Consider the following 60,948-nt stretch of genomic DNA (forward strand, 5'->3'; position numbering starts at 1 on the left):
ACGCCTCCTTCCGGTGCCCACTGCCCACTCATGAACATAATATGTCGGGAGTTCAAAACCATCGTCGTTAAGGGTTTGAATTGCAGTCGCTCTGAGATAGTGTGCGGTGTAATTTTGAGAGCATCCAGAATTTCTAGATATGTCAGACATGAATTTCGAAAACTGGTACACTTTGACAGGCTTTGCTGTGAACCACACTTTCTCTGATTGTGAAAACGCCATTGCAGCTTTGGAACAGTGATTGAATAATGATGTAGCATTCGAGTCTGTGACATGAAGAAGTTGTCGTACGGTGCGAACTGGACAATTGTCATCCCCGGTTGTGTACATTCGCTTATCCTGTGGAGCATCAGATGTGTCGAGAGTATAAAGTAGTTCTGGCCATTTATTATTTTATTTTTCGGGGTATACGATATTCATATGATAGATCAACCAATGAAAAGGTTTGTAAACATGTAAAATTAAATGATAAGAAAAGTTGGAATCTTATCAATATGTAAGTCCCCATAACATGTGTGTTCTATCGCATTTTGCACTGGTCCCAAATCTCCTATATATATTGACTGGTCCCTTAAACAATATATTTTCACAATAATCTAATCACACAACACAATGCTTATACTGAATAGGGAAGTGTGTTTGGTTGGGAGCTCAATGTAAAAAAAAGTTTTTATATAATCATGAAAATAAACTTTAGCATGAAATATGTAATAACTTACCAGATCCGATTGGCAAAAATATTCCTCGGGAGACAAGCGCATGTATAATTTGCCCTGAAAGAAATGGGTCCATCAACTTTACAAGTCCCACCACTGTGACTAGGACAGACACATGTCGTTTTCCTCTTCCAGTTTAATCCAAGAGAATTACGATGGTATGGACATACGGTGTAAAATGGAATGAGTTCGAATATACCGGTGCGCAAACAGATCAGAAAGTCCCCAGTCAATGTGTTTTTATCGTATGAAATTTTTAGATAAGGTACATGTAAATGCCTCGAAACAGGCTTGTTGCAGTCTTTAACATACTCCAAATTAAATATAAATTCATGTACTGATGAAAATGTCGAACATGGCGATTTTGTAAACAACGAAATGCTGCATTTGTTTGTCGCCTGCAAGTTCAGCGTTTTACGCGCCATGTTGTATACATCTTGTCATACTACAATCCTACCTCCAATACATAAGAGTAACACAAGGGATATAATTAACAAAAAATAATCCCGATTAGTATCGAACTCTACTGCATTCATATACTGCTTTCCGAATAGTTTGTAAACATACTTAGTTTTTAGGTTCTGTTTATTACATAGTTTCCGATAGATATCTTTATCATCAACTGAAATTAGACGGTTTTCATAGGAATAAATAGGAAATGGCACACATATACAAAACCTGATATTTTTATAAAAAAAAAAAAACTGTCTCCGTGGACATTGAGAGCATTTTATGATCAAAAGACAACTTAATGTTTACTTTTAAGTCACTATTAAAGTAAATCATCAGATATTATTATGCCACTTTTTTTCGATTTTGCATGATTCGTAGAGACTAGTACTTTAAACCCTGACTGTCATGTGCATAAATGTGTGTAAAAAAAAAACAAAGAGAGAGATAACTATAAGTTGGGTTAAAATCACAATAGGATTCAATGGAAAACGGTAAATATTTTAAAACACCCCCCGTGAAACACAAATTTGCAGGTATTATAATCTGCCATTTAGCACATGTATACCAACACTTTTCTTGTTTCACGGGGTCCCCGAACATTTGTTTTCAGACCAAAACACTGTGAAAATGTTCACTCTATGATCAATTGCAAATATGGTTAAAGTGTGAGAAATGAAGATTAACCAATTTTTACTCAATAATATAAATAATATGACAAATTAAATGGTTATTCATTGATATCAATAAGGATTTTAAAATATATGACGTTTTAAAACCCGGTTTCAAGGTACCCATTTGTCTACCCCCTTAATCAAAAGTAGTTGAAATTAAGATCAATTAATTAACACTTGTATTAAAGTTAATAATCAATTAGTAATGGATTTTACTTTACATTAAAAAAATATCATTAGCAAAATAGCAAAGCGTAGTTCTTTAACATGATGGGACATATCACACCTGAATGTCAAGTTGATCTATCAACTTTAGGAACACAGATATGTACGATCAACTTTGTATTATAACAGCAAGGTTTTCGCTCTTAATAAAGACAACCGCTGTCATAACTTTGATGTTTTTTGGTGATTTGGACAAGAAACTACGCTTCGGTAAATTTAATTTCATATGAATCCATTGGTTTGAGGCTAAACATTCCTGGGTTTAAGATGACAAAAATAGAAAGTGAAAGTACCCTAGAACAATGCGGTGACTAATTATTTATTTTAAATATCAGTTTGAAAGACTGTAAATGGTGTACATGTGTAAGAAAGTTTCGTCAAACACTATCACACACACACACACACACACACACACACACACACATATATATATATATATATATTATATATATCATTGTACAAAATAGCATTGTATTTTGTTCAACTTTAGTGTAACTAAGGGACGGCTTAAAATATTTGAAACAGGAAAACTTCTCAATTTATTTATTTTCATTTTATTTTGAATTTAGTTAGATTCGATAAGCAAGAATCCCATGGGGATCCGTGTTAGAATACGTCCTCAGTACCCCCTTGCTTGTTGTAAGAGGCGACTAAATGGGGCGGTCCTTCGGATGAGACCGCAAAAACCGAGGTCCCGTGTTACAGCAGATGTAACACGATAAAGATCTCTCCCCGCTCAATGACCATAAGTGCCAAGCATAGGCATAGATTTTGCAGCCCTTCATCGGCAGTGGTGACGTCTCCATATGATAAAATATTCTCGAGAGGGACGTAAAACAATATTCAATCAATCGATAGACAAGGGGTTGTTCTGCGTATGATCAGATTTTTAAATCGAGGCAGGCTACTGACAAACAAGTCAGTGCAGGGTTTCAACAGTCTCGGACACAAGACAAAAGTTCATTTGCATGAACGTTTAACTCAGGCAAGCTAAAATGTTTTAAATACAAAACTAGCATTAATGCAGCAAGTCTTCAGATTTTAACTTCATTCGCGGTACAGCAGCAGGCAATTATACACAATGTACATTTGTCAGACCGATCGATGTGTTTGCATTCGTGTTTTCCATGACGTTGCGCAAGAAAGTTATTGTTCTCTTCAGTTTCCATAAAGCCTCACCCATTTCATAGGGAAGGTAATTAAGAAATTTAAATAGTGAACACATGGTGAGAGTTTTTGAATACAGGATAATAGTCCTTCTTTTGTACCTTAAAACAATTGAGTTATCTCCCCCAAATTTATCGCTGAAAGCTTTAAACATTTTAGCTGTGTAATGGGATATGTGTTCATTAAAACACTTCTTCCTCAAACACTCCTTTTTAAAGTAGTAACCAATTAATCTTTATGAATATGATAGTGTCCTGTAGATGTGTAAGGGGACTCCGCGACCGAGTGGTTAGAGCATCGCGCTGAAAATTACACGGCCTCTCACTTCTGTCGGCGCGGGTTCGAATCCCGCTCGCGTCGGTAAGTGAGAAAGTTTCCCAGTTTACTTGGTCTCTTCCCGGGTACATTGTATCTGGGTTCTCTCTTTCACCAATAAAAACTGGGCGCCACCAGATAACTGAAAAATTGTTGAGTCGGGCGGAAAAACAATCAATCAATTCTGTAGATGTGTTAAAAGGTTTGGATTTTCAATTTCACCTTTGGGGCCGAATGGGGGTTAAAAAACGACCATGACCTTTCTAAGCAAACCTACATTTTATGCAGTAACAAAACCATCTTTTGGATGATGATTTGTGGTGTCCTGTAGATGTGTAATAAGGTTTCGGAATTTTAATTTTCATCCCGGGGATCAAATAGGGGTAAGAAACGACGTTTTTCTTCGAACACCTGGTTCCCAGATCTCCCTTTGAAATTTATGTAATAACCAAATCACATATATATCTTTAGGAAGATGATTGGTGGTGTCCTCTAGATGTGCAGTACGTTTTCGGAATTTCCTTTTTCACATTGAGGGCGAATGGGGTGAAAAACGACGAACAAAAACCTTGTGTTCAGTTCATTATGTCAAGGGCACTTACCCATCAGAATCCTTATTGCATGTACATCAGGAATATATATTGTTTAAGGATCAGAACCTCAGTTGTTTTAGATATATTTCAACAATTATGAAATGGGGTTTTGTATGACCCCAGGACACTTGCCCAACAGAATACTCAATTCATCTTGACATATGCAACACGATTATATTATGATATAAGGCATGTTACGTGGTAACTATTGTGACTTCTTTGCTAGTCACACAAATACGATGTAGAGTACATGTATATTTAAAGGCAAACAACTGCATGCGGGTATTACTGTCTTATGACAGCATCTAGTTATTATGAATTTATTTTGTTTGCTTTGATTATTTTTTTCTGATTATTTCAATTTATGAGTATTTTACTTATTGTAAGGAAGATAGGTAATTTCCAATACACATCACGAGTTCCTTTTCATTATATACATAGTTATATTCAATTCGGTGATAGCTTGTATTATAACGACGATATGAAAAACTCCCCAAAACTTGGGCTTTCCTTGAACTCTAGGCAATGATACTTTATCAGAAGTATATGAGAACGTTTTATTTCCATTCCAGACTACACCTTCAATTTACATAGTTTTTCTTCTGGGAAGAGTCCAAAAAATATCTTTAGCCGAAGGAAATGTGTTCTCAGCACTGAATTTGATTTTCTTCCAGTGGAAAATGTATTTTCTAAACTTTCTAGAGCTCGCTTCAGAGTAGATTCTTTGCTTGCAAGCATTACCCTTATGAACTAGTCAATAATCTAATCGACGTCATTATCAGAATTTCGATAGGCTGCAGAGTCCAGAAAAAGATTAAACAAAGCAGTCACACGTTTATTTTACACACATCGGGATGATCCACACTGACAAAAATATGACGCCCAGTATATGCATTCTTCGATGATCAGTATGCAACAGACACACGCACACAGTTGCTAACCTACATTCTACTTCCATATTTGTCGGATTTCCCACAATAGTCGTACTATATTTATCAAGGTTCATACGCACATTGTTCACAGTTGCATTGATGAGGAAATGGCTATCATTATAATTGGTAATGATATCGAAGACGCAAACAGACATAGATATGTATATATAATAAAAGCACTGAAAAAGGCCACGACACTGTTGATTATGCCTTTGGCCTTGTATCTTTATAGGTCCAACACACACACACACACACACACACACACACATATATATATATATATATATATATATATATATATATAATATATATATCCAAATGTGAAAAATTGCCTCAGTGTCCGGTAATCGATAGGTAAAATATTAAATAAAATATGATAACACGTTGTAAACGTAAGCGCATTCATTTTTAAAAAATCTTCAGACGTTTTACATTATGAAAACAAATTATGTTGTTATTACTATAACAATATAATGACGTCACAACACAGAGGGAGTCATTTGGAGCGTATTATTGTGACGTAATACAACGAATTTACATTAGCCTATTAAGGTAGCTACTGATAGTTAGCCCCCAAAAACCACTCATTGAATTTTTTTCAATTTTATTTATTATAGTATTTGGACTTCATCCTAAAACATATCAAACAAGAGGTACTGTGAGCAATGCTCACTAAGAATACCCCCCGCTTACCCCAATCTCCCAAAGGCTGTTGTTAATAGGTATAAATTACCTCTTTCCTGAGTGTAAAAATATGGTATGCCTTTGTAGAAGAAAATGGAAGATATAGTCCGAACACAAATCCATGGTATAAACTTATAATTTTGACCTTGAGATCAAAGGTTAAGGTCATAAATAGGTCATGAATGTACATGAAAATAGTATCATGCTGATACACCCATGTCTTATGGTATGACTATGTCAAAACCCTATAATCAATTTTGACCTTGAGGTCAAAGTTCAAGTTCATATAGAGGTCATGAAGGTACCCAACACATCGTCTCATGGTGATACACTCGTGTCTCAAATATGGTATACCTATGTCAAAGAACAAAGAAGTCATGGCCCTGACACGAATCCATTGTAAAAACCTTTAATTTTGACCTTGAGGTCAAGGTCATATGGAGGTCATGAAGGTACATGACACATCGTCTCATGGTGATACACTCATGTGTCAAATATGGTATGTCTATGTCAAAGAAGAAGTCATGGCCCTGACACAAAACCTTTAATTTTGACATTGAGGTCAAGGATCAAGGTCATATAGAGGTCATGAAGAACTCCACACATCGTCTCATGGTGATCCACCTGTGTTCCAAATATGGTAAGCCTAAGTCAAAGAACAAGGAAATTATGGCCCGGACACGAATCTACACAGACAGACGGACAGACAGACAGAGTGATTCCTATATACCCCCAGAACTTCGTTCGGGGGGGTATAAAAATCGACAAAAGTAATCAGGTTAATTTTCGAGGAAAGCGAGATTGAATGCCAAAATTGAGCAAATTAACACAGAAGCCAATAAAAATTTCATTGACAACAGAAATATTGTTTGTCATATATAGTTATGTAAATTAAACACAAACAGTAAAAAATCAACATTAATTAGAAATTCAAAATGCATCTAAGGAAAACATTGGGATTATTCGACTTGGCAATTGGCCAAATTTACCCTAAATATGGCGTTTCCCAAACACTATCAGGCATACATTTTTTGACCAAAAAAAAAAAAATTCTGCTCATAAAATTTCTGATTTTATTTCATTTTTACAATAAGGCAAGTAGTATCTAAAATATTGAATAGAAAAAAATATACCAATTGAGGTTTAATCTGAAACTATGTCAGATTTTGCAACCCTACCCCCTCCTTTCCAGAAATGAATTTTAAGAGATAGTCAGCAGAGATAAACTATTAGCCTTAAATGATTAAGCATTCCCAAATTACCACTTTGCGCTCAACATCACAATACTAGAAGTTTCTATGAGCCATTTAAGAATAATCTATAGTGTGTGCTATTGCAGTTGACCTTTTTGCACTCACAATGATTGCATAAATATTTAGTTATTTTTCATACAATTTCTTGTAATAACTGCACCCAATATATTACCTATACACATATTTTGATAGAAATTGATATCACTATACAGTAAAATACACCAAATATGTTTAAATAACCATTTCATATTTCAATAAATAATTAATATCAATGGAAAGAGACCAATGGACTGCCCATGGATCACCAAGTCCATCTGAGCCATCTTGCCATCACAGATAGGTGTGCCTTTCATAAGTTTAAGATTCCTAATTGTAGTTTCACAATGAACCAAAAACTCACTATTGGATAACTGAGAATGCATGTATATTGCATTAACTAACTGTAATTTTCCCCTGGTGAAGGCCTATGTACACTGTATGTATAAGGGGGGGGGGGGGGGGGGGGTGAATTAGTTCCATTATGAAACTTTTCTAAAAATTTGATGTACATTAATGTATCAATGATGTGTGTTTCAACTAAATTTTGAATTACAAGGAAAATTCAAACACATTGATTGAAGTTATGAAACTGGTATTCTATCATATGCACATTTTTTACTAATATATCTAAGAAAGAATAATTAACAGTGAAATTTCCTTTACATCTATGCAATATTATTTTCTTTTAAAAGGCATGTACATGTAATACTCGAGTAAATGTACTTCTTTTCCCTTAAATTCACAATTTAGTTTAAAGTATGTTGTACAACATCCACTGCTCTGAGCTCATAAGTGAATTAATATTTTTCATCCAAGTCCCAAATTTTGCAGTAGTTCTTTAATCTTCGGAACTTGATCAAACATTTTTAAATTTGTGGAGTTGTGGGGGTCCAGGGGATATGTCATCATCACTGTAAATGGAGTACCTGTTCAAAATATAGATAAATATAGCAAAAAAGATGAATATCTGATATACTCAGAATTGTATGTACAAATCCTGTCTGATGTTTATCTAATTTAAAGAAAATATAGTACCCTCTTGCTGTTAAACTTGTTGACTTCAACCTGCACTGGTCCTATCTAACCTCCATTGGTCCTCAGGCTGATGCCTAGAAAAAAGAGCATCATATTTGCAGTTAGGTCTATGTTATACCATTAAGTAATACACAAGATCGTAAATATCGAGTTAGCGAAACTCTCTTGTAAAGAAGTCCGGAAAAGCGTGTCGATCTTGGGCATTTTTTGTTTATTCAAACATGGCATCGGAAGAAGATTTAACCCGTGCTTTCCACAATTAAAAGCATTTTTAAATGAAAGGTGTGTAAAAACGTCTGGATACAGGAAAAATGAACTCCTGAATTTAGCTCGTGAAGATATATGTTTTGACGTAAGCTCTTCTCAGCCTTGGGAATTTCCTGGCTGACAGCAGTGGGATAAAATCCACCACATTTCCATTAAAATCTATCATTTTTGGATATTTCTGCGTATTTTGTTTCTTTCTTGAATCATTACTACAGTATACTGCAATGCAATAATAGTGCACCATTGTTAAAATCAGTTGAATCAATCACGACAAAAGTTGCAGAAGTGGTATTATTTACCAGCATGCTCAAATTCTTGCATATTTTGGGTCTCGCGAGACTTGGAAAAGGGAAAGTAAAATTTAAAACCAAGACGGAAAAAGTAGTCGCGATCTTGCGTATTAGATTGCGTCAGACAATGTGAATTTCAAAATTGTGTCTCAACACATATTCAGTGAAAATTTAAATACTGATGTTTCAAAATTATAAATTGCAATATGAGATGACATATATGTTTTCATAAACTGCCATAGACTCATCATATCTGTTTTATTTACAAAATGTGGGTCAAGAGAAGGACATACGTGTAGTATACATATCTTACTTATACATACAATGCATACATTTGCCTATGAGAGGGCATATATGCAGACTTGTGATTAATTTATATTATTTTTGAAAAGGTTTTGCCAACCTACATGTTTGTGTGAAACACGAAACCCCGGGTTTGATATATTTCTTAGGTCACTGAATTTCAAAGTAATAGTATATGTATACTATAGTCTAGGTAATTATAATTCAACACATGCCCCCCCCCCTCCCTTCCTATCTGGTTCCCCCATACCCCTAGATAGTAGATTTATACAGATATTTGTTTTTCATCACTTTTATACATGTAGTTCAAGGTATGTTATTTTCGTAACGGTTATTTTCATAACGATATTTTCTTAATAAAAGAGTTGTGAGAGCCCATGTTTACAAGTGTGGTATACATTTTCATGACACCCGTTTACAATTACATGCACGGGTGGGAGTTATATTTTAAGCACACATGGAATACATATATAGATACAAAATAATACATCTACTGTTTGTCGTGTGTTTAGACTTACAGATGTTATTATAAATCGCGTTGTGAAATAGCAGAGGAAATGTGAGTTGAACTTTTGAATACAAATTTATGGCATTTTTTTCACTCACCAAAGGAATCTATGATTTCGTTGTTCAAGTTGAATGCATCCACCAAATTCCTCTTCTTGCAAGAAACTTTGTTTAGCCTCTCTGACTGTATTTAACAGTATTTAATCTTGCAGCATGTAGCACTCGGACATTACGATGCATCAATTAACAACTTTGTTTACGTAGCGCATCTATGTACATGGATTGGTGGTTGGTTTTCATTTCTTTAGGCGAGTCAGTTCAGCAACAACAAAAACCACTTTCGGAACCCCTTTTTGTTTTTCGACTATTCTATGACGGAGTAAGGAATTCCGGAAAATAAATTCACGTGAAAATACACAATTTTTACTGATCACGTGGTTGCTACCCATCTTTACCTTAAGGTATCACACCGGTAATTATTTTCACTATATATTACTATAGAGGAAAAAAAAATCAGTTTACAAAATTGATGCCGAATAACGCAGTCAGACACGTTCTATGTTACCTATCTCGTCTGCCGACACCAGAAAAACAACACCCTACGCGGCATTTTCGAAAATAAATTACCTGCTAACAAGAGCAGATAGTCCTTTACTAAAGTATGTAGGGAAGTCCTTTACTAAAGTATGTAGGGATTTTAGTACAAGATTTTTACATGGATATTTATTATAGTGATTATTGCCTTTATCATTGCCTTAATTTTGTTAATTCTGTATAAAACTAAATGCATGTCTAGGAAAAGCAGAAAGGGATGTACCAAAATTGTGAATTTCACAACCCCAAAATTCTGACTGTGCAATGGTTCGAAAATAGTGATATAGAGTGAATATAACAAACTGTCATGAAAGGCAAAGATAACGAACAGTGATCAATCTCATAACTCCTATAAGCAATACAAAATAGAGAGCCGGACAAACACCGACCCCTGGACACACCAGAGGTGGTATCAGGTGCCTAGGAGGAGTAAGCATCTATCATGTTAAGTCTTTCAACATCATGGGCACTTTCAGGGGCATTTGTGTTTTCAGAACACATCTTGTTTTATACTTTTGTTGAATATTACAATTTAGCTGAGATATGCAGAACAAGAAAATTATTCTAGATTTCAAAACATTGGAGCTAGTGATACCTTTTACAATAACTCAGGTGATCAACAAGGCCTGTTGGCCTTTTATTATATTTATGATATGAGGTTCCGTAGTCCAATTTCTAGGAGTATGTGTTGAAAAGTGTGGTATGACACTATTAATGGATTTATTTTCGCTGTAAGAAAATCCTCTTTGGATACTTTAAAGTGTCGGATCCACAAAACAGATACAAGATCAAATACAAAAATTATACAAAACACGAAAATGATAAACGACAGGAATAATTAGATCAGTGTTTGTTATGAACAGGTAAAGATAACGAACAATGATCAATCTCATAGCTCCTATGATGAATACAAAATTAAGAGTTGGGCAACCACGAACCCCTGGATATACCAGAGGTGGGATCAGGTGTCTAGGAGGAGTAAGCATCCCCTGTCGACCAATCACACCTTTATCTTTTTATTCTCAAAATTTCGGGACGACCTGTCACTTCCTCACCAATACCACAATACTCTCGCACATCTGCTGGGCCATCAGGAAAAACGAAAAAACTTTTAATACGCCTAAGGATATATAAAAGATACATGTAACAATGATCCTCTAAAAGTATTTACACCACAACTTACTTATTTATTGTTCTAGTTTGCTATTCTATATACTACCAAGGGAACGAGTTATATAATTAATCTCAAGGAAGACAAGTTACATGATTAGCATGGTAATCAATGCAACAACAAAAAACACCAACTCCTTCCTGATGAGAATCCTTATTATGCACTGTGAATAAAGAAAAGGAAAAATAAGCAATGTGGACAAAGTCCTGAAACAGAGGATTGGTAGTCTACAAAGTTAAATAATCATCATGTACAGTATACCCGTATTAATTAAGTCTTTGACAGACGGATTGGCTGTATACTATTATAGAATCACAAGCAACTGCTGAATGGGTTTTGATTTTACCTGATAATGGCCAAAATCAACTTGTGGATTACGCGCCATATAGGGCGCATGCAAAACTGGTACAGAACATGCAAATCAGTATGTAATCTAGTAAACTAGCATGTAAAACTAGTAAACTACATTGTATCATGTAAAACTAGTAAACTACATTGTATCATGTAAAACTAGTAAACTACATTGTATCATGTAAAACTAGTAAACTACATTGTATCATGTAAAACTAGTAAACTACATTGTATCACGTAAAATAGTAAACTACATTGTATCATGTAAAACTAGTAAACTACATTGTATCATGTAACACTTATAAACTACATTGTATCATGTAAAACTAGTAAACTACATTGTATCATGTAAAACTAGTAAACTACATTGTAGCATGTAAAACTTATAAACTACATTGTATCATGTAAAACTAGTACACTACATTGTATCATGTAAAACTTATAAACTACATTGTATCATGTAAAACTAGTACACTACATTGTATCATGTAAAACTAGTACACTACATTGTAGCACGTAAAACTAGTAAACTACATTGTATCATGTAAAACTAGTAAACTACATTGTAGCACGTAAAATAGTAATCTACATTGTATCATGTAAAACTAGTAAACTACATTGTAGCATGTAAAACTAGTAAACTACATTGTAGCAAGTAAAACTAGTACACTACATTGTATCATGTAAAACTAGTACACTACATTGTATCATGTAAAACTAGTAAACTACATTGTATCATGTAAAACTAGTAAACTACATTGTATCACGTAAAATAGTAAACTACATTGTATCATGTAAAACTAGTAAACTACATTGTATCATGTAAAACTAGTACACTACATTGTATCATGTAAAACTAGTAAACTACATTGTAGCACGTAAAACTAGTAAAGTATATTGTAGCATGTAAAACTAGTAAACTACATTGTATCACGTAAAATAGTAAACTACATTGTATCATGTAAAACTAGTAAACTACATTGTATCATGTAAAACTAGTACACTACATTGTATCATGTAAAACTAGTAAACTACATTGTAGCACGTAAAATAGTAAACTACGTTGTATCATGTAAAACTAGTCAACTACATTGTAGCATGTAAAACTAGTACACTAGCATATAAAATAGTAAGCTAGCTCGTAGCACCTATATATTAACAATTAAAACTATCAATATATCATGTGAAACCTATAAGCTAGTGTATAAAACTAGTAAACTAGCATATAAACCTAGTAAAATAGCGAGTAAACCTTGTAATCTAGGATGTAAAACAAATAAATTAGCGTGTAAAACTTATAAACTAGCATGTACAACCAGTAAATTAGCATGTAAAACACATAAACTAGTGTGTAAAACTACTAAAGTAGCCATTAAACTAGTAGCTAGCATGTATCGATGACGTTTTATCTATTAACAATAATCATTTTCATTCATATGGCGATTCGATATATCCCTGTGCATTCGAAATAAAAGACATCATAGGATCCTTCACATCTGCTTCGTACTTAGATATTTTATTGAAAATAAATATGAACGGGAAACTAACAACTCAACTTTATGACAAACGGGATGATTTCAGCTTCTCCGTCGTCAACTTCCTATAATCATGTAGCAATATTCAATTTTCACCTGCATATGGTGTTTATATCTCTCAATTGATTCGATACACAAGAGCTTGTTCTGCATGTGATCAATTTTAATTGAGGCAGGCTTCTGACAAACAAGTTGATGTTACAGGAGTTTCAACAGTCTCGTTTAAAGACAGCATTTCGCAAATTCTATGGTCATTATAACGTTTGCCAATACAACCTATCATTGGGTCAAATGCTGCCCAATTTAATAAAAATCACATCCTAAAATACACTCACAGTCGCTACAATAGGACGATAGTTCTCATGAATATTCCAAGCCAAAGGTCATGCGGACGTGACCTTCTATGGGCTTATGTCAGATTCTGTTGTAGCGATTGTGAATGTATTTTAGATTAGATTGAATGCTGTCTGACATGTTTCATACCAATCATTAGGCCGTTCTTGGCACACTGAATTTGACAACGGATTACTCCGTTTACCTGATCAAGATATGGAGTTCAGGACGAGTGTGACCGGCCGACAGGGAATGCTTACTCTTCCTTGGCACCTGATCATGCGGATCCCATCTGTGATGCGTCCAGGGATCTGTATTCCCCTGGCCCTTTATTTATTTTTATTTTTTTATTGTCCCCCGTCGCAACGCTTTGTCCGTCCGTCTCACTTGGCTTTGTGGACACAACTCCCCCAAAACCGCCAAATGGATTTTGTTAAACTTTTGTAGGATTCTTAGTCATCATATATAGTTGATCATATTGCACCGCCATTTTGATTGGACAAATACAGAAGTCATGGGACATTCTTGAATTTGAACATATTACACTATAGGAGTACGTTGTGGACGCAACTTTCCAGAAACCGCTCAACGGATTTTGTTCCAAATTTTGTAGGATCGTTAGCCACCATATATAACAGTTGATCATATTGTGTCGCCATTGTGATTCGACAAATTGTATAGGAGTTATGGGACGTAGTTGGGTTTGTACATTTTGATTACGGATAACTCCGTTTAGCTGATCAAGATCTAGGGTTTACGGCGGTTATGACCGGTCGACAGGGGATGCTTACTCCTCCTAGGCACCCGATCCCACCTCTAGTGTGTCCAGGGGTCCGTGTTTGCCCAACTACATGTATCTATTTTGTATTGCTTATAGGAGTTATGAGATTGATCACTGTTTGTTATTTTCACTTTTCATGCTACACAATAGGAACAGTTTGTGGACGCAGTTCCTCGGACATCGGTGCTCCGATTTAGTTCACATTTTGAAGGAATGTAAGTCACCGTATGTACTAAATCATATCATGTTGTCATTTAGATTTGACACACTGTGTTCCAGTTCTGGGACATTACTGTTTGGGTTTTTTTTTTTTAATGCATTCTGCACTGTGCGGAACACTTTGTCGACTCAACTCCTCAGAGACCGCTGTACGAATTTTGTTCAGATTTTGCAGGATTGTTAGTCACAATATGTAGCTGATCATATTCCACCGCAATTTTGATTCTACATTTTAAAAGAGTTATGGGACTTTTGAGCTTCAACTTTTATTGCGGTGGGGGGGGGGGGGGGGGGGGGGGAAGGTGGGTATAGCTACGTGTAGCAATCTTGTTAGACTTATCTTATCGGGCTCATGATGGGTGTGACTGGTCGGCAAAGAATGTTAACTCCTCCTAGGTACCTGATCCCACCTCTGGCATATCCAGGGATCCTTGTTTGCATAACTCTTTATTTTGTATTCCTTATAGGAGTTGTGAGATTGATCACTTCGTTATCTTCACCTTTCATGTAAAACCTATAAACTAGCATGTAAAACTAGTAAACTAACATAGAAAACTATTAAACTAGGATGTAAATCTATTGAAATACCACGTAAAACTAGTAAACTAACATGTAAAAACAGTAAGCTAGCGTGTTAACCTTGTATATTAGCATGCTGTAAAACCCATCAACTAGTATGTAAACGTAGTAAACTAGCGTGTAAAACTAGTAAACCAGCGTGTAAAACCGGTAAACTATCACGTATAAGTTGTAAACAAGGTATTAAGCTAGAGATAAAATGGAAAATATGACTGGTAGTGTTGACGAAATGATTAAACAAGTAACTGGAGTTGACAATTTGGCCAATGTTTACTTAATATTTGATGAAGACGGTGCGTGTGTGTACAGCTGTCTGATATACTGAGACTAGCCTTTGGTATTTTATCTAGATCAAAGAAGGTATCTAATAATTTTTTAAGGTTTTTCTTTTTTGAATAAGTTTTTATTTGAATTACTTAGAAATTTTAAATAATAAAAAATAGATACATACTTATATCCAAATACATGTATTGTAAACACAATCTATTTTCTGTTTAGCCCAAGACACATAACATTTGTTTTGGTTAGTATTATCAAAACTTTTATTCCAATGATTAAAAGAATTAATGATGAAGCATTTATTTGATTCTGTCTCTTTTCGAGTCTGTTATTGGTCATGCTACTGTTTAAGTGACTGCCAGAAGGATTCCATGCTAGGGGCACTTTGCAGACGGTGGGTCTGGGATTCCAGGGAGGTAGGGGAAATAATTAAGATTTTATGCATATATCAAATGGGACAGTTATGCTAACTTTCTTTTCATCAATTGAAACACAGCTTAGTAGCTGATCTCTGAAACCTTCAGAACATTTTGGATATTGTGAATAAAATATATAATGAGGTCAGAATATAATTTTTTTCAATAGTAAAAATAAGATGTTATAATTTCTAACATATTCAAGGACGTTATATTTATGTACAATAAGTACACTTACCCCACCCTCTCCAAATCAAATAGTCTTCCCGTAAAAACAAAGTAATTGAGCATGGACCTTGAAGTCATACACCATTCATTATCATTCTACAGTCAAAGACAAAAAAGATAAGACATCTTGATCTTTCAAAATTTTGAATTGAATTGTCAATCAAGATTTGTTTTGATAAACCGTAGATGATATAATGCCTTAGAAGACGTCATATTGCAGAAGCCTACAATCATAGAATTGCATTCTGATTAATCACTCTTGAATTTTATCTTAACGGATTCTGTCATTTGAATAGTTAATAGTGTTCAAGACTAAAATATAGGGATAAACACAGTGAATTATATGACATTTGACCTTTAGAATTGACATCACAGGTCAGGTGTTTGTACATTAATGTGCATTTACTGTCAACATATCTACAGGACGATCTTCAATTTTGTCTCCAGGAAAAATATTGAAGATAGCTGTTACTCTCAAGTATCAATAGACAAAGTAAGTGAACAGTAATCATATGATAACACATACTTCAATTTTAAAAAGAGAGAAGCAATCTCTGTCTTTTCCAAGGACATTATAGCGAGCTCTAATGGTAACACGTTTATAAGAGAATTTGTTAAAATTCCATAGTGTGCGCTACATTGTCTACCCCATTTTCTCATTCTCTCACCAGAGGGCGCGTTACGCAACCTTCACTTATAGTGGGAGTAGCGCACGGAACAATGGTAGAGAATGTCATTTTCTTTCGTTCGAGTCACGTGATTTATATAACTTAAAGACGTTTCCGAAATGCATCTGCATAACTTGTACCAAGATTTTTCCATTGTCTAGTTTCAAGAAGAAGGCATTTAGGATTTTCCAACACGCATATACCATTACGGAAGTACACTTTAATAATTTAGATATCCGGGTGACTTCAACCTGCTAGAGACTATTACAGACTGTGATGTTGACAGTATCATTTCTATTTCCAGAGTAAAATGTAAGCAATATGAAAAACGATATACTAATTCTTTCATTATTCAATAATAGATAAATATTGACTTTATGTGTGGCAGGGATTAAATCCTTTTCTTTCAATCTTGCATGATCAGGCCAAAAATGTACACATTCATGACATCAATTTGAAGAATTCCCTTCAGATATAAGTGGATTATTCTCAACCAATACATTTTGTAAAAAACATAAAAATATTTAATTATTCATGAAAAAAGACATTAGTAGTAACAACTATATTCCTGCATTTTATTTAGTTTACAATCAGTTATATTGAATACACTTAATTTGAGAGAGATATAGTTTGACACTTCATACGTTTTGTTGAAACAGCAGCCATTACTGAATATGACGTCACAATGTACGGTTTATTGCATTGTATTTCCCACGTTAATGAACAAGCGGATAAAATGTGTTGCAAGATGACTTCAGAGTTTTCTTGTTTTGTATGTCTGTTACAGATAAATATTTACATATACGTATACATTAGCTGCGCTCGCTACAACGGTAGCACCGGAAACATATTAATATATATATATATATACATCCAATTTAAGAAAAACAAAAAAACTACAGTCATGAAATTGTTAATTTATGCTCTCATGCTATTACATACAAAATATGTTGATATCTCCAATACAATCGTTTTCAAACCGTTATAATTAGATTGGTAGATACATCCATGTGTTAGCTCTAGAACATTTGTCTGTGTTACAGTATAACATGGTGAGACATGAAAACTAGGTCATCCTATAATTAATACATGTACAATCGTAATAATGAAATTTTCATAGATACTAGAGTGGTTTATTACATCATAAGAAAAAAATATATATAGTAAGTCATTGTGACGTCAGATGTATGATGGAATGGGATCCACTTTCTAGAGGTATATGAGCGCAGTTCCTTTCACACCAAGCACTTTGATTTACACACATCCGATTTTTTACTTTCTGTCGTACCTTAATAGTCCAAAGAGTCTGAAGCTGCCAATATACTGACTATATCGTGGAGTCGGGCCACTCTTCAAAACAAAAAAGAAAAAAATCATTTATGCATGGAAAATAAAACATGAATGCTAATTTACATATTGATATACCACTTTTCTACAAGTGACATACTGGTGTGGGTTAGATGAAGTCACTAATGCAGCTAAAGATGATAAAAACGAAAACCTATTTGGAGCACTCATAGCATGCATTTTAAGTGGATAAAACATTAAGGGAAAACAAATGATATGGTAATGTAAGCCACATTACTCAAGATATTCGATTGTGCAGTATTGTAGGTTCCTTGTGTGGTATATTGTACTTACCATATAAACGTATTAGTGTATGTATAAGTATCATCCTCAATATTCCTTTTCTATGTGAAAATATTTCTTTTGTTGCGTTATATTTGTATTATACATATGTATGATGAATTTATCTGTGTACATATTTAACATTTTCTTCCCATTCCTTTACACTGGGAAAAACTAAACCTTTGAGTGACTTGAAAATCTCTGAATGGCAGACTTTGCTATGATTCGGTGAAATTCCTGTGTTTAAGCTTTAATCCACGAGTGTTTTCGGTAAAAGTTGTGATAATTGTGAGTTTTTATTTCTTTCCAGAATTTCATACTTAGTGAAAGTGCCGTATCATTTTTAAAAACTACATGTATGTACTGTACATTTTTTGTAACAAGAGGATGCGTCTTATACGAAGGATCTTCTACCCCGGGGATTGATATCTTCTACCCCGGGGGTTGATCACTTTTATTCCGAGGATTGATATCTTCTGCCCCGGGGATTGATATTGTCTGCCCCTGGGATTGATATCTTCTGCCCCGGGGATTTATCACTTTTGTTCCTGGGATTGATATCTTCTACCCCGGGGGTTGATCACTTTTGTTCCGAGGATTGATATCTTCTGCCCCGGGGATTGATAACTTTTGTCCCGGGGATTGATATCTTCTGCCCCGGGGATTGATCTCTTCTGCCCTGGGGATTGATATATTCTGCCCCGGGGATTAATCACTTTTGTTCCGAGGATTGATATCTTCTGCCCCGGGGATTGATAACTTTTGTTCCTGGGATTGATATATTCTGCCCCGGGGATTGATCACTTTTGTTCCGAGGATCGGTATTTAATACCCGGGGATTGATCACTTTTGTTCCGAGGATCGGTATTTAATACCCGGGAATGAGTCACATATAAACCACACTTTGTACACGTCAGTCGATGACGTTAGCTTATAAACATAATCATTTAATCATAAATATTGTGACAAATTATAATTCCTTACCCAAATTGTCAAATCTAATGTAATGCCATTGCTCCCTGAACCTATTGATCTGAAATGCCTATCATTCTACTAAAAGGCATCTACATAATAATTATCGTGTTATGTCATATTTTTCACTTAACACATTATAATTTAATCATCCAGTTGTTTTGTTTGACAAAAAGTGTACTCACTAAGCTTAACGATGAATAACATTTCCTATTACAGACGGATACTTTTTGTGCTGTCTGGCAAATTTATCAATAGTCCGCTGAATGATACCGTTTTCTATCTTTTCGGTTTTAATTTTAGTTCGTTAATACAGTTATGGCATTTATTGACGTTTTCGTTATTCCAATGTTAATGGGAGTTAATGGGAGTACCTTATGATTGGGACAGGTGATGGTTTCTTTACAGAAAGGAATAAAGACATATCAAATACAAGCATCTGTAAGAGTTGTTAAAAGACTCCCAGAAATTCATTGTCATATGTCATTACTTTGTTTGGAGAAAATCGATATGACTGCTGTTAATATATTAGCATACGCGTGAGTTGTTAGACACATACCTGTACATCAAATTACAAACTACTAGTAAATGGTGTTAAGCGAGTATGCTATTCAATATTTCATGAACCAAGTTTGTACCCTTAACTCTAACATACCGGACCAAAAAAGTGTAAAATATATATTCTAATACATATATATAGTTCATTTTCCACAATACACAAAAATAAAGTATCGTTTTATACATTTTAGCCTCTGTTTTAATTTCGAAGGAAATGGTGTATTACTTGAATTTTTAAATTTAAAACGTTACAATTCATGTAGAATTTTGATTGAAACAAAATATCTCAATAAACTTTTCGCTGATAACTTCATTTCATAACCATAATTGCAATACATATATCCACGTTGTATATAACAGTTTGCATCATTAATTGATTAATTATGTATGGTTTATTCAGTGAAAGCAGAAATTATTTTTGTTCCTATGTTCAATTGCATACAAAGTTCAAAGTATTGCATTTTCATATCACATGTGTCTACATTATTTCTTGCAACATATCACTTTGAAAGCAAGTTAAACATAGTTTGTTTTTCATATATGCTTAGGGATATGAATCGTCCGATCATGTCTACGCAAATTCAGACATCTTTTATTCAGTAAATATTATACTATTCTGTCGTATCATAGTATGAAATATTTATCTCGACTTTCATAAATATTTATCTCACCCTAAATATCGTAGTATTTAATATTCATCTCACCTTTCATATCGTATTATTTAATATCTATCTCACCTTTCATATCGTGGTATTTAATATTTATCTCACCTTTCATATCGTAGTATTTAATATTTATCTCACATTTCATGTCATAGTATTAAACATTTATCTCACCTTTCGTCAGAATAAGAATCCGGAATCGAACTTCTTTTTCCAAATCTGAATGGAAGTCGAAGTGTAGAACGTTTTCCCCATCGGAACGGAAGCTTAACATTGCAGTTACAACTTTCTGATACAATTCCTCGTAAACATATGTCATTGCAGTTAAAACCTTTCACTGGGTATAGCTGAAGACAAAGAAACAATCCCGTGATTGCAAGTATCAGGCTTTTGCTTGGCGACATCCCTGTGTGGCGATCTGTAAGAATGAAAACATCTAGCGATAGAATGTCACATATAAAGGCCGATATTCCGTCAGACGGGGCACGAATGTTTGCATTTCTATAAACGTAACGTGGGTGTATACATAGCCATTTAGAAATCACTAACACCTGAAGTAAATGAGATTTTTCATCGCATAATGGACTAGGAAGTGACACAATCATTGCGTCAAATTAAGGGACTGTTTGCAGCCGCCTATTGTGACATCATATATAACCTAGTCCTCCCTACAATTGCCTTAACAATTGAAATAAGTTACTTTAACACGATATATTACGACTAATTTGCTTGGAATACTAATAGCTAAATGCAATAATTACCACAATATGTTCTGTAAGCTGTTTGACGTAGTTTATTGTATAGGGTTCTCCTGTATATTGCATTTCGTGTTTCGAGAATACTGTTATTTGTTGAATTAGATTCACAGAGATCGACATGATAACACCATGCAAGACTGTTAAAAAATTATATTCTACATTGGAATTACATTAGCTTATACAGACGTGTCTTCGAGATATATATTATTGGCTCTATAAGAATCAATTTAGGCTTGCGTTCTCGTTTCAATTTTGTAACATAGATGATTAGAAAGGAAGGAATATGATATTGGGGATTTTCGGCAACTGAGAATATGGAATTAAAAAGCAAAAACATTTTCAAATACTCAAAATTTATTCTCTGTTAAGGCAAATGACAGTTGAAGCACAGATTGGAGGGGATGTATTTTATCAAAAGAAAGATTTACAAAAGGCAGCCACTGGATTTGCACACCACACTAGTACATGTACATCAACGTTTCACACCAACCACGCGAAGTTTTGTTGTTGTTTTTTTTTTAATGATGGCAAAATAAAAGAAACAGTACGTGTTGAAACCAAAATTAAGTTAAATTTTTGAAAAAGTTCTCATGGTTTTGAGAATGAAAATTTTAAAATGTTGCTATCTTAACCGATTGGTCTAATACTACATCTATAAAATATCTCTTTGAGTTTTCGTTAGCATCAACAATGCTACTTTATTTTTGTTTGTTTGCTTAGTAGTTTGATATCATTTGAATAGAAATGTCCTCAAAAATGTGTTTTTCCATCCTTTTCCCACGTGTAACTTTGCAGAAAACACATGTAGTAGAATGTAGAATTTATTTTGGTCAACCTTGTAGAACATTCAATAGTCTGGACACACAAATTCAACCATATATTATGAAAATATAACTCGAATATTTAAAAGAAAGTAAAATTTATATTCACTTTAAAGTTACAAAATGCTATTGAAGTAATAATAAGGGTATGTAAAGAAATACAATTTAAAACTGGTACTTCATTCTTCGACTGCATACATCATCATTGATTTGAAGAGGGGAAAGCCACTTGTAAGCAGGGTTGCGAATATCGTGCTCGAGTTGTATCTACTTCCGATTACGGACGTTGGAAAGAGGTTAATATCAAATGCACGCACAATTATTTGTTTGTCTGTTTGAATGGTACATGTGTCCGAAAATATGTTAACAACATATTTCAATTAAGTCTTCGGGAAAGATTGGAATTGAATACTGGGGCAGATCCTCATGTACATGTCTATCCAAATTTGTATCTGCTTTTGATGATGACATTTTGATTTTACCATTTTAATTGGATTATATTATACCATAATTTTGTTCGATGTTTGGAGCTAAAGCTACATGTAAAATACTCTAATTGAACTCGGGGGTATTTTCAGTTTTAGGTATGTTATTTTTTAAAAATAAAGTCTGAAGAAAAAAAATTACGAACAAAAGTTTTTTTTTCCCCTCTTCTGAAACTGGAAAATTGGACTCCGATGTGATTTCTCATTCATCTAATTGTATGGCACTGGTTCACCTGACATCGGAGGTTTTGATGGGATGAACACCAGAACTACGCATGACATTAAAATTGATGATTTGTAAACAGTGTCATCAAAGATGTATTACCCATGTTGTTCGTTCGTTATTAATTCAATAACTTCTGGTCAAAATATCAGAAAATGTTGACATAAATCCACCTGAAATTAACAAGGTATTCAGGCCCAGTATTTACTTTTATGTGAGCGGCGACATGTTGCCTGTATGCCGATTTCAGGATAAATTTCACTTACTAACTTATACAGACATTGAGAGTCCAACATATCGCAATGAACGAATAATGTTTGTACTCTATAAACACGGTCAGGATGGGAAGGATACATACACAGTACATTGATTAGACATGTATACATTTCTTGATATATATAATTTGGCACAATCACTATGGATAGCGTATATGTACGTGTATATTAAAGCATTGCCGGAAACTATGTATTTTCCAGTCTTTTGTGGTGTTTTTTTTTTTTTTTTTTTTTTTTTTTACTGTAGTCGCAACTCACTATTATCTGTACTTTGGGAGAGCTAATTGTCGTTGCTTATTATTTATTGGAAATAGACGTGCATGGATATGTAGTATGAATAAATCATATCAGGAATGACACCGAAAGACATATAGCAGTGCTTTCGTCGTGCAAGATGACATTTTGGGTTAGTAGGGTCATTTACATGTAGGTGACCTATTGTGATTCAGATTGTCTGTCGTCGTACGCTAACTTTTGAACACATTCAATTTGATCATCTATCGGTATACATGTATATATATGGACAAAGCCTCATCCTCCCAAGAGTATGAATGGTAGAGACAAAAAACCTTTTTTTAAATGATGTTATTTTTTCAAATAATTTACTGATGGACACCTAGCAAATAGGTCGTGATAAGCAAGCCTAGGGTGAATTTTATGGGTAAGGGTTTTCTGAGACTATTGTGGGTTTTATGGTTCATTTTGTGGACGAACATTTCTTTACAAATCTTAAACTCCCGGCCATTACACAACCAAACTTAATTCATCATAATAATGAGAGAAGCATTTACCAAAGTTGTGAAATTCATAACCACTGCGTCCGGGTAAATAATTTTTCAACTAAATGTAAAATAGAAATACAACCCTTTTCGGAATAAATCTCACAATTACTTTCCTTAATGTCTTATTCTTTCACTGTGTGTGTGTGTGTGTGTGTGTGAAAATCAGTGGAGCATGGTTTGCTCGACAGACCATTAAAAAATCCCTCATTTCAGTAAATATCAAATTACACAATGCACATTTGTACATGTGCTATTTTCCCGATATTCCATTCATACTTTTAGGTAAAATCGTTATCGGAAAAGTCTGCCAAATGCCATTTCGGCACTCATCATTATATATATATATATATATATAGTTTGATTTCTTCATCCACTCCTTTGACGCTGGTTCATGTATCAGTTGATATAAGATGTAAAACCAATGTTTTCTATAATAGAGAAGCATTTCTACTAGTGTTAGTAAATTAATTTTCTTCCATTCGAAAAGCACATTTTGTCATCAATAAAAACATAGCACTGTTTGTCATCAATAGAACCATATCGATGTCAGTGATTACGTCAAAGATTTGTGAAGTATGATGTTTTTGGTGCAAATACTGCTGCAGATTTTGACTGAATGTCGTTTTTTTACGCAGTCTGTGCTTTCTAATTAGATCCATTTTATGTGGACAAAGTTATCAGCCATCCAAAGCGGGAAGAAATGTTTTAAGCACACCCCGCAAGTATCAGTCATTGTGCGATGGAGCATGGTTTGTTCGACAGACCTTTAAAAAATCCTTCATTTCAGTAAATAAGAAATTACACAATGTACATGTGCTATTTTCCCGATATTTCATTCATACTTTCAGGTAAAATCGTTATCGGATAAGTCTGCCAAATGCCATATCGGCACTCATCTTTTTTATATATACCGTTTTCAGGAAATTTAAAGATGTGAAAGAATAGACCACCATCTGCAGACCTTAGAGTTACTCTTGTCACGTGTCTTTCTCTCCTGACAGATTTACTTTTTAAACAGTCATGAGGGAATGATGAATTTGCAAAGGGAATTTTTTTTTTAGAGATATTTTCTCTTGGGAGAAAAAAGATCTTATTAGGATCATTAAAAATCTGGTGGTATTTTATCAAAAGTTTGAAATTTATTTTCCATTGAAATTAAGTTCTCTATATAGGAATTTGTAAAAAGTTCAATATCGTTTTTAAGAATTTTCATCCAAGGTTTATTTTTCCTGGAAGAATTTTTTTCATAAGTGTATAATTTTTTACTGTCAAGAAAGAGTAAATTGTTAACAAAGGTTATTTTGAAGTCCGTAGATGATGTAGTCATTAGCATGATATATTTGCATTAATGTTCCTGAAAAATACAGGAATTATCAGAGAACTTGTTGAAAGTGACTTTCCTATCAGGTATACTCAAAGATAAAACAGACTGACTCATACATATGTACATATTTCGGATAGGTATATCATTTATCAAATCTCGTAGCCATCCCTAACGAAACGGTGTAAATTTAACCTTTTTAATTTGTCACAGTTTAGCCGTGTAGTCATTCTTTCGATCAAATGCTTGATATCTACCTAATAGTTAATACGAAGAAGAGAATTAATGGCAAATTTTATTCCACATAATTATATAGAAAATGAATTTATATGCTGATTGAGAATCGATTCGTGCACGAATGTTGAATTTCATGATGTTAATGACTTTTTCTTGCAAATGAAATGCTCAAAAATATTTATAGATAAAGTATTTATTATAGGCATCATATGTCAGTGTAACTACCATCCTGGACCGTCTCTTAATATGTATATAGTGTATATTCATGTGGCAGAATTTGTCCAAAAGTAAGAAAAGAAAAAATCTCTTCCGGTGGCGTTCAACTCCCTGTCGACCGGTCACACCCGCCGCGAGCCCTATACATGGATAAGATGAACGGAGTAATCCGTTGTCAAAATCAGTGCGTAAAGAACAGCCCAACAACTGGACAGGTATGAAACACGTCAGACAGATGATATTGATGACAAAATGATAATAATGCTCACGTTTACTCCATCTAAACTCACGGATTCTCAACTCTGCTTTGTGCTGAGTGAGGATTCTCTGTACATTTCTAATATATATGACAGATGTATCTTTAATTTCCGTCTAATTAAAAATAAAGTCAATGTTTCTCAGGGTAGTAATTTCCTGGAAGGAAGTAGAATACCTTTAGAAGAATATATTTGATCTGCCCACTAATCACGATGATAAACTGGTTTATAGAAAATCATAAAGGAAAGTACATGTATACACTGTCAGTTTAAACATGATGCTGTCAGATTCTCTCGTGATAACAAATGGGCAAAACCAATTCACCTGTCGAACACAGCAAGTCGACGGCTTGTGCTCAGCGAAAGGCACGAAAAGTATGTACAATGGTACCTGCACGTAGTAATTCATTCGAATCATTGTTAACCTCTTGAAGATCAAGTATATTAACTATGCAATATTGCGAATCAATTCGATGACTTGTCGCATGTTAGTACAATGAAAGATGTTCCTCTCCTTATAATAATAAAAAAAAAAAGGATTAACGCCGTCTTACAAACAACCAAATGTTATAAATTTTTAATGGTGACCCTCTTTCCACTGTAGTAATATTTTGAGACCCACTCCTCTCAATAACAATGGGAAGAATGTAATACAGTCATTAAATGAATTAGATATCACTGCTCTCAGTAACGAAGGATTAAATCAGTTTGATATATGTTATGTTTTCTGCATCAATTGTATATTGCTTCCCATATGAAATATGAATCTTGCAGATCTTTTGGAGGACAATTATGTTAGTTCAAGAGTAATATGATAATCGATGTAATGTGTGTGCTGTAGAAATGAAAGACTTCCTTATTTTAATGCCCGTGATGTTTGCTTTGTTTAGTAACATGTAATAAAGTGGAAGGTAATTTATACTGCGCAAGATAGATTCTTTGAACAAAATTCAAGTCATAAGCAGGAAGCAAGTTGGTGAATAGTGCAAACTGTATGACATATATTTTTATTCTAAGTTCAATGACATTCCACGCCGCTTAAGCTCGACTGATCAAAGAAACAGAGGTGGTGGGTGATCAGGTGTTATCTTGTTATCAGTATGTTTTGGTAGTATGATAGCCTTTCAATGGATGTAACTGTTGTATGTTTTTAAAAATATAGTATCAATTATCGAAGTTCATCCGATGAAATATTCATCGCAACCGGAGTGCTATAAAAGGAATTGTCTTTGTTGTACTTGGAGATCAGCTATGATGACAAAACAAATTGAGATCATTCAGTGTCCATGACAAAACTTATAATTTGACATCTAATCTACATACACACTCATAACCTAAATCTGAAACACGATAGTTGAATTTATTCATACTATTTTTCAAAAGTTTACTGTTACTGTTACTTTCAGACAAAGGATTCAAATAATTCTGTTGACAGCTTAATGCTACATTGATCACTGTTCGTTATCTTCACCTTGCATTGTGTAGTTGAATCGAAATGTCCACGTGTCTTGTCTCTTTGTTGAATACATGTATTTCAATTTTCTGAAAGTTAGAAAGTTAGATGTAGGGCTCACGGCGGGTGTGACCGGTCAACAGGGGATGCTTACTCCTCCTAGGCACCTGATCCCAACTCTGGTGTGTCCAAGGGTACGTGTTTACCCAACTATCTATTTTGTATTGCTTGTAGGAGTTATGAGATGGATCACTGTTCGTTATCTTTACGATTTGATACGATTATGAAGCCTGCCATTAAACATGTTTATATTTCTTTCTAAATGCAGGAGTTGTTTGGGGAAGTATGGGTAATTCTGCAATACATTCTAACATTTTACTTTTAGATTCCTTTTAGATACCTATTTAAAATTTATATATTTACCTTTAACGGTGTGTAATCTACTATTAACTGCATAGACGCATCCCGACACGATTAAACGGGGAATTTAATTGGCATTCAAGGTAGATCGATCCTCATGTGATGTCATAGGTTTTTTGAAAAATCTTTATTTAATTAAACTTTGTGCATGATAAAAATATATATCTTTCAGAGGAATTTTATTCACTAATTAACTACTCACTGAATAAATTTAAAATGAAAATTTTTTTGGGGTAAACTATTGATATTGAAAAGTGCTCGGTATAGAAAGATGTGATGCCCGATTTCTTGAGATTTCTTCTTTTGGGAGGACGTGTGTGATACTCGGTGTCGTTTAGCTCGTGCAGACTCGCTCCTCCAAATTGTCTCTCTGCTCTATGACGATCATTTGTTGAACCATGCTGTTGATAACTGCTTTAAAGGCGATGGTGCTTTGTGCAACATTGAAATTTCTTGCAACTGCAAATTGTGACACACCTGCTTCCAATGGTCCAATTGAGTTGCTAAGTTGAGCATCATTCAGACGCAGCATTTCTCAAAAAGCGGTTCCATTTAACGGCAATGCAATCAAGTATCAAGAACCCGTGCATTTGATAGACTACTAGCTAGTGGTGCTGAATCACGCGTGCATCAGGGACTTACTACAATTGAAAGTTATAAATATCAATTTTATGAGAGTGTATGAGATCACCAGGGCCCTGTCAGGAAGGAGATTCAACCCGAGTAAGCCAGTCAAGGACAAGAGCGGGAAAATCATCGCAAGCGACGAGGAGCAAAGAAGAAGATGGATGGAGCATTTTGAAGAAGTCATCAACTGACCACCACCGCAAGTAGTTCCCGACATAACACCAGGGGCTCCCTCAGCATCAACACCAATCCACCAACCAAGTCAGAGATCATCAAGTCCTTGAACGGTAAGGCAGCAGTGGTACTATTCACAAAATATCTTACGACTAAGATCAAAATTTACAAACACTATACTTTTCTTATTTTTCATTTCTTGTAGACTTTCTTAATTAATATGTAAAGTACATCCATGGTTTATAAAACTTGAATACATATTAAATGACCTTGTGATCGGTATTTAATTATGAGACAATATTTTTTCAAGCTATGTCGTAAGATATTTTATGAATATGGGCTCAGGTCCGGACGGCATCCCCCCAAGAAGCTCTTAAGGTCGAAGCGGCAACAGCAGCAGAGATGTTACATCCTCTTCTAGTGAAGATATGGGAAGAGGAGCAAGTACCTGCCGACTGGAAGCTTGGGTACCTGGTGAAGCTTCCGAAGAAAGGGGACCTCTCCCAGTGCAGCAACTGGCGAGGAATCATGCTGCTGTCCATTCCCAGCAAGGTGCTCACAAGAATCATCCTGGAGAGAATGAAGGAGGCATTAGACAAGGAGCTAAGAGCAGAACAGGCAGGAGAGATCGTGCACGGACCATATCGCAACTCTGCGTATCATCATAGAGCAATGCGCAGAGTGGCAGTCTCCCTTCTACACGACCTTTGTCGACCTCGAGAAAGCATTCGACAGCGTCGACAGGGAGACTATCTGGAAGCTGATGCAGCACTACGGAATCCCACAAAAACTCATCAACACCACCAAGAAGCTGTACGAGGACTCAACCTGCCAGATCATCCACGACGGGAAGCTGACTAACCCCTTCGCAGTGAAGACAGGAGCGAGGCAAGGCTGTATACTATCGCCGACAATTTTCCTGATCGTCATAGACTGGATCATGAGAAGAACCACAGAGGGCAGCAACAACGGCATCCAGTGGACCCTCACCAAACATCTAGAGGACCTGGATTTTGCGGATGACATCAGCCTTCTCTCTGACAAGCAACAACACGCCCACTCCAAGCTAACTCGACTAGCGGAGGAGGCAGAAAAGACCGGCTTGAAGATCAACACCAAGAAAACAGAGGCGATGCAGATGAACAACCGACTCAACCAACCACTGCAGCTACACGGAAAGGACCTCGTGGAAACCGACCGCTTCGTCTATCTAGGAAGCGTGGTCAACATTGATGGCGGCGCAGACGAGTACGTTAAGAGCCGGGTCAACAAAGCAAGGGTAGCCTACAACACCCTGCGACCCATCTGGAACTCTATCCCAGCGCAGCAAGGTCCGCATCTTTAACACCAATGTCAAAGCAGTCCTCTTCTATGGATCCGAGACATGGCGGGTAACCAACACCATCACCAACAAGATACAGACATTCGTTAACAAGTGCTTGCGCCACATCCTCAACATCAGGTGGCCGGAGAAGATCTCGAACGTAGACCTATGGAAAAGAACCAGCCAGAATCCGATCGGCCAGGACATCAAGAAAAGAAAATGGGGCTGGATAGGTCATACGCTCCGCAAACCAACTGACAACGTCACAAGACAAGCACTAGAGTGGAACCCACAAGGAAAAAGGAAAGTGAGACGGCCCAAACAGTCGTGGAGAAGATCCGTCGAGAGCGAAGTGAAGGAAGCCGGAATGACGTAGACTCAGCTGAAGAGAACAGCCCTGAACAGAGTCCGTTGGCGAGGTGTTGTTGCAACCCTATGCTCCACCGGGAGTCAACAGGAATAAGTCAGGTTATATTGTCCTCAAATGGCCTACAATTTTGCAGTTACTTTCCTTACACCAGAAGTAGGGGGCGTGTTTACGATGGGGTCCTTAGCTTCAGATACAATAGTATTAATAAATAGGGCATGGTAAAGCCTTCAATCTTAATTATAGGCTGAGTTTTAACAGGTTATATCACATCTCTTATAATAACAAGGTTTAGTTTCTTCAATTTTACGAAGAACAATTCTAAGAATGAAAGGTGAAGATAACAAAGAGTGCTCAATTTCATAACTCCTATAAGTAATACAAAATAGATGGTTGGGCAAACACGGACCCCTGGACACATCAGAGATAGGATCAGGTGCCTAGGAGGAGTAAGCATCCCCTATCGACAGGTCACACCCGCCGTGAGCCCCATATCCTGATCAGGTAAACGGAGTTATCCGTAGTCAAAATCAGTGTGCCAAGAACGGCCTAACAATCGGTATGAAACACGTCAGACAGCATTTGACCCAATGATAGGTTGTATTGACGAACTAGATCGTTATAACGACCATAAAATTTGCGAAAAGCTGACTTCAATCGAGACTGTTGAAACCCCTGTACCATCATCTTGTTTGTCAGTAGCTTACCTTGATTTGAAAACTGACCATACGCAGAACAAGCTCTTGCGTATCGAATCAGTTGAGAGATATAAACACCATATGCAGGTGATAATGGAATATTGGTACATAAATATGGGAAGTTGACGATGGAGAAGCTGAAATCATCCCGTTTGTCATACAGTTGAATTGTCAGTTTGCTGTTAATGTCTACTTTCAATAAAATATCTAAGTATGAAGCAGAAGTGGATTACTCTATGGTGTCTTTTATTTCGAGCTCACGGGGATATATCGAATCGACATATGAATGAAAGTTATTATTGTTAATAGACAACACGTCGATATATCTAAATATCGAATTGAAGGGCACAGTAAGAGATTTTTTCTTATCACGTAGATTCTGCTTCATATGAATATAGAAACAGGTCAGCTAACAAAGGAGCACAATTCGTGCCATGGGAATTCCAATAGACTGTTGGAAGACCTGATCACCAAAGACCACGATGTTGTCAATGAGGAACTCTAGCATTTTTTTTAATTTCAACTTCAGAGTACTTGTGCGTGGAATCAGAGTGGTGTGTAACAAAGTAAGTTTTTGGATGATTGATCACTAGATATAAATATTTCCTTTTTCCATTCTTGTTGAAGAAGCTACTATATATAGTTGAATATAAATTTCCAAATTGAAGGCATGAACATTACATAATTAATGTTTTCCGTTCAGTGACAATTGGTGTGCCTATATTTGAACAGTGTGAAATGAGTGCAAGTTAATAATTGTATGCGTTGGTTGCACATGTAATTTCTGGCATATTCATTTTGTCTTTGGTCGTCGAAAATATTGATGAAAAATAATCATGAAGAATTGCTGACATGCTAAAGACAGTCTTAGTCTGATCTAAGGATGCCGAGTACTGGAAAAATCATACACGGGACAAATAAATATAATCAATGTCAAAGATTTTTGTACAATCATATAACTTGTCGGTAATTACACTTAATTTCTACAAAAATTTCTTAATTGACACTTGATTACAATCCAAAATAGTAAATTCTCTATCTATATCTTTGTAATGACGCAATCACTTGAGTACCGCACCGTGCCTTTCGTCCCATGTGTTCAGAGGAAAATAACTCGCGCTGCACTGTGAAAAATATATCCCATTCTATAGAATATCTATCCAGTAAATAATAGCGTTCTAGATGAAACATGGAGTAATCGGGCCATTTATATAAGTATGAAAAAATTATTTCAAATGATTCAGCAAAAACTTACTACTATTCGAGTTTGTTTGGTTGGTTTCCTTCTTTTATCAGTATAGATCATTATAACGATCCTAGAATTTGCGAAATGCTGACTTTAATCGAAACTGTTGAAACCTCTGTAACATAGACGTATTTGTCAACAGTCTCCCTCGATTTAGAAATTAATCATACGCAGAACATGCTATCACTATGAGTAAATAATAGGGGAAGTTAACGATGGAGAAGTTGAAATCATCCCGTTTGTCATAAATTTGAGTTGTTAGTTTGTCGTCAACATCTATGTTCAATAAAATATCTAAGTCTGAAGCAGAGGTGGAAGACTCTGTCGTGGTATCTTCTATTTCGAGTCCATAGGAGTATATGGAATGGACATATGAATGACAAAATATGATTGTAATCTGCTGATTATAAAGTCTCCCAAACAAAGTACTGGCTGTTTAAAAGTGGGTTTTTGTGAGTACTTCTGTTTCCCCCCATATTAATAACTCCATTGCAAAAAATTCATGACAACGAGAGACATTAAAATAATGTGTAGAACATATCTATCCATCGTTGATTCGTATAGTACGTTTATTTAAATTTTGATCTTCAGCTTCTCAATCAGTAATTCCCATATTTATATAGCAATATCCAATCAACACCTGCATATGAAACTGATTCGATACGCAAGAACTTGTTCTGTGCATGGTCCGTTTTTAAATCGAGGAAGGCTACTGACAAATAAGGTGATGTTACAGGGGTTTCAACAGTCAGTATACCAATACAACCTGGCATTGGGTAAAATGCTGTCTGACATGTTTCATACCAATATTGAGGTCGTTCTTTACACATATTTTGATTATTGGTCCTGTGGGGATCCGGGTTAGATTAGGTCCTCAGTACCCCTTGCTTGTCGTAAGAGGCGAAATGGAGAGGTACGGTCCTTCGGATGAGACCGCAGAAACCTAGGCCTAGAAACAGCAGGTGTGGCACGATAAAGTTTCCTCCCTGCTCAAAGACCGGAAGCGCCGAGCCAAGCATACGGCTACATTTTGCAGCCCTTCACCGGTAATGGTGACAACTCCATATGGCTGAAAATTCTCGACCGCGACTTTAAACGATTTACAACCAACTAACCAAATCTCAATACTGTACATGCATCCGTTACGAAAAAAGTCCGGAAAACAGGGTTTTACTAAAACGTGGAACGGAAGGGAAAATATATTATGCAATAATGTTTTGAGGAGGTCAGCATTGTGTTAAATCAAAAGATTAATGATGAACAAGGGAAACAGAAATTATAGAGACAACGGGAAGTCATCCTCTGTCCTGGACCTCAGGGTTTAGGGTTAGGGTTAGGGTTATATCATATTGATACATGTACCTCATAGGTCCTCAGTACCCCTTCCTTGTCGTAAGAGGCGACTAAATGGGGCGGTCCTTCGAAGGAGACCAAAAAACCGAAGCCCCGTGTCATAGCAGGTGTGGCAGGATAAAGATCCACCCCTGATAAACGGCCGTAGGCGCTGAGCACAGGCTTAAATTTTGTAGCCCTTCACCGGCAATTGTGACGTCTCCACATGAGTAAAATATTCTCGAGAGGGACTTTAAACAATATTCAGTCAATCATTCAATCAATAATCGGCAACCAGCATTTAAATATCAGTTGTTGAATTACAAGTGAGACACAGCACTCACTCCTTCGGTTCTCAATCGGCAATTCTCGGATCATTCCGCTACGAGCACGCAATGACCTAAGAATAATTTTCTTTCTACCAAAAAAAAAGAATTATGGAAACTCACCGATTGGTTGACTAATAAACATAAATATTCATGAAGTCAAGGATTTTTGTAATCATACAGACACGGCATTTGACGAAGTGTAAACGGAGAAAATAGGCGTGGCTTGCGACGATGTCCGTCATCGTGCGACGTACCGTTTGCCTAGTTTCGATGTGGTTCAAAAAGCTCACCGAGGGGCCTAGCTGCAATAATGTAGCCCTATCCAATTTATTTTTATTCTGACGTTTTCGGGATAGGGCTACAATTCCAAAGGATCTCCGTAATGGTGCAAACTAATTTTATGAATAACCGATAATAAACTCTGTGCATTAGTCCCAAATGTTGTTTACACCAAAAGGAGTACCAACTTTGTGCTCGGGCATGTCTAATAGAGGTCTTTTTCATTAAATATAATGTACAGCATGCAAAATTCTTCGTCTGCTCCACCATGCTTGTTATCGCGAGATCTCGTAGGTGGATCTAATGAAAAACCTAAACATTGACAATCAGCGCGAAAATGTAGTTACTCGAGCCACTTCGACAAAGAAAGGAAAATCATATTGTTGCTGAAAGAATTTACACTCTGCTGTTCGGTTTTTAACTTGATATTAAATTCAAACCTTTTCAATACCGACGAAATAGCTTTCGCCTCCATACTTGTCCATTGATGTAAATACTACCTTATATGGCATATGCAAATGACTTGACAATCGGAAGTTGAAACTTCAGTACATCAAACATGGCGCACAAATATGAATGGAGAAATTGGAATTTATCGAAATTGTTGAAAACGCTCACAAATCTTAAGTTGCAGGTTGTAAATTTATATATTGACTAAGAAACATAGAATATCATTTTATTTACGTAAAGAAAGTCAGGAAATGTTTAGAATGAGCGCAAATGTTGCGGGAGTGATTCACTCCCGCATTTGCACCATTACGGAGATCCTAAGGAGTTGTAGCCCTCTCCCTAAAAAAAAAAAATCAGAGAGGGCTACATTATTGCAGCTACGAGGGGCCGAGTGGTTAGAGCATCGTGCTCAAAATCACACGGCCTCTTACCTTTGATCGGCACGGGTTCGAATCCCGTTCGCGCCGGTAAGTGAAAAAGTTTTCCAGTTTACTTGCGGAGGGTCGGTGGTATCTGGGTTCTCTCTTCCACTAATAAAAACTGGGCGCCACCAGATAACTGAAAAAGTGTTGAGTGTGGCGGAAAACATTAATCAATCAATCACAAAGCTCACCGTCTTTTTGAAAAAATATGTTTGGGAAATATTCAAATAATTGTGCGAATGGAACAGAATACAACACACCGATATGATATTCATGTCTGCATTTTAGATACTTATAAAGGACTTCTGAACTCGTGTATCAAATGTTGGAAGGCCGATTTCAAATATCTGCGATTTCAGTCGGAAGGCGTTAAATTGCATACTGTCGACTAATCTGACTTCGCTCACCGACTACAGAAAAATACTCGATCGAGTGATTAACAGGTTTATATTTTCATTAATGTGTTCCTTTTGCAATCAATGAGCTTGAAATGTTAGATAAATGAAATATTCTTTACACAATCGGCGACTGAATTTGACCTTGGCCTGTAGTTTGCCACTCTGCAACTACACTACAAGTTTCAAATGAATCCTTGCAAGCATAATGGAAAAAAGTCTAGAAAACCAATGGGACAGGCAGAGGGACGGACAGACAGAGAAGAAACCTATTGTCCCTGTCGATTTTACAGACCTGTAGGGGACTAATAAGAATTACTCGCAAAGGGAAAATCGAACAATCAATATTTGATTAAGGTCGTATTAGATATTTTTTCAACACTGGGGGACATTTTACTAACAGACTATAAAGCACTAATAGCTTTTTCATCCCCTGCTCTTATCATAATGATACATATTTGACAGAAGGGTTTTTTTCTTCACACCCCTTGTATGAGCTAACGAGGAAAATTGTTTCACGCAGGTATCATGTTTTGTGAAATGTATTGTTTTAATAATGTACTGGTATTATCTGTCCATTTTAACGAGTTCTTGAATGTTATCAACAAAATCATTGGCATCATTGAATAGCGTAGTACTTTAGAGTGCATGATTGAGGCGATGATAAGCGTTAGATATATTTTCTCTTTCTGAAATTCATGTTCAGAAAGGTTGATTTTATGTATTTAAAAGCGTTACAATAAAACATTTTGCGGGAATAGTGTGAATTTATATCCCCTCGAAAGATTTATAACCATCATGCACAAGAATTTTATCACAACTCGTGGCAACATAGATATAGACCTCTTGATTTCATTTAGATGTACTGGGGATCGAGCACGATTTTTCAACATGGGCTTTTTCCCGGTTTATTTACATGGCTTTCCAATTCGACGAAATTAATATTGTACACGAAAAGACGCTTAGGATAGTTTGATAGAGAGGAAATGTGTCAGTAGGTTGATAACGGGAGAATATTTTGAGACAGATGGCAGGTGGTGTGACATATGCACAGCAATTGTTTTTTATTTTTTAGATGTATAAATATTCGTCATCTGACCTGATACAAATATGTATGTAGAAGATATTTCATCAAACTTATACGTATCAATATTTGCAAGGAACCATATCCTTTATTGGAAAACAAAACAGCTTTAATCATCAAAACATGCCATAGACTTGAAACAAATAAATTCATCATCGTATTCCCGAACCACTAAAATGACCAACGACATGAAAAATGAAAACAAAAACAAAACAAGAGGCCCATGGGCCACATCGCTCACCTGAGTCACCTTGGCCCATATCTGAAGACTTTCCATATATATTTGCATGTAAAACCTTAGTCCCTATTATGGCCCAAACTACCCTTTGCAAACTTGAATCTACACTATGTCAGAAAGCTTTCATGTAAATGTCAACCTCTTTGGCCCAATGGTTCTTGAGAAGAAGATTTTTAAAGCTTTTTCCTATATTTGTATGTAAAACTTTGAACCCCCCCCCCACTTGTGGCCCCATCCTACCCCCCGGGGGCCATGATTTGAACAAACTTGAATCTGCACTATGTCAGAAAGTTTTCTTGTAAATATCAGCTTTTCTGACTCAGTGGTTATTGAGAAAAAGATTTTAACTATATATATATTTGTATGTAAAACTTTGATCCCCTATTGTGGCCCCATCCTACCCCCGGGCGCCATGATTTGAACAAACTTGAATCTGCACTATGTCAGAAAGTTTTCAGGTAAAAATCAGCTTTTCTGGCTCAGTGGTTCTTGAGAAGATTTTTCCTATATATTTGTATGTAAAACTTTGATCCCCTATTGTGGCCCCATCCAACCCCCCGGAGCTCATGATTTGAACAAACCTGAATCTTCATTATGTCAGGAAGCTTTCATGTAAATCTCAGCTTTTCTGGCTTAGTAGTTCTTGAGAAGAAGATTTTTAAAGTTTTTCCCTATATATTTGTATGTAAAACTTTGATCCCCCCTTGTGGCCCCATCCTACCCCCGGGGGCCATGATTTGAACAAACTTGAATCTGCACTATGTCAGGAAGCTTTCAGGTAAATTTCAGCTTTTCTGGCTCAGTGGTTCTTGAGAAGAAGATTTTTAAATGACCCCACCCTATTTTTGCATTTTTGTGATTATCTCCCCTTTGAAAGGGACATGGCCCTTCATTTTAACAAACTTGAAAGCCCTTTACCCAAGGATGCTTTTGGCCAAGTTTGGTTGAAATTGGCCCAGTAGTTCTGGAGAAGAAGTCGAAAATGTGAAAAGTTTACAGACAGACGGACGGACGCCGGACAAAATGTGATCAGAAGAGCTCACTTTAACCTTCGGTTCAGGTGAGCTAAAAACTGGGACGACTCAATTTGCAGTATACTCTTAATGAACAATGTGATCGAATGGTCATGTTGTAGTACTCCTATCGTGTTCATGAAAAGGAAGTCTATTATTTACGGAGTACAGTAAAATGGACGTTATAACGGGGAAATAGACCATTTTATTCTAATGAAGAGAAATATTTATCAACTAGTTTTACTTTTGTAAATCAAGTGTTTTTATATCTATTGACTTTTGAAAAAAAAATCATCAGAATTCAGTTGTTTACATGTATACATACATGTATGTTTTTAGGTCACCTGAGTAAACTCTGGTGACCTACTGCTATTGGTTGTCGTCCGTCGTGCGTTAACAATTGAACATTTTTAACATTTTGAATCTTGATAACTACCAGTCCAATTCTTTTCAAATTTGGTATAAAGCATCATTGGGACAAGGGGGACATACATTGTAAATTTCAGGACTCCAGCACCCTTGGGGTCCTAGGGGCGGGGCAAAAACTGCCCAAAATTGACCAATTTTCAAAAATCTTCTTAAGAACCACAAACGTGAAAGAAAAACTAAATGCAGAGTGATGTAGAACAGGAAGGCTTCTACCTAAATTGTAAATTTCATGATCCCCTAGGTAGGGGTTCTGACCCCAGGGCGGGGCCGAACTTGTTATATAGTGTATATGTGTAAAACACTTAAATAGCATCTTCTTTCATGCTATTGATACTAAATTAAAACTAAACAGATATTTAGAAAGAACAGGTAGTCCTTTACCAATATTGTAAATTTGATGATCCCAGGGGTATCAGGGTGGGGCCAAAATGGTCAGTTATTAAATGTGTGAACAATAGACATTTTAACTTCTTCTTGATAACTATCATTCCAATTCTTTTCAAATTTGGTATGAAACTTATCTGGAACAAGGGGGACATAAATTGTAAATTTCAGGACTCCTGAACCTCTGGGGCCTTAGGGGTGGGGCAAAAACTGCCCAAAATAGACCAATTTTCAAAAATCTTCTTCTCTAGAACTGCACATGTGTAAGAAAAACTAAATGCATAGTGATGTAGAGCAGGAAGGCCTCTACCAAAATTGTAAATTTCATGATCCCCGGGGTAGGAGTTCTTGCCCCAGGGCGGGGCCAAATTTTTATATAATGTTAATTTGTTAAACACTTGAATAACATCTTCTCACGTGCCATTTATACTAATTTGAAACTAAATGAATAGAGCAGGTAGTCTTTTACCAAAATTGTAACTAAAATTTGATGATCCCCAGAGTAATGGATCTGACCCCAGGGTAGGGCCAAACTTAGTATATAGTATTTATGTGTAAGTTTGCTGATACTGTATCAAATCTAAATACATACTTAGGAATAGCAGAAAAGGATGTACAAAAAATGGTGAATTTCATAACCTAGGGTTATGACTTTAGGATGAGTCCAAATTAGTCATATCTTTTGATGTTTAAATGTTAATACACCTATTATTTAAAGCCTTTCATCAGTGTATGCACTTGTGAGTACAGTGAAGTTTTAAGAACACATCTTGTTTTCTACTGTTGCTGAACATTAGAATTTAGCTTAGATATTCAGAACAGGAATTGTTTTCTAGATTTCATAGCCGATGGAAGTAGTGATACTTTTTTCACTAGTACTCAGGTGACCGATAAGGCCTGTGGGCCTCTTGTTACATTGTACATTTATACGATTGTATTAAATTTACGGAATGCAACAAGAGTTGGGAAAGAGAAATCATCTCAGAGTTCAGTTAATTCCTCGTACACATATGTGTTTATATTGAACATCTAGTTGTGCCCCACTACTACTGATGAACACAAATTACCATGATTATTTGACATCCAATACTATATCATATGGCTCTAATGTAGCTGTATAGTGAATAATCAAACCTGTATATACCTGCAAAGAAATTAGTCGCTAGTTATTGCAGGGACTATATTAGGGCTGCGCAATAATATCAATATTCCGGTGTATTGCGGTTCTTTGACAGAGGATTTCGTATTGCGATACGTTTTTTCAGTACACATGTACCGATATACCGACGAAATGTTCGTGCTCGGTATATATATATATATATACATATATATCAACATAAAATCTCATCTTTTTTCGAAAAGGGTTTATTTGTATCCTTCGGACTTTTGTCGTGTTCAGAGTTAAATGTCACACTGTTATACATACATACATATATATATATATATATATATATATATATATATATATTTATAAGTGCGAAATTCCTACAACGCCTTACTTTCTTAAAATGTCGGATCTAAAATTATACAAGGCAAAGGGCACTGAAAAGGCCACGACACTGCTGATTTCTAGTATTTGAACTTAAACTTTTCGACGCAAGAGGCATATATTGCATAAACAAACATCACATACCATCATCTTCTGTAGACACGCAACGAAAACAACAATTTTCCTCAATTTAGAATATCATTGTATAATTCTTGTTAACAATGTAGATTATTAAAATTATTAATTATTAACATTTGTCGGGTTTTTTTTTCGTAGGGTATAGCATGTGATATTTGTTTTTATTATACTTTCATTTATGATACTCGAATCTTATTGGCCAAGAGAAAGTTGAAAAAAAAACCCATGTTTTCCTCTTATAGTATACGTAGACTGCACGCACTCCAGGGTGATAGTACTTGTATATAGCAACGGGTAACATACTTGACAACAGGTGACATAGATAGAATAAATATGCATTTATATGTTATAATTATAGGTGTCATATTTTCCATACAAAGTCTATAACCTTTTTATTATATACTTTCAATTTCATTTAAAAACTAACAATAATTTTATTTTTAACAATAACTTTATCGGTTTAACTGAGTAAAAGATGAAAAACACAAAAAAAATTGAAAATTAACGGCGTAGAAATTTGACTGTGACGTAATGTTTGCGGGCCGGAATGTTTCCGGGCATATATCGTGTGATATATGCCCGCAAACTTTTAAAGAAAAAAGAAGAGATGATATTGAAAGTATATAATAATCGAATCTTATTGGCCAAGAGAAAGTTGAAAAAAAACCCATGTTTTCCTCTTATAGTATACGTAGACTGCACGCACTCCAGGGTGATAGTACTTGTATCTAGCAACGGGTAACATACTTGACAACAGGTGACATAGATAGAATAAATATGCATTCAATAACTCTTCGATAAATAAAACTACCTATTATTTTATTAAAACCTTCTGAAAGTTTTACATAAATATCTATGAGAGAAGAGTTACCTCATTTACATAAATATAAATTTGAAAAAAGTTCCATGCGGTACCTTTTCAACAGATGCCGAGGGGCCTGAGAAACTATTGATAGTTTTTTTTTTTTGGCCTAAGAAGTCAAAATTTTCAGATTGGTATCAAGAATTTTAAAATCCGGTAGATCCCTCCCCCATGAAGAAAAAAATCGTAAATCAAATCCATATTGGTAAATCGGCTGTTTCCTTCGAAACGTTGTAGGTTAATGCATCAATCTAATTAAAATCAGTTCTTCTCTACCTTCTCCAGTGTAACGGTTAGAGAAGAACTGATATTAATTAGATTGGCTAATGCTAATGTTACACTCTACAAGTACAGGCCTCTAATGCTTTAAAAATATCATGCTCTATAAGGGAACATAAAATGTCTGCGTACGAAATTTACCAAAACGTTTCATGTTTTCTGTGACCGTACAAGTCCGTCAATGTCACTGTAATATTAATTGTTTGCTGGCGGAATTTCTCTTGGATTTGGCACAGCGGCAGGTTCAAACAAATTACATGTATTACTGAATCTAAAAATACGAACGAGAGGTCATCGATGTCGGAACATATCCATTGTGTATAATTTATGACTTTCAATAGAATAGCTGCTGCAGCAATTGACACGTATGACGTCGTGGCGTATCACGTGACTAGATAGCTCATTAGTGACGATTTGCGAAGCGAAGGTTTGAATATGTGCAGATAAATTGCATGTTTGTATCAATTGAAACAATGATATGTTGACGGTGTTACCGTTTGAGCGAGCGCAGCTACATGTTTGTACATATTTTGTAATTAAACAATATCTTTTTCCCAGATACTCAGTACAGGAATGAAATTAGACAGAAAAAAAAACAGTCCATTTTAGTTTTCTCCCACGGTTTTACCGAAATTATTAAAACATAAAACATACGAATGTGATTGAAATATTTTATACTATATACATTTTATTTAGGAGAGGGACTTGTAAGTTGTCAGAACTTGTTCCCAATCCTTTTGATTTCATCAATAAAATATGTTCAAAACAAAACAAAAAAAACCAAAACATTTTATTTCTGTTGTCTTCACTGTGACTTGTTAACCTTTGACGCGTGACTTGTTCTGAGCTGTATGCTCTCGACTCTCGACTGCCTCTACTCTCCTTAATTCTATTCTAAATCTAAGTCGCTAATTGTGTAATAAAAATGCCCAAGTCTTGTTGCAAACTTTTCAAGTTTGTAAAACTTTGTGAACAGCATTGCCTTTGAACATAAAACGCATTTCAATATAATGATAATTTTAGATAAATCGATAAATCCAATACAATTGCATATACATGCGCGGACCACCCACCCCCCATCCTATGAGTACAGCAACTATCTTATATACAAAAAAAAATTCATATAACAATCCCCCTGTAACAATGGTATGTTTCAAAGGAGAAAGAACATTATTTATAATACTATACACAATTCTAGCTGTAACACAATGATGAAATACTTCAGCATTCGCATATAATTATTGCATAAATTGCAACATTGTTGAGACCCTCTCCACTGTTGTTGTAATGATACATTAAGATTTATTCACAAAATTGGAATTAATTATAATTAATGATTTTCCAGACGTTGATAACAAGTGGCATGGTTGATTATCATGCCGGAGAGGAGGGGGATGGGGGAGAGTCATCGTGGTTTGCATTACCGGACGTGCCAAGGAAATGGATTTAATCAGTTCTTATTTTTAGACGCAGAATTCCATAATTTCATGGAGGTATTTTTTTTAAATAGCTTAAATTCAATACTTGTGCTCCCTCATATTAGTCTCTCTCCCTTTTAATTTTTTCTCTCGATGCCATATCACGTATGCCTAATTATCCCGGAAGCATGACTTCACCAATGGAAATAACAAGTATTTAGATCCGCCACTGTTAGTCTTACTATGACGTACGAAAAACGTAGACATGACGTCACATATAATCTTACCCTGCCTTTCATAAACATCGCACTTTGGTAAATATTACGCTTAATGGTGCACTGAATTTTCGAGCTAGGAGATCACAAGATTAGGATGATAATCCTCGTAAGTTCACAATCATAGTCCAAGGTGTGACTTTGCGAGATCTCGGCCATTTTGGACGAGGGACCTCTGGGATTGGCTTTAAAAAAATCTTGTTAAAGGTTGGGATTTAGCTCGGATTATATCCCACGCTCTAGTCGTTAGAGCTCGCAGTACGAACAGCGCTATAAAAGCATACTAACCGCACAATTACTGGGCATGTACCGGGAAATTAACGGACATTGCCGTCTGAATAACGGACATTTACCGGGTTAAACGAACGTGGGACACGTGAGAAACTGATATAACGTTCTTTCAATGTTAGACGAACGGAAAGTTTTATGCTGCTTAAATCACGTGACTGACAGAATGGGTATCAATCAAAAGTGGATATATCTTTTCAGACTTATCACCCACGCTGACATATTTCCATGATGCCTCCAAAAGGAAGGACTGCAATGTTGAGATGGGTAAGGGCAGGGGACGGGGAAAGGCTACAAGACTCCAATCTCCTCCCTCTGTCATAAACAATGCTTGGGAAGAGCATACTGCCCGAGATTCAACATGTAGAAACCCTGTCTGAATTTAGAGAGATATCTCTATTGACGGATATTATTGTCTGAAGAATGAATAATTATCGAGTTAAACGAACATGGGACGCATGGGGACGTCAGAAGAACAGACCTGTACTGGTCCTGTGTGGACGTCCGTTTGATGAACGTTATTCGCCAGTTTCATGAATTTCTTGTTCGTAAACAATGATGTCCATTACATCTTCAGTTGTGTTATCCGGTGAGGTGTAACTGCTGCTTAAATCACACCCGATTGTAAAAGCAAATCCCAAGTGAAATGTATTTTATGTCTTCATCTGATCACATACTTATGTCAGCAAATGCATCAAATAGTGATGCCAGCAATTCACTGAAGTAAACTAATGTGTTTTCTGCTTTTGTGATATGTTTCTAACAATTAGAAAGTACATTCGTATGTAAAGTTTGGGCCTCTTTTCCTAGGAGACCATGGTATGAACAAATTGAAATCTACACTATGTCAGAAACAATTTTAGTTTTATACAAATGATAATATTGTGCTCTGGTTTAGTCTTCATTACTTTGCGCACAAATTACATGCAACTTTAATTCCAGAGGGGAGGGGGTGTCCGGACCTCCACTCTAGATCCGTGCATGATTCGGATATAGTCATTAAGCGGTGTTTTGTGCAGATGCCACTAAATGCTAAGTGACTGACGGTGAGTGGTATGGTTAAAGTGTAAATGCAGGAAAAGAAAGTTCTCCTTATGTGTGAAAATCGCGTTCTAATACTTCAACACCAGTTCCACGATTTAATGATGAAAATAGTAACCAATGACTAGCTATCATGTATTTTTATATAAGACTATGTCACAGAACACGTGCGTCAGTTATCGACAAATGTAAGGCGATTCTATAAACAAATAATTATTACAGCGACGTAGCAACAGGGGAATTTGGCCCACACATTCTTTTGTTTTGGGAATGTAGTTTTTCCATAAATTTTACATGCGAATTTTGATTTACCCCCCCCCCCCTTTTATGATAGTACTGAATGCTTGCGAAAATTTAAGCATGAAACGATTAGAGTTGTAGATCTATTGACATTGATTGCAAATGCAGTCAGAGTTGTTCGTTTCTACTAAAAATATCTATTTTTGACATGTAATGGTCGGGGTTCGGGTTTTGTCCTCTTGGAACACACAATACAAGCGTATACTTTATCTTTTAGCTTACAAATGAGTAATAATTTAGATATCTAGATAATATCTAATAATTTAGATATCTATCAACTACCAACATTCACTCTTATAGCAGGGTAGATGCGAATATTTCATTACCATATATATCATGGAGTAACCTCTCCTAAATGAGTTCGACAACTTTGTAATATAAACGACAGATCGATGAAGTTGGAATTGTTTTAATAGGAAACATGCATGTCATAAAACTACAGGTACTGCAGCATGTAAATAATGAACAATATATTGTAATGAATTGATTTTCAAGTGTATATATTTAAAGCCTGTGTGTTTGACTTACTGCTAATTCAATTTTTACGGGGAAAATATAATCGAATTTTGCATTCGAACTCTCGCACTATCATATTATATTATATGCTCTGATATAAAGTTACCGATTAAACTATCGCGCTTTCATCTTCGATATTATTAAACTTTTTATTTTATAAACAAAGATTGCATTCGTTTGCAGACGTGCATTTAAAAAAAAAAAAGCCAGCCCAAAGCCATAATAAAATTCTTACTTAATAACATACATATTATGTATCATGAGTGGGGTTTTAATTCAGATGGACAATCATTAGATGTGCCTGACATAATGCTCAATACAATATTAGTATAGCATTTGAAATTACACATGCAACATACCCAATAAGTTATAATTAGCCTACATGTACGTTAGAATATTATGACTGGCCAGGCATATTTAGACATGTATTTAGATACGCATTGTAGCCGCCACAGTATATGCACACCAATTTAGAGGGATAATTCATATCGTAAACCATCTATGATAAAAAAGAATATGTGATTGAACTTTGCCATGTATTACATTAATTGCGTTGATATCATTGCGTATCTATATCAAACATAAAACGAGTAAAATTGGAATCGGAAATACATGTACCTGTGTCGAAGATTCCAATTCTCTGAGTACACACTATCTTCTTCAATGCAAACTACGTAGAGTCTTATAAAATTTAATATGCTGTACATATGCATATTATGTATTCATTAAACTTGTATGTATGAACACCATCAGCGTTGAAATTTGTATTACAGATGAACGCGGGAAATGGTTAAACGTTAAATTTAATAGTCTGCTCATTTACCAACCAAGTCGAAATTTTGCTCATTACTGACTTTCAACATGATTAATTTGCACACAAAACATCTTTGTGGTTGTTGCATGTGCTCTATCTTAAAAATGGTTTCAAAGGCATAAAAAACGGCTAATTTCGGTAAATCATGTCAATCGGAGATAAGGAAAATGACGTCACAGAACATATTACGTCACTAATTTCTACATGTATCATCAGGGCCAATGCCCTAGTGCATAATCATAATGATGAAACCAAGTGAAACCACATTTTAAATTTATCCTAATTTTGTGGCGAAATTGGGGCCTTAATGTACCTTGCCCTTTGCGGAAGCGAAATATTGTATTGAATTCATTTATTGAATATATCAACTTATATCAATAAAGTTTGAGCTAATTTTTACTTATTTTTAAAAAGAGTTATGGACCTTAAACCTAGCAAATTTCAGGAATTTGAGTTTTCTGGACTTTTTAAAAAGTGTATCCTCGCAGCTATTGACTTTTTATTCTTGATCTTACATGTATATTAATGAATCTACTTGATGACCAAAAGCAATTTTTATTTTAAACATATTTTATTGAGAAACTCAACAGGATTGGGCAACAGACATAGCCTATGTAGGCCCTCTCCCAAACGCAATAGAAAATAAACCATTGTGCTACAATGTTATTAGGTATTGACTGTCTGAAAAGACATCTGACGAAATACAATTTTTATGCCCCTTCAAAGAACAGGGGCATATTGCTTTACACCTGTCGGTCGGTCGGTGGGTAGACCACATGTTGTCCGCTCAATATATTGAGAACCATTCACTTGATCGTAATGATATTTCATATGTGGGTTGGTTATGAGTAGAAGAGGACCCTATTGTTTTTCAGGTCAAAAGGTCAAGGGTCAATCTACTCTGGACATAGGAATATACTATCTGTTCAATATCTTGAGAACCCTTTCCTTGACAGACATCAAACTTAGTACACTGGTACATCTAAAGGAATAGATGACACCTATTGATTTTGAGTTCATATGGTCAAAGGTCAAACTGGACATACATGTAGGAATATACTGACCACTCAATGTCTAGAGAACCCTTTGCTTGGCAGACATCAAACTTGGTACACTGGTATATCTTTAGAAGAAGATGACCCCTATTGATTTTGAGGTCACATGGTCAAAGGTCAAATTGGACATGGGTATATACTATCCGCTCAATATCTTGTGTGTATAACCCTTTTCAATTTTGCCTCATGGGGGGCATATGTGTTTTACAAACATCTCTTGTTGATGATGTTACGATAATAGTGATGGATGATAAAAGCACAACAGTTATGTTGTAGATCTATATGATTTAAGAATAATATATCGAACATACCATAAACATCTCAATATAAAGTATGGATGCGTCAGGTTGCGATACCAACAAACGTGTTAGTCCAGTGTGAGTCCTGATTAGACTGAAATTTGGGATATTCATGTTGATAAGCCCTGGACATACATATGCGTATGCCGGTCAATAGTATTTGATTCGTATCGAATGATATTTAGCCCCTTGCACTTAGAAAATTTCAAAGAATTCAGTTTCCTTTCATTAGTTCAGTCATACATGGGTATTTTGAATTGAAATTTGGATAAAGATATATCATCGGAATGTACAGGTCAGGTACTTTAAAATATATGAATCAGGTCTGATAACCTGGGGCAGAGTTATGGCCCTTAATGGGGGCATTCTTGTCGCTCCGACACATCTACATGTAGTTAAAGTATGGATTATTCACTTCCTGGTACGCTGGAACTGATATATAACTTATGTTATAAATAGTACCTCATGTGTTTAAGACAATGTTCTATATGATTATGTTTTGTTTGAACAGCATAAAAAGGTATATTCTTGGCGAAAGGTGATAGTTAACATAGTTAAGCAAAAACACTCATGCCTCCGCATTCCGCTTTATGAAGAGATATCAAAATTATTTTCTCTACGTTAGAACTTTGATATTTGATCACGATGCCATTTCCATAATAATTATACAGAGAGATGTCGTCTGTTGAATTGTAATTTTAAGAAAAGTCCGGAAAAACGTAATTAACGAACAACAAATAATGGTCAAAAGTGACATGGCGTAGTAATATACAGTTTTTGTAAATGATTAGAAGATATTGGCGCCTAAAATTTAGAGGGTACGGCAAATTATTTGTCATTTAAAGCAGACATTTGTTTGTAGCAGTTAGGTGATTTTTACACCTAATTTCAGAGTATGACGTTTGATGGGATGATTATTTTTCTTCAAGCATATGCTTCAGTTGGAAACGGTTCATAGTTTATAGCAAAATGGAGAGAGAAAAGACACTTATTCTCAGTCGAGAAGTCACTAAAAAGTATAATAGCCACTGACATTTATGCACTTCTCTTTCTTCTACAGGACATTGTGATAAGGGGTTCTCCAGTTTACCAGATATTGCATGACAACCATTTCCCCTTGAATTATATACTCAGACACTGATGCAATGCAATGGATTCAAAACGTTAATAAATTGGAATGATAGAGATTTAAAAACGTTTAACTATCGAAAAGGGATTGGTTTGCGTGAAAGTATATGCATTGTTGCCATGCCAATCCTTTTTTAAAATTAAATGTACATTTTTTTCTCTATACAGGTACACATGGAGAAATATCCATAACGTTTCATACTTTGGACAATGTTCTCAACTCATTGTTCGGTTCGATAAAGATCGTGCTTAGAGATTCTCTTACAAGGTTTAATTAGCGCAAGCGAGTGGATCTCTCAAATCATGTATGCTTCATTCTCAATTCTTCAGTATCATTTACATGTAAATTGTAAAAATATGTTATACCACATGACGAAATATATTTCACAAACGTTTTCGTGTTACAGCTAAAGATTTTAAGAGCTTGTCAAGGAGAAAATCATGTAAAAATATAAAAATGAAGAAAATGATGGTCGTCAATATCCTTTCTAATCAGTTCATTTAAGTATATGGTTGGAATGTTTATATTTTTTATGTTTAGTAACAGCTCATTCTCTATTTACATGTGGATTAACCACAGGAAATCCTTTACAAATATTAGGGATTTATTTTTTCAAAATGCAAATCAATTTTGAAGACATGAAAAGAATTGATTTTTAGATCACCTGAGTAAACTCAGGTGACATATTGCAATGGGTTGTCTGTCGTGCGTTTACAATTGAACATTTTTAACTTCTTGATAACTACCATTCTAACTCTTTTCGTTTTGGTATGAAGCAACATCGGAACAAGAGGAACATAAATTGTAAATTTCAGGACTCCTGCACCCAAGGGACCTGAGGGCTAAGGCAATAACTGCTTAAAAATTGGCCAATGTTAAAAAAATCTTCTCTACAACTGCACATGCGTAAGAAAAACTAAATGCATGTTGATGAAGAACAGGCAGGCCACTACCAAACTTGTAAATTTTGTGTAAAACATTTAAATAACATCTTCTTTAGTGATACTGATACTATATGAAAACTAGATAGATATTTAGAAAGCGCAGGTAGTCCTTTACCACAATTGTAAATTTGATGATTCCATGGGTAGGAATTTGGTATCAGGGTGGGGCCAAAATAGTCAGTTATTAAATGTGTGAATAGAACATTTTTAAAATATTCTTGATAACTACCATTCCAATTCTTTAAAAATTTGGTATGAACCATCGTTTGGATAAGGTGGCTTAAATTTTGAATTTCTGGATTCCTGCATCCCTTGAACCTTAGAGGCGGGGCAAAAATTGACCAATATTTAAAACCTTTCTTTTATACAACCGTGAATGTGTAAGAAAAACTAAATGCATAGTGATGTAGTTCAGGAAGACTTCTACCAAAATTGTAAATTTCATGATCCCCGAGATAGAAGTTCTGAGTCCAGGAAGGGTCCAACCTTCGTATATGTTTAATACCCTTTGTAATGCTATTGATTCTAAATTGAAACTAAACAGATATTTTAAAGGAGTAGGCAGTCGTTTACCATAATTGTAAATTTATGATCCTAGGAGGTAAAAGTTTGGTTCCAGGGTAGAGCCAAAATCATTATAGTAATTATATTTTTATTTGAAATACGTCTTGAAGTTTGCTGATATATAGGTAAAAAATTAAATGCATATTTAAGAAAAGGGTGTATCAAACTTCTGAATTTCGCAACCCCTGGGTATTGACTCTAGGATTGGTCCAGAGTCATGTTGTGTTAATGTTCTGTATATTATATTTTGTAATGTCTTTCATCATTATGGGCACTTTCGAGGGAATTTAAAAGAAAGATATGATCTTAAAACTTATACATACATGTACTTTTGTTGAATTAAGTATTCAAAACAAGAATGTTTTCTAGATTTCTTAGTCTTGGGACAAGTGATACTTTTAACTTATACTCAGGTGACCGATAAGGCATGTGGGCCTCTTGTTAAGATATTTCCATGTAAACTACTGGTGGAGAAATGATGTTTGACATCCTCAGTGTCCGTATGGAGGTTATATGGAACCTGTTATTTGATTTGATTTCCCCCCTTTTGTATGTCCCTCTTAGTTCCCATTAACCCCTCCTTTCTCTTTTGTTAGCTTATTATGCTTATCAAGTCATCTTACTCCTTATATAATCATTGTACTTTGAATAATATGTTATCACTTTACTTCATATTTATAGACTTTTAGAAGTATGGTAAGCCGTTTTACTATTTATTCGAAAAAGAGATATCTCTTTAACTTTGAGAACTATCTTTATAAATTGAGATGGAGTGACACGCCAAAGTGCGATGGTCCACACTCATGCGCCAAAGTGCTTTTCCTTGAGAAAGTTCATTGTATAATAGGCAGGACATAAGGGGAATCCTTTGACTTTTTTGACAAGTGTTAAACTCTCTTGATTAACGTTGTTATTTAGTTTTCTGACTGTCTAGCACCCACGTCTGCGATTGTGACAATCTTCTCTCTATCTCTCGTATATTGCCATTTTTGTTTTCTGACTGGCTGTCCCCAACCCGTTTTGAAAAAACGATGAGATAGATTGGAAATTATTGTACAGTTTTATGGAAGTTAAAGGACGACTAAGTAAGCCTCCTAGAAGTTCTTATATGTTGAAATATTGTCAAAGGTTTTTTGTCTGATTTACTGTGTGGCTAACATCACAAGACAAAGTACTGCACCACGACACAAATGACAGTTGTACGTGTAGTTGTAGTGTTCAAAATGCCGGGGTGTTTTTTGTGGGGGTTTTTTTTTTCGGTCACAGAAAATGTAATGTTGTCGTTAATGGATGTTAACCCTTGTTTTTGAACACGTTTGATATTTTTAGCGTCGTGTGTAATCATCGACGTTAGATGTACTAAATGTCCTTTGTCTCTGTTAAAATAACGCTAAGAATATCACAGGGTTTCTATTTCATTTGATCCCCGCAAAATTGTAGGAATTTTCTAGGATTGTCCTACATTAATAAAAACTTACGAAATTTATTAGACAAGTGAAAGTTGCTGGACATCAAAAACCGAGGTATTGTTTAACGGCAGGCGTTAGCACGTTAAAGAACCACCACTGCTAAACAGCTATGATCGCTTAGAGTAGTAGGTCTAATTACGCTTCTCCTACAGCCGATGATGTCTCTATGACTAGTGAAACATTCACGAAGGAACGTTAAATACCAAACCAGTAACTATCAGTGCGAATGAATGATATTTTCAGACAGGTAAACACACGAAAGTTAATTCCACTGGTGTATTCTGTTTTAAACATACATTAATTTATTTTCATACCATTGACAGCCATTCATGGAGAATAAGTCTTTGGTTAATATTTATCGTGTATATTTGGGTGGTTTATTTAAGTTATATTTATATCTGTAAATAATGGTAAGGACAATTTTGAATACTGAAAAATGTTTCTTAATCGATTGCAGATGTAGTCATGTATATATAGAAATAATACCAAGTGTAAGAAAATTTAGTCAAAGTGATTCAAGTTCCGCTTTCAAATTCAGGCTTTTGTTAAATACCTTATTTCAAAATTCCGTAGTCAGTGTAAAGTTTTTATCTTGTACAGATAGAATACCATCATTGCTGTTCAGTCGGGTATGGCATGTCAAACGTTGCAATATTTGATCTTTTCCATTTGTATTGTATAATTTTCCATTTGTATTCTATATTTTCCATTTGTATTGTATAATTTTCCATTTGTATTCTATATTTTCCATTTGCATTGTATAATTTTTCATTTGCATTGTATAATTTCCATTTGTATTGTATAATTTTCCATTTGTATTCTATATTTTCCATTTGTATTCTATATTTTTCCATTTGTATTCCATATTTTCCATTTGTATTATATATTTTTTTCGTTTTGCATTGTATAATTTCCATTTGAATTGCAAAATCTTTCATTTGTATTGCATCCGAGGGATTGTTTATTTTGATTTGTTACGAAGGATTTCATTAGTTTAGGTCCCACTTATATTTAGCCGTGACGTACCACAAATAGACTTACTATGCTACATGTACGCGCACAGTGGCGTAGCAGTGGGTTTTTTTTAATGTGTCAACGCCTGTCGCAACACGGGATGTCTGCTTTTAAGGTCACATTATCCGAAAGATCTGTGATTCTCACTTTTAGATAGCAATGCGTATGGGAAAGTATTAACTGGTTTGATGCAGCCATGACACGAGTAGAACTCGAACATGCGACCTCACGGTTACGAACCAAAGGATATATCACTGAACTACCGCGATCGGTTCCATATAAGGACTTGTTGAACATACATGTAGCTAGCAATGTGGAATCTTGCGCCGGGAGCCACCACCCCCCCCCCCCCTTCCTTCACAAATACGATATTTTATATATAGATGTCAAAAAAGCATGCATGTGCGTTTTATTTTGTCAAAACGCACTTGTTCCAGGGGGGCTTACAGGGTCGGATCCAGGAATTGCAGTTACGGGGGCGCCACTTTATGACCTAGTGGGTCCAGGGGGCGAAGCCCCCCATAGCTGGATTTTACAGATTTTATAGGGCTTGAAATATGTCATTTTTAATAAAGTAAAATTAGTAAAATGACGCAAATTTTAAGGGTTTCTGGAAAAATTAAGTTCTCTCAATAAAGTAATTCAAGAAATCAAAAGATTTTGTCATTTATTTCTCCGGGAATGGAAGAAATTATTGCTTCTTTTATCTTTTAATACATTTTTCTAAACAAGATACCAAGATTTACCTTAAATTTAAAAATGGGGGGGGGGGGGGGGGGGCAGTCCCCAGACATCCAGCAGTTTACTGCATCCTTTCGTTCAGAATTATCTAGATCAGCCAGTGGTTAAATAGGAGACTAGTTTGAATATGCTGATCACATTAGACGCATAAAAGCGTTCAATTAATTGGGGAGGGGGGTGTACGCCATTACACTTAGCAAATACGGTACATTCCTGTGAAACGTGGCTCCTGAACTTTACCTCTTCAACATCTCGCGCATTACCAAATTCGATAAACGATAACTCCATTGAATAGTTGTAACAAGCCAAACTCGATGTTAACAATTGACTGATTGGTGGGGACCCAAGGGCCGAATTAAGTCCCCCGAATCTACTGAATTCTGACTAAATAAAAATGTGCATGCTTTTCTGGAGAGTTCTATTTTAAAAAATAAATAAATCAGGGGGTGGGGGATTCGCCATTACTAGAGCTAGCTACGTATTTTCAAAAATAACTAGTCCTACTGTACATGGACCTGATCGCGGTAGCTCAGTAATATATCGCTTGGTTTGTGGGTGAGAGGTCGTGAGTTCGAGAACCGTTACTGTCATTGCCGCATCAAACCTAAGACATAAACAAAGACAGTGATTGCTCCTTTGCCAAACACTCGGCATTTAAAAGTGAGAATCACGGGTCTTTCCGTAATGACCCTAAAAACAGATATTCCGTATCGCTGCACAGGCGTTGGCACGATAAAGAACCGTCATTGCTACGGCCCTGTGTGCTAAGCACGTCTACAGATGTGGTACATCAGTGACGTTAACTAATGAAATCCTTCGTAACAAATCAAAATAAACATTCCCTGGATACAATCCAAATGAAAAATTATACAATGCAAATGGAAAATATCGAATACAAATGGAAAATTATACAATACAAATGGAAAATATAGAATACAAATGGAAAATTATACAATACAAATGGAAATTATACAATGCAAATGAAAAATTATACAATGCAAATGGAAAATATAGAATACAAATGGAAAATTATACAATACAAATGGAAAAGATCAAATATTGCAACGTTTGACATGCCATAGTCGGGACACAGGAATTATTGTAGAATAATCCTTATTTACAGTACTTAATTTACATTAGTTGGTTAGAAAAATTCATTCTTTATGTTATTTATTTATTTACACAAATAAAAATCTGCAATATGATAACGTTAAAATGCATATATCAAAGATTTTCATTTGATAACATACAATCTCTCATAATTAATATGTTCAGCGTGTAAATTGTATGATAGCTCTTGTTAGATTTTACAAGTGCATTTTATAAAACAAATAATTATACTAATTGGAAAATGCGACAATGTATAGCTCTCTGTTATCTGGATATGAAATAATCATATTTATGTTCCTTAGTTCTCCTGCCAAGCGACTGAACTTGTTTTTTGTTAAAAGCAGGCAAAAAACACGTAACACCATGTAGAAGTGAAAAAATGTCATTTATTGAGGTAAATGACGAAAAGTAGGAAAATATGATTAACAAGTACAAAAATGGGGGTCAGAAAAGGGGTACTTAAATAAAGAGTATTACGCATCTTAGGTAAAATATAATCCAATCTGACCCCCTGCACCATAATGGCATTGCAACAAGATATACATAGGAAAAAAGGGGGTCAACCAGACTAGAATAAGAATTGTACAGTATACATGTATCTTAGGTTGACCCCTAATAAACCTAATACAATTCCAAAACAGACAAAAATGCCATAAACAGCTGCCTGTCAGATATGAAATAATCATATATAGCTGTTGTATATATTAATTCATAATCAATCATATTACTTCGTTTTTGTGGGTTTTTTGAAAATTATTTTTTGATTAGTGTTATAATCCAAAGCACTGAAAATAGGATCCAAGGAATGGCAAAAAGTGCAATCATCACAATTATTCTCAAATTCTACTCTTCTCTCAAATATAATGTCAACGAAGATCATGTGATCATAAAAGGGAAATGAACACGAATTCCCCGTAGACCTAACTACAAGCCTTTGGCCCTCTCACTAATTCACTATATTGATTTTAGACAAATGTCCATCAACATTTGAAAGTTCATTCCAAGCGCTGATTAAAAAAAAAAACCCACTAAAATATATAGGGTTCCATTGATTTTATAAGTCATATTTGTTTACAATGTATGTGCGATCCGCAGTGAATTACATCCTTCATTTTATATATACCCTAACCACCATGATAATTAGCTCAGTTATTTCTTAATTTTGTTGCGATAATTTCTCATCCCGACAATTAAGTCAATCTCTTGTGATAGTTCCTTCAAATCCTAGACACTGACAAATATGTACCTCTACTGTAGCGTGTGTGCACAACCTTTGGATAAACATGGGTGGGGGGGGGGGGGGTGTTACTCTCAAGAATAACATAAAATCCTTAAATTTTCCTATTGACACGGTTATTTTCAGAAGTATCCAATTGGTGTGGATCGACCGGTTAAAGCAATACAGACTAACGGTACTTTTCAACTACCCAAGTATGCACCAATTAACACGCATCGGTATAACTAATAAAATCCCCAAGATCTGATGAAAAATTCAGCAAAATAAACAAGGGAATATTGCTTGAGAGCAGGTACGTGTAGGTGTTGTGCCTAATGTTACACTCTGATAGGACAATAGTGAGGGTTCTGCATGCCAACACATATCATGACATAGGACCAAGAAATTTAATCCCAAACTAATACCAAGAGGATCCGGGTTAGAATAGGTCCTCAGAACCCTTTGCATGTCGTAAGAGGCGACTAAATGGGGACAATTCTTAGGATGAGACCGCAAAAACAACAGGTGTGGCACGATAAAAATCCCTCCTTGCTAAAAGGCCATCAGCATCGATCATAGACCAATCGACAATGGTGACGTCTACCTATGAGCGGGACGTTAAGGGAACAGTCATTACTTATCAGCTGGGGGTTGGAGCATTTTAGTACTGGGGCGGAAGTCGTTCAAAAAGTGAAATCAAGGGGGGGGGGGGGGGGGAGATGTCACCAGAAGGGTTCTAATATTTCAAACCTGTCTGTTCAGCATGTATACATGTAGTTCAGTAAAGTTCTCCAACACTCAACGGGTAATTAATCTGATAATATGATTGCAGATGTCCAGGGATTAAAACCACGTGCCAATAGCCTTCATGTTCTGTATCTCTCCAGGATGTATTATGTTACTGTATCTTGTAAACATTTTCACCAGACTTGACATTTTCTATTCAGTGCAGGTACACATAGATGTTTCGGATATAATTAGCTTGATATAATTTTACTGTGAAATTCAAATTGGCTGCTTATTATTAAAATGGATTTACAAAAAAGTTTGTATTTACATGATGATTTATCTAAACTTGATGTCAAGCAAACTTATATAAATGAAAAACGGACTGAGCAATGCAAACTATAGGAATTCGATAGCATTGTTGGCATCAAAGTTTCCAAACAGAGAAGTGATGCTAACATTTTCTTTGTCGCTTTGTTTTCTGATACTTCTTCTTAGCGCCAACTTTCTCCGCCTCTGTAAGAACGGGTTGTTTCACCGATTTCCTACCAGAAATCGCACATTCTTTATATTTTAGTAGGGGAATCATAATCTTCGCCGGAAATATGTTACTGGCCCACAGGGCATGCGCGTCAATAATGTTTTATATCCCAATTTTACTAGCCACAGTTATCGGCGCGGGATACCGATTAATTTCGAAGACTGAACACTTCTTTATTGACTGAAACTCTTATATATGCCTCTGATTTACCTTGCGATTTCATGTTTATTTTGAAAAACTGAAGTAGTATACCCAGGGGTCCGTGTTTGCCCTTCTCTTAATTTTGTATTGCTTATAGGAGTTATGAGATTGATCACTGTTCGTTATCTTCACTTTTCATAATACCGGAAATACTAATATATATATATATATATATATATATATATATATATATATATATATGATATATATACCGGACATTTGGTCAGGAATTATATAAAATTCTTTACCAGAAATGTCCGACGAATTTCGTGTACTCCGTGGTTTTTTTTTTTTTTTTTTGCATTTATTTACACCTGATAACAGAATAGCTCGATCATACTTATCAAGTACCACTTGTACACGTATGTTTTGATTGCTTTCATTATCACTATAGTCCCTCTTTAGAGGGTTTGTTTTGAAATCTTTAAGAATTTCTTGAAGTACATCTCCATCACCTGTGTTTCTCACATGGCGTGTGGTTTCACCTTTCATAAATCCCTTAAAACTGAAGGATTATGTGCAGTTTTTCGTTCCAAATATTGGAACGTGTTTTTCGGTTTCATATCTAGGATGCGAGTTGCCTCAAATCGCTTTCCTTTATACACCGTAGTGTCCAAGAACTTGCATTTCATTCACCGATATTTCATATGTGAATTTAATTATACTACGAAACTTGAATTTAGACTTCGCAAAAGTCAACAACCCTTGAATTCTCTATAAGAACAGATTTTTTGAATACAATGATAGTCTCATATTTTGCATCTGGTACCGAAAGGAAAACGTTGCAAATTGTAAGTTCGAGTTCGGCTCGGATCATTTTAGAATTGATTTTGTAAGAGAAGACAAAATAGTAAATGGCGTAACGACTTTGACCCAAAGTAAAAACCACAAGTGACCGCTTCAGACGTTCAGAATGTGTGAGCATTAGTTAATAACCCTTGAGTTTACCTTTACTACGATGAAAGTAATGATGGAGAACTAGAAGAATCAGAATTGGGAGATTCTAAAGAAACTGACTGAAATGACAGAATTAGAAGTTGAAAGAGAGCTTTAACTCTTGTCTTAAACTTGTATTGTAATACTCAATAAACATGTTTAAAGTAATGCCACCCTTCTGTGATGTCATAAGATTTTGCAAAATCAATGATTTATTCAGATTTATGCATGATAGGAACATAAATTTTGTTGGAGTCTTAACCAATGGGTATTGTAAAAAAAATCTTGTTAAAAAGAAACTATTTCAAAAGTCTTAAGTTATAGATGAATAACCAACGGCATGTTTTAAAATATTGAATCCAAGGGCAATAACTCTATTCTTATTGATTTCTTTATCGAGTCTATAACGCGATAGATTTCCTTTATTTTTACAGACATTTTGTATACTTTTGTGATGATACAGTTTCATGAAATTGTTATGAATGCTATTATATCGTCATAACCAGTTTGTATGACATTTTGATAACGCTGTTTAGGGAAAATTTCAATTTTCTGACGGTGATATATGATTCTGTTTATGTATACCTTGCATCTGATGATCTATGTATTTTGTTTGATTATTTGTTAGTTTTAACTTTAATGAATGGAAATAAATACACTTTTTAAAGTTGTATCAGATAAAACTGCGAGTATGGAGTTACCTTAAACTTGAAATTTCGAATCATGTTGAATCATTCTTACACAACATTTGGGCTACCAAATTTTGTACTCTCATTTGCCCTATAAGCTTGTAGTAAGAAAGTTAAGCGCAAAGACTGACTTCTGCACATTAGAAATTTTGGTCTGGTAAAAATAATATTTGACAGGTAAAACTAGATTGTTTACCAGACCGAATATCCTGTTAATTAAAAATCATTCGCCTACATTGAAAACTGGGTATACTCCTTGTTTTTGTCAACAAATACAACCCTGGAATTCGAGAAATAAAGCAAAAGCTTTTAAAATACTGGCACATCTTCCAGAGAAACAATGTTTTCTCAGTTCTACCTATCGTGTCATATAAACACAACAATACTCACATCCTCAATTGTAAAATAATCAAACTGCATGATAATTGTAAAGTGCATATAGACTCCTGATGAGGCAGATTTGCATGCAGCTAAAATTCAATCTATTGATCAATCAATCATGTCAACATCAAATCCTCGTATCACACTGCCGAAACTCTTAATTAGTGTAGAGTCAAGTGATATGAGGTACGTGGCTGATGGGAGCCATGTATTTTCTTTATGGAGAAAAATATGTTATCTCCAAGATCTAGCCCGATCTGGGATCAAACATACCACAATCATCAAAATAAATGATTTGATTTGGCTTACGTAAAAATAATATTTTAGTCCTGAAAATATTGAAATTGAAAACAAATATTTTGATCCAAGCCTTCTCCTTTAAAATCGAATGGTTGTCCTCAATCAGTCATTGTACATGCACGGCTACAATACAAGTACACGCAGATTTGATAATACCATTAAACTTTCGGGTCTAAATGATTAACTTTGCCTTGATTTTCATCCAAAGTCAATGGGGGAGGGGGGGGGGGTCATACATGCAAATTATGGACCATAGGGGGGGGGGGGTCATGAACAGTTTATTCCTGTTTTAGGGTGTGTGTCGTAGGAGAAAATTTTGATAAATTTGCTACACCCCCCCCCCCCCCCCCCCTGAAAAATGAAAAACTGTTCCCTAAACAATTTACAATGAACTAACCAACCAAAACGCACTTAAAAACTAAAGTTAATTTCCATAATAAGCGAATTCTATCAAGAAATAAGATTAGAAGTTGTGATATGTACTGTTTAAAATATATATATATACATGTATATATATAAAGCAATATACGGTGACGTAAACTAAGGAGTAACGTATTAGTTACGTAAATTTATTGACCTTGATTAAAGTGAAAATTGTTATTATTTTGCTTTTTAATTTTCATATTCCGAATTACGAAAGATAAACTTCAAGGGGGGGGGGGGGGGGGTGGAGGGAGGGAGAGGTTAAAAATGTGTTTTCCTTGTACATGCAACTCACTGACATGGTGTACATGAAGAGCTAACAGGTCATTTCATGAAAGTTTTTGTCCAACTTGCTCGATATCAATTTAATGTAAATTGAATAGTGTGTATTAATGAGATTTTCATAGTAATATAGATCTAGAAAAGTAATGAATTCTGAAAAACCAGCATTTATTCATTAATTTAACGTACTTCCAGTGTATTGAATTCTCTCTATTCTAATGATATGTAAATCACGTCTCCCGGAGAAAATACTATAGGTGTATTTTAGATCATTTCTACAATTCTAGTAAGATATCGAAACATGTATTTTCGAATTCTCAAAACACGTCCAATAAAGACTGACGATTGAGCAACATATTAGACGCTATCTTTATACAGTCTACCCGAGATTAAATAAATCGCCTTTTTAATTGCACATTACAAATGATCGTTATCTAATAAAAATTTATTAATGTGCTATAATGAATAAGTCACTCTCTGACGAATTGATTTCAGTTTTACAGGCGTAGGAGTGGTATTTGTAAGAGCTGCTCAATGCACTTCAAAATTATCTAATGAAAGGGACATACCTTTTATCAATGGTCTTTGTAACGGATCAGCACTACACAGCTCCTTAGGATCTTGGGATTTATGATCTTCTACAAGTGATTGCCGAGAGGCGGAGAAGTTCCCTTCAACAATTAACTGTAAATGAATCAACACCACCGGACTCTTGCATCTATAGTGGTACTTTTCATTGATGGAAGCACAAATCTCCGATATCTATATCGATGCCGGAATATTGCCATGCGAAAAGATACCTTAGGTAATCAATGTTGAACAAGACTATAAAATAAAATGAACAGATGTAAATTAAACCTGGGAGAGGAATGAATTCTGCTGTTTTATATTTATAAACGTTTGCGTGAGGGAAACCGGAAATAAGAAAGTACCCGATGACGTTATGAATTGGATCTAGTAGTATTGCGGAAATACAAAGCAAGTGCAATTCAATTGAAAATCCTTTCATTTAAAAGTACATTACTAGTTAGAGTTACTTAACTC

General features: G+C 35.3%; 1 long non-coding RNA gene across 1 annotated transcript; it reads right to left on the reverse strand.

The window, feature by feature from the left end:
• Window positions 1-17,505: 17,505 nt before the first annotated feature.
• LOC130046935 (uncharacterized) lies at window positions 17,506-60,731 on the reverse strand. The gene is made up of 3 exons (XR_008796006.1): window positions 60,474-60,731; window positions 20,600-20,843; window positions 17,506-17,954 (listed from the first exon to the last, which is right to left on the reverse strand). It is a non-coding gene; the product is annotated as an uncharacterized LOC130046935 (long non-coding RNA).
• Window positions 60,732-60,948: the final 217 nt, after the last annotated feature.

The sequence above is a fragment of the Ostrea edulis genome, chromosome 6 (assembly GCF_947568905.1).
Source record: "Ostrea edulis chromosome 6, xbOstEdul1.1, whole genome shotgun sequence".
Lineage (NCBI taxonomy): Eukaryota > Metazoa > Mollusca > Bivalvia > Ostreida > Ostreidae > Ostrea > Ostrea edulis.